Source organism: Antennarius striatus, chromosome 7, assembly GCF_040054535.1.
Source record: "Antennarius striatus isolate MH-2024 chromosome 7, ASM4005453v1, whole genome shotgun sequence".
NCBI lineage: Eukaryota > Metazoa > Chordata > Actinopteri > Lophiiformes > Antennariidae > Antennarius > Antennarius striatus.
In genome coordinates, this window is record NC_090782.1 from 20378782 (window position 1) to 20450273 (window position 71492).

At 40.2% G+C, this 71492-nt stretch overlaps 4 protein-coding genes across 9 annotated transcripts; all 4 read right to left on the reverse strand.

Moving 5' to 3' along the window:
* Window positions 1-1467: 1467 nt before the first annotated feature.
* On the reverse strand, window positions 1468-33271 carry csnk1g2b (casein kinase 1, gamma 2b). Of its 5 annotated transcripts, none has more exons than XM_068318906.1 (12): window positions 33154-33271; window positions 29583-30353; window positions 14873-14942; window positions 8338-8486; window positions 7669-7903; window positions 7089-7174; window positions 5648-5732; window positions 5401-5546; window positions 5077-5160; window positions 3784-3885; window positions 2537-2643; window positions 1468-2114 (listed from the first exon to the last, which is right to left on the reverse strand). In XM_068318906.1, exons 2-12 carry the CDS (start codon window positions 29808-29810, stop codon window positions 2060-2062), a joined length of 1347 nt encoding a protein of 448 aa, XP_068175007.1. In that variant the 5' UTR covers window positions 29811-30353; window positions 33154-33271; the 3' UTR covers window positions 1468-2059. The 5 variants fall into 5 exon arrangements, with proteins under 5 accessions (XP_068175007.1, XP_068175005.1, XP_068175006.1 ...); XM_068318904.1 differs by having other exon boundaries at window positions 5401-5549; XM_068318905.1 differs by lacking the exon at window positions 33154-33271 and adding an exon at window positions 32902-33032 and having other exon boundaries at window positions 5401-5549.
* Window positions 33272-34556: 1285 nt separating this feature from the next.
* dmbx2 (diencephalon/mesencephalon homeobox 2) lies at window positions 34557-37491 on the reverse strand. Its single transcript, XM_068320252.1, has 4 exons — window positions 37300-37491; window positions 36680-36852; window positions 35521-35696; window positions 34557-35367 (listed from the first exon to the last, which is right to left on the reverse strand). The coding sequence occupies exons 2-4, from the start codon at window positions 36843-36845 to the stop codon at window positions 34879-34881; spliced, it is 831 nt and encodes a 276-aa protein (XP_068176353.1). The 5' UTR covers window positions 36846-36852; window positions 37300-37491; the 3' UTR covers window positions 34557-34878.
* Window positions 37492-43493: 6002 nt separating this feature from the next.
* On the reverse strand, window positions 43494-53233 carry rexo1 (REX1, RNA exonuclease 1 homolog). Of its 2 annotated transcripts, XM_068319084.1 has the most exons (16): window positions 52913-53233; window positions 50222-52071; window positions 50015-50116; window positions 49148-49355; window positions 48857-48996; window positions 48602-48739; window positions 48381-48504; window positions 47610-47735; window positions 47225-47365; window positions 47038-47151; window positions 46743-46816; window positions 46365-46475; window positions 46126-46241; window positions 45866-46004; window positions 45500-45620; window positions 43494-44661 (listed from the first exon to the last, which is right to left on the reverse strand). In XM_068319084.1, the coding sequence occupies exons 1-16, from the start codon at window positions 53100-53102 to the stop codon at window positions 44573-44575; spliced, it is 3783 nt and encodes a 1260-aa protein (XP_068175185.1). In that variant the 5' UTR covers window positions 53103-53233; the 3' UTR covers window positions 43494-44572. The 2 variants fall into 2 exon arrangements, with proteins under 2 accessions (XP_068175185.1, XP_068175186.1); XM_068319085.1 differs by lacking the exon at window positions 43494-44661 and having other exon boundaries at window positions 45866-45996.
* Window positions 53234-58557: 5324 nt separating this feature from the next.
* Window positions 58558-70568, reverse strand: mknk2b (MAPK interacting serine/threonine kinase 2b). Its single transcript, XM_068320401.1, has 14 exons — window positions 70410-70568; window positions 69606-69818; window positions 69146-69230; window positions 68912-69013; window positions 68737-68834; window positions 66407-66486; window positions 66194-66267; window positions 65944-66048; window positions 65552-65607; window positions 65271-65366; window positions 62039-62233; window positions 61773-61937; window positions 61645-61685; window positions 58558-61536 (listed from the first exon to the last, which is right to left on the reverse strand). Exons 2-14 carry the CDS (start codon window positions 69654-69656, stop codon window positions 61263-61265), a joined length of 1422 nt encoding a protein of 473 aa, XP_068176502.1. The 5' UTR covers window positions 69657-69818; window positions 70410-70568; the 3' UTR covers window positions 58558-61262.
* Window positions 70569-71492: the final 924 nt, after the last annotated feature.

The window sequence follows — 71492 nt, forward strand, 5'->3', positions numbered from 1 at the left end:
TTACCTGCTGTAACCAACACTGATGGGGAACATAATGACTCCTGGTGAGAGGAGTTTTAGTTGGAGCTCTATGCTTTTGTTAAAGATTATGATAATAAAGTCAATAAAATCCCAATTAGTTATTATCACACGACACAAACTAGCGAAAAAAGTTGTGTACAGTATTTTAAGTTTTTTCCCAGTGCAGTTGTTTGGATTTGAAAGAGATTACAGGTACTTATATTATTTAGTTCTGAAAAGGATATGACAGTTTACCTCAAACAACCCAAACTTCCCTGTGTCAGGATACTGTGTTGTGGTGGTTACAGTCATCACTCATTACAGCCAGCCTCTTTAAAATTTAAAGTTAATTGAACCATGAACGATGAGTGGAGTCCGTGTTACAAATTGAGCTGCAATGACTGGTCAATAAATCCATCAGTCAAATGAAGGGCAATTAATGTTACTCATAAAAGCAGTAATTAAAACTTGTTTCTGGGTGATGATGATCATGATTTATGGTCCTAATGATAATCAGTTGCATCGCAATATGAAACTAAAGATGTTAGCAGCAGCAAGAAACTTTAAAAGCAAAAAGAATATATTCTCTAAGATGGTACACTTTCAAAGACTTCAATAATTCATCATGAAGCGCCACGTAAACAAGTAAACATCCGCGAGGTGCATGGATATCTGTGATGTCCAGACAAAATGAAACAATAGTGCAGATTTGGGTTGTTGTCTTTTTGATCTGGCCCCAGTGTGCACAATAACATACACACTCTTTCACATACAGTCCTGATCTCTCCCTCCAAAAAGAACACCACTATGCAGATATATTGACGTGTCACAGCAGAAGGGAAGCTGTGTATGCTGCTAAGAGGTGAGAGCAAGGGATGGGCACATAGCCATTAAAAACATTCACCTCTTGATACACACGCACACGCACACACACACACACACACAGTAATCCAAAAGCTCATTTGGGACAGATTAGATGAAATGCCATAGCGGGACACTCACTTTTAAGCTTTAAACATTTTACTTAGAAAGGCACAAACTAAGACTTCCTGGTAAATTATTTTGATGTAAGAAATAAAAATTGACAACTTTTTTTTCCATGTAAAGACAACATTTTGGGTCATGACTGAAATATAAGCGTTGTGAAGTACTCTTCCTAAATCAGTCTTTATTAAGTTGTTTTCTTATTTGTTAATTTCAAACCTAAAGTTTTCCACTGTAATTGATTTCCTTTTTCCCCAAAAGTGCAATAATCATAAGTGAGCTTAATATCTGTTTCTCTCAATCTTCCACAGTACCTGAGGCCAGTGACTGTGCTACAAAGTCCACGTTGACAGACAAAAAGAAAGCCAGTGAGGAAAAGAATTGAACTCCAGAGTACTACAACATAAAAATAACTTTTCAATGCAAGGATTCGACTTCAAAAACTGAGGACTCAATTACAAAAAAAGAAAATAAACATTAAAATCCTCCAAATTCATTTTTATAGATGAAATGCATCCTGTGTCTCTCAGATTTAACATCAGCATAATTCACCTCTTTCTCTTTACCTTGATCCCAAAACACACACCAAAGGAACAAAGAAAAAAAAAAAACAATTTCCTAGAGAGCAGTTTTTTTTCCACTCGAATGGTTCCCCCTGATCAACAGCTGATCTTCATAGATTCTAAATACATCAACTGTTTCAAACAGTATTTTTTTTTTCATATTCACGCCACGGTATTCGAGTTTCATCGTTACAGCTTTTTTTAAAACTCTTTCTCAAGCCCCCTGTTGTAATGTAGGTACGTTTATTGTTCATTGATAAAGGAATCAATAGTCTGTTGTGGAGTCAGTAGGACTGCAACATTCCTTAAACTCTCCAGTAGCCAGGGAGCACTGAGAACGAGAGAGCGAGAGCGTGAGGGGGGAGGTACAGGGTGACAGTGGAAATAAGGTGAGAGGAATAAAGAGGTGAGGACTAAGCTGGAAAGAGATAAAGGACAGGGGTCTGTGTAGTTGCTTCCATTTAAAAATCGACAGTGACCACAATGTTTCAAGTTCTCTCCATTTTCTTGTTTCACTTGTGCCTCTGAAGGGCTTTCCTCTTTCTTCTTTTGAAGAAACAACAGCACCTGCAGGAAGACAGAGGAGCACTTTCAGGTACAAACAACAACTCAGATATTAGCATCTAAATACAGGGTTTAACATGTTACAGTCAGAACTCAAGGCACACTTATTTAAAAACACACAACAGAGCAGCTTAGCTCCGCCATTACAATGTTCAATGTGTTACTGTATCAAAGGCATTGTAGAGAAAGAGCATTATTGCAGCGATGTTGCACAATCACTGTTTGAAAAAAGCTTTTAGATGAACGTTTAAAAAACAAGACACATGGTTTTGGTAATTACGGAGGTGGAAAAGAAAAAGACGAAACATAAAGTCAGGGAAATGTATTAGTTAATATTGCAGCAGTTCTACAGGCTTTTGATCTGCTTCTGAACTAACACTGCACGTAAAGTTGTTCCTCTACACATTTTGAAAGTCGTTTCATACTTGGTTTCATCAGCCACTTCAACTTCGGTGGGAGCGGTAATGGGAGCGTTGGAGTGTCCGGCTGTGGGATCATCAGTGTTCAGCTCGCCATTTGTTGAGCTCATCACCTGCAGAAGTACAAAAGGACCCCAGACTGCTCACACAAAAAATTCAAAACAAGCCACTTACTGTATGGCAGACATTAAGTTTCACATCCAAATATATGCAACGTTGGTTTTGTTAAACTGTCTACCACCTCAGGTAAGGATAGCAGCTCAACATGTAACCTGGAAGGAGAGGTTTACATATATTCCTGCCTGTTTGAAAAGAAAAGGGAAATGCCAATATGGACATTGACAACATTTTATGATGTCAGATATTTATCCAATTTTTTCTAATGTGCTTCTATTATTAGAAATAAGGGATGTAATCTCAAGTCCTGGATCAGTGTAAATCTATGTTTTGATGTAAAAACTAACCATTGAACAAGGTTTCAGCAGTATGAGCAACATATATAATACAAAAGAAAGGTGCAATATCTTTCTGTACCTAATTAACTTTCTTGTGCTTCCTCCACTGTCGCTTATCATGAAAACAGTGCTGTCAAATTTCAAACTAATTAACCAGATTAATTTTGCATGACAAGATGCATTATAAAATTAAAAAAAATATTTGAAATCAATTTTTGATCTGACCAAAAAATTTTTTCTGGAAGCACAACGAGATAATACTAATGATGTCAGTAAAAAAAAAACCCCCACAAACTGGTTTAACACTTTTTCATACAGAGCAGGAAAATATCAACCTAGCATTTAAAAGCTGCAATTATACTAGCCAACACTAGGTGGCACATGTGTGTCATATTTTTTATAGAAGCTTCTAATTTCTGTGTGAATTTACTAAAATATTCTATTCTCAGTTTCAAGTTCACAAAAACAAATAATCTACGGTAGATTCCATCTTGTGTGTTTTCTAATAATTTCAGATGTTTTTTTTTCTGTATTAAGGTTTGCGTGAAAGCTGCTGTTGGATGTCATTTTTGCACAGCCCTTCTCGGCACCTTGTAGAAAATGAGGTAAAAGCAAACAGAACGAGCAAAGCAAAAGATGCACAGGGATTCGAACAGTCAGATGCAGACACAGACAGGATGTCAAGATGGGACACTTGACATGCAGTGAGGGGACAGTGCGAGAGAGAGTGAGACTCAGACACATTCAAAATGATGTAGCTTCATGCATTAGCCTTCAGACCAGCAGCAGCAGCAGTACCTGAACAGAGCCCCCCAGCCGCTCAGCTGTGAGGTGCGACCCCAGAGTCTCCTTATTGGTCACTGGAGTGGGCTGAGACTCACTTCCTTTGGGCTCAGGTGACTTGACGCAAAGAGCAAAGAGGTTGAGGCAGGTGGTCATGAAGTAGTGAGGGAAAGGGGAGGAAAGGGGAGTGGGTTGTGGGGTGAGGGATGTGGAGGGTAGAAGGGGGCGTGAATGGGAAAAAAAAACAACAACAAAAAAAACAAAAACAAAAAAATTATAGAAGACATCTCCCAAGCAGAAGCAGGCTTGTTAAGAACAACTATGTTAATAGAGAAGAGGAAAGCAAAAATTTATGCGAAGCACAGATCAAAACGCAAGTAAATGTCATGCAAGAGTAAAAAACAAAAAAAACAAAAAAACCCAGCCTTGATCACCTCAGCTAACACTGCATATTCAATACAACACAGAATTTCAGCTCAAATAGAGCTCTGAGCTCTTTAAATATACATTGTAACTACAGAGAAAGCAGATGTTTCGTTCTATTGTAGCTGACTTTTTTCACCATTAATTCTAACAGGTTTTTACAGTCATAGGCATCATACATGATATTGGAGGTGGTGCTTGGCAAGCTTCAAAGGGTTGCGAGTTGATATTGAGCCAATTGTTTTAAATGTGGAGCAGTAAAAAGGAGGCTAGAGTCCACTGCAATAAGTTAGTCATAAAATCTAATGGCCTCCCTGCATAGCTTTATGAGAAACACTGATGATTAGTATCGTGGATTTTTGTGGGTGTTTTCAACTAAAAACACTTGAATCATTTCCCCTATACTGAATCAAGCCAACAAAAAAGGCCTGGGTAGCATGCCGATAAAAATAAATGGAAAAAAAAATATATATATATATGTATAAAATTCAAGTCCACATTCTGTCACACACTAAGATTAAGGCTTGTCATTACTGGTGTGAACAATGCAATTTGCATTTTCAACTCATGCATGCAATGACCAAAGCTTAGACTGGCAAGGTGTGAAGAATAAATTGAAGTGCTTTGTTTCATGGCCGGAGAAGGAGAGTGTGACTAATCATTGTGCATTAGAGCTAATCCACTGGTAAGGAATCAATTTTGTTAAAACCTTTTTTTGTTCTACAAAGTCCGAGGAAAGGTGATGCCACTACTCAGCAGTCAGACTGTAGGCGTGGACTGCAATGAGCGAGACACAGAATAGAAGTTCTTCCTCCAGGAAGTTGAATACAGACGGGCACGGCCTGGCAGGTGAACATAGATGTGTCTTAGTGCTAGTAACCTCACCTGGTTTTTGGTCTGCTGTTGTGCTTTGTCTCTGCTGCTGGGCTGCAGGGGGGTATCACTGGGGATTGGGCCTATTGGTGTGGGCTGCAAGACACACAAATAATGCAAATACTGCCAAACTGTAGACAATTAAAGCAAGAAAACGATGGTAAAAAGAAAAAGTCAGCCCCCACCATGTAAAAGATATTACATAGCATACACAGTGTTTGCAAAAACAATCAGTCATGATCTAGTGAGAAATTCTTCTGTAGCTGAGAAAACTGATTTTCAAAGCAAAGGATTTCAGTAAGATGAGGAGATTTGGACTCAGTAAAAGGAACTCACAAGTGATTTTCCGACCCAGTCATACTCGTAGTCAAAGACGTAGCCATTTCTGTCAAACAGATCAGTGAAGAGCTTCCTCAAGTAATCATAATCAGGCTTCTCAAAGAAGTCCAGCCTCCTCACATAGCGCAGGTAAGTGGCCATCTCTTCTGTTGCGAGAGAAATATCGTTAAATTACAAATAAAAATAAATAATAGAAACAACTGAACGACAGAAAATATAAAGGAAATTGCTCGGTTCTACTGACCAGGGAAGCTTTCGCAAAGCACTTCTATGGGTGTTGCCCGTTTGGTGTCCCCAATTTTCTGATACCTCTCCTTCAAAGTGTCTGCCTAGATGGGAAAGAAGAAAAAATACACTCAAAATGAGAGAAAACACATTGCTTTGTGCAGTGGACGTGAATAGGGGCAGAACTGGTGATGCACATTTATCCTGCATTGACCTCGCTCATTTGAGTCACCCTTCACTGATAACACAGAGAGAAAGAATTTGCTGAATGTCTTTAAGGAAAAGATTACTTTAAAAATGAAGTATAATCTTAAAGATGACATGTTTTGATAATTAATTACAATATGACAGATAATTTGGACCAGAATTAACAGTGACAGTGCTTGAGGCAGGGCTACCTTCCCTCCTCTCAGCATTAAAATGTGAGTTGTAAAACTGGACACTATACTCCTTTATAGTATTTTTATGCAGGCTGTCATGTTGTGTGTTTCGCTTTGGCCTGAGCAACCCAACATCCTCCACGATCATGCATCCCTCACATTCATCTGCCATGAGCTGCCTCCCACATAGCAAATGTTCAAAAGAGGTGTCTTGTCTTCTCATCTGTTCGAAGTACACCTCTGATACCAATGCCAGCAAAAAAGCTCTGCCACTCCGTTCAGCTCTAGCCTGTCTTCACGACACCTGTCGACACGTAAGTGTTCCTCCGCGCTTTAAGCTACGTCTCTAAAACTGTTCAAATGCAAAACGCGCGTGGGTGTGTATAGTAACACATATGCAAATGTAAGGGAGTGGCGACATACACAGGAACAATTTAGTCACCAACCGAAGAAATTTGACTAAAAGCACCTTTTTTGAATTCTGTCCAGGAAATATAACACTTGTGATGCATGGTGATGCTAACACAAAACAAGGGCAGGTTGTTTTATTAAAACAAGATGTTGGCCATGATCATAATATATGGCTGTTTTGACTCCTGGAGTCAGCCTTGTTTCCAGGTGACGAAGTTAGCTGAGGCACACCTCTGCATTATCCATTACTTTGTGTTCTTGCGTTGTCAGTGAAGTAAAGATGAACAAATGATCAGTCATTTAAATGAGGTCTCTACGTTTGGGGTGATTGGTGGGACCAGCTGTAGCGCTCCATCAGCTATTTTAAAATCGACCACATACCTGAGCACTTAATCGCTGCACTTTATAACCACACATACTATAAAGCTGTATTACACAATTAATTGAAAAGTCAGTGGACTCAAAAGTTTTGATGTGATACACGCCGCTCCTTATTCTTTCATGTTGAAGAAATATTAGAACAATAGAAGTGTGTGACGATGGTGTGGCAGTCCCCAGACTCTCGATCGCTAAGCTCAGGTGGATGGCGGACGTACAGAGTCCTGACAAACATACATTTTCAGTATGTATTTACAGCGTTGGACACCTTTGAACAATATGCAACAATACCTTTAGGCCCTGCCAGGGGAGGCTCCCTCGGAGAAAATACATGAACATATGACCAAGTGCCTCCAAATCGTCCCTTCGGCTTTGCTCTGGAAGCGAAAGAAGAAGATGGAGATTACAACACTACCGGTGGGTATTCATCAAGGTTACAACTGGGGTTTAGGAAATATAAAGTAGAACATCTGTACAATACTCCAGGAGTTATAATTAACCGCGTGCAGCATAAAAACTTTATTAAGTCATAGAGTGATGAGCATAGATTAGAGAGATGGAACCAGGGTAATGACTGAGGTGACTGGTCAGATTTAAAACATGATTGTCGAGTCTCCTTGGGACGTGGTCGGCCATTTATCATAGATGGGTGAAAATGAACCCGCCCAAAGTGACACAGATGATCTCCAGAAACACCTAAGGTACGTTAAAGTCCAATGGTTAAATAAATAATTATGTTTAAAATCTGCTTTAAAAGGTTTTCGTTTACGTAGCTGTGTATATGTAGGATTTGTACTTATATTTATGTACTAAAAGTAAACATGAGCAAATGTGAGATAAATGGATAGCTGTGTTCCTGAGATTTTCTTACCCTTTCCCAAATGTGTGTTGATGCTCATGTAGCGTGCTGTCCCAGTCAGACTCTTGTGCTCCCGGTAAGGGATGTGTTTTTTGGTCTCGGGGTCTATGTACTCTTTGGCCAGACCAAAGTCAATAATGTGGATGGTGTGTTGCCTCTTGCTTCCTGGCCGTCCAACCAGGAAGTTTTCTGGCTTCACGTCTCTGTATATGAGACTCTTGGTGTGGACATATTCCATCCGTGTAATCTAGAAGAGCAATAAATGGGTCAGAACTAGAAAGTGAAATATTCATAGGAATGAAATTAGCTGGGCAACATCAAAATGCAGTTTGATGACAAGATTACACAGTCCATTAAATGCTGATAAAATTTGCAGTTATAGCTATGAATCAGGATATTTTGAAGATCATGGTGGTTCAGACTAAAACACAAGACTATAATCAGCTGTAGGAAGAACATTTAGTATTTAATTCATACAACTACAGCAGTATAAAGACATACGGGTTTAATCTGTTCTGTGACTGAGCTCGTAAGTCAAACAACTAGTAAGTCAAAAAATATTTCCCTATTTAAAATAACTAAAATCATTTCAATACATTCCACCCTTGTAAAGAAGCCCTAAACTTCTTTAAAAATTTTATCCACCAATAAACTTGCGTGCCCTCCTCTTCCAAGCCTTACCAGCTGTATGGCTATCATGAGGACGGTCTTGAGCGAGAAGGTGCGGTCACAGAGGTCAAACAGGTCCTCCAGACTGGGTCCAAGCAGCTCCAGCACCATGGCATTGTATTTCCCACAAGGACCAAAGTAGTACACCTGAGGGATTCCCTCTGCGATCACACAAATACATGGAGCTTTTGTAAATATCATTACAATACATTTCTGGTCAAGTCACACAGAATAATGTTTCTCTTTAAGTGGTACTTTTACTCTAGGTTGGAGGAGTGGGGGGGGGGTAACAATAGAGAAGCAATGACAAAGCACACTTGTCAGAAACAGGTGTGGCTGAGTTTGTTTTTCCACTAGTAGGATTCAAGGGAAAGGTGTCTCCGACACCAGCGACACCAAGCAGCTCAGCAACGACAACTGTACAGTAAATTGATTTTTCTCGACAGCGCCACACCCACTTTCCTGCCTTCTGAATAAGCTCTAAAGAATGAGGATGGATCAAAACTGACAGACTGGAATACCTTCATGTATAGGTTTTCCCACAGTGAGAAAGAAATGCAGCGGCGTGTCGTTACTGTGAGTTACATTCCAAAAAAGTGATTGCTTGTCTGACTATGTAAGAAATTATACCTTCTCACATGAAAGTCTAACTCCCATGTTTGTTACAGTTGGTGGGAACTAATTCAAAAGGGACAAAAAAAATCAGGTAGTATTGAGAATTTCTTTTTCAACTGTTTTGCTCACCAGTTATTCAAAATACACACGACAAATTTACAAGAATCTGCTAAATCCTCTCCACATCATGCACAAATGGAACAGCATCAGTTCAACAAATCAGTTTGTTAAATACACAAAAACATGCCTGAGCTGCATGTCAGTCACAGGGTTGGATAATAGCACACATTTTTAAAAAGTGTGGCTTTCCTTTACCAAGCAAAAAGGCAAAGTGCTCTACATGTGGGCAGCTAATTAGTTGTGAAACAGTTTGCACATCAAACGTGGCAAAACATTTAAAGCGTGGCCTGGATGTAAATTAATGTGGAGCAATCTGTTTTCTCCATTGCTGGCACAGCACTAAAAGAAATGACATTGTTTTGTGGCGTTCTAGCGGTCTCTACACCAAAGTGAGTCACCACGTGTTCACATTTGACATTACTGTACAGAGCTATAATGCACAGACATGTAAATTACATACATTTGATCTTGATTTTTCTTTTTGACTATACTCTGAAATGACATTCAATGATGCAACAAAATTACATGTAAAGATATGCATTTCTATTGTATCTCTTTTTGATCTCATTTCAGCCATAAAGGAATCAAAAATTGGGAATTGACAAGAATGTATTTGCTAAATATTGAAATAACACATACACATATTTATCTGCCATTTAGTGGCTTTTCATAACATAGCTTCTCATTACCAATTCTAATAGCTTTTCATTACCAATTCTGATCCACTGTCAAGGCAAAGTATCTACATATCATTCATCTACACTGATCCTGAGGTTCCACATCAGCAATGATAAAGCAAGGGAAGACAAAACACCAATACATGAATAGACTCGGGGACAATAGGAAACTGATTAAAAACAAGAAAGCCACTTTGCATGGCACTTGAGTGTAATGCACAAAAAAATGTGGGATCGAGATAAATGAGGGTTGTAGATCTGCAAAACAGCTGACACCCAGTTTGGACTCACAAAAGCCTGGCCCAAATCTGATGGGAGGAACAGTTATCACACGAGCATCGTATGGGGGGAAATGTACTGTATGTTCTGGCCAAAATATATCAGATATTTCTCCTTAGCTTTCCTGACCCACGCCTCACCCCTCCACACAGTTTGAGCTAAATCAGGTCAGAATTGCCAATCCTACAAGAATTTTAACTTTTCTCCCTGATCAATTCCTGAACATCAGCTTTGTACAATGGCTCTCCACTAAACATCTCCCCAAAGACCAACACTTGCAGAGAAACTCCAATGGAGAAATACAAACACCTTCTGGATTATTCGTCATTGACATCAGGGACAAGAATTATGTTCTACCACATGTCGGCTACAACGACACTGGCTTAACGTGATCCATGACTAGAGTATAGCTGGTGTAGCTCTCCCTCGCTGAGCAAACATCAGCAGCAGATTTAACAAACAGTGTTGGCGCTCAAACAGACTCGCTGTCTGGCATGTCACTCACTAGAAACAACATCGAAGATCCCTTACATCAGAGCACATTCAATTCTATGGAGTTGTGCCAATGATCATATTGATTCACATTTCCCTACCCTCACAATGTTAAGGGCAAACCAACCATTAGCCAATTAAAGACACAAAAAGCACACAAAATCGCACTGGTGACAATACATCTATGTAATTTCAATGATAATATACACATGATATACTATTTACAAATAGTATTTGAGCCCAGCATTACAGTGTGATGTGTGAGTCTATGCCCTGGATCACCATCAGTGGTGTTTGGTTCACAATTTGAGACAAACAAACTTATTGTATCTGCAGACAAGCCCTCACATGCAAGTGTGGGAAGGGTGCGTTCATGGCAGTTGAGGACAATGTTACCATACAATGAAAAGACAGAGCTGAATTAAAGTCTAATAAAAGAGAGATAGTAAATACAGGAGATGTCCAACAGAGAAGAGGATGGGGATTGCATATTAAGGATTGAAGCACAATGACAGAAGGAGGAGGAAAAGGAGTGGCAAGAGGAGTTACTTATGCTCAAAGCCCTTGGGCTGTTCTCACAATGAAATATGATCAGTGCATAGGTCTGCAGAGACAAAACCTGGAGCTACAAATACAACATAGGTTGTACAACATAGTGCAACATTCCTAGAAGAAGCCATAGGGCTCAACAACAATGATGGAAAATAAGGTTAATTAAATTCTACCAGATACTTTCATTCATTCATTGTTATTGCACAACCAATTAAAAGTATGCTAATATATTTTAATGGACTACATGATTTTACTTTAAGACAAGTTGAGATTGTAGCTCTTGTTCTGTCAGGCAACATTGTGGTTTATGTTTACGGATGAGCTCATTTGCTTTCTTACATTCTATTCATTACTTTACAGTGGCTACACATAGTGCTTACATAATGATGTCAATAGTGATTTATAAGCTATTTGAGGTCTACCTATAGTATAAAAGCTATTTCTAAATTGTGAAAAAAGCTTTCAATTTAAATTGGTTCTCATGATTATCGCTAAAAACGGTGCTATTATATAATTTGTGTGTATCTGTGATGTCATTCCCCTGAACATGGTGGTCAAATGACCAGGGAAGAAGCCAAACTCAGGTTGGAGAGTACAAGACACTTTATAGAATTGCTGCTACTAAAAACAACTGCAAAACCAAGTCTTCTATCAGGGGCTGTGAGGCAGGATTCCCAACAGCTGGGATCTGTTCAGGGCAGGGGAGAATTAACGGTGGACAGATAAGCTCCTCCTGAGCGTTAAGCACTGATCAGTCCACACTGTGACATATTTGAGGCACTTGGGTTGCGTATGAGCATCAGGTTCACATGTGCCCATTTAGCCAAGATGACAACATAAGTAGATCCAATCTACTGCCTTGACTCCTCCCATGCTCGACAGTTAAGTGTGTGTTCCTGCCATATCTTCACAGAGTTGTCAGTCATCAGTTGGAGACATGACCTCTTAGCTAAATTATGTGGTCATATAGTAACTCCATTTTTACTTGATTGTTATTCAAAGTGTGTCCGGCTTGGCCAGTGGTCAATGTCTAACCTTTAAGCATGTTAAATAAATTATGAGCCAGCATTTAGCTGGATCCATTGTCAAATGATTTTTATGTTCTGTCAATTTAAAGTGCTTTATCTTAGAAACTAAATTGTTCATATGTGGGTCTTGGCACCATGTGAGCAGTGGCATGCTGAAACAGAGAATATTACAGCCCTTAATTTTCACCCACTCGTTTGACAGTCACACTAGGGAATTACCATCTTATGACTCATTTTTTGATGACGTCAAAAACAGTAAGATCACACCAGCAATCTCAGTCAAAATGAAAGGCAACATCAGGCATCGAACACAAAAACAAAATAGGATCGTTGGTGTAAAAATTATATTAAGTAATGAACAAATCCGTGTCAGTCACATGATGAAAAAGATTGTTTCATTATTCTACCTGTGGACATCATATGGCTAGTTTTGTGCGAGGGCGGTGGCATCACGTTACACAACTACAGACCCCAGTTACCAAGAATAAGACTGAAGATGTGTTCGATGCACCACAATAAAGAAAAAAAACATAGAGATGAGGAAGAGAGGAAGAGACTAGAGCCACAACTCAGAGGAAGCTTCTGCTATAATTAGCATTTGAGACCTTTTGAAGCCATATTAGTACCGTCCACAGGACTAAACAGTTTCCGGCGCAGGAAAAGAAGAAAAGAAATAATATGTCACCAAATATGTTGTAACACTGGTTGCTTTGAAAGAGGAAGCTGTTTAATACCTGAGAAGCCCTAGAGAAACTGTTTTCATTGTGCGTAATTTACTCAACTGGCCTGAAAAAAATAAACTAGTGTAACATCAGACATCAACTACAGAAAAATAATCAGTTTTTAAAACACAGCAACACTTGCACGGGTGCTGTAGTGTGGCTGTTGTCAGTTACTGTTACCTAAGTATGGTGAGATCTGGCGCCGATCGATCAAACGAGTCGATCATCAGTTCCACCATTAAGTGTAGTTTGTTACACAACCCTAGCTACAACGAAGGGAAAGATAACAAGTACAGTTTCTGGTCAGTTTATTTGTGTCTGGCTTGCACTATGTGAGAATTGCAAACAGATCAGACAGAGAGATTAAAATGAGAACAGTCATAAAACAGTCCTTTAGCAATTCAAGTCAGATTGTGGCTCTGCTATCTGTAGGCAGCACACAGTCAACCAGGGAGGTAGAGGATAATGTGACTAGGGAAGCAATCCAAGTAAACACACCATAATGGCCTGACTGCTTGTAAAGGGCTCTCTATAAATAGTCAAGGACTGCCCGAAGGCCCCACCTCCTTATCAACAGTTGTGGGCTTTTGCTCTGGCACAAGGAGCAAGGAAACTAGCACGTGTCGCAAAATTAGACCACGACTTGTCAGACGGGGGGGCGGATCAGCGCAACATGAGGACGAAGCCACTTGTAAAAGTGCTAGAATGACAGTAGCTTCTCATGGCTGCTTAGCTCCAACCACAGGCTCTAAATATTTGTCGATGATACTCTGAGCAGCCAGTCAGTCAGTCTCCTCCACATCCCATGACCCACTGTGTCATGCACGACGTAGCCAAAAGGCCATGGCACCTACACTCCTTGCCCCCACACTTCTCTATTTTTTTTTTCAAACATAGCTACCCTTTCAACAGATTGAGTATTCCTTTGATGGGCAAAGTGAAGCGATAAAATGTTAATTGTGACTTAGTACCTGTTGACTGACCAGAGGAATAACTGGGACATGCAGGCATGGGTGGGTGGCTGGACCGCTAAATGCAACAGGAATGATAGCCTCAACTGTTCTTTTTGCTCTTCTAAGTTTGCCTTAGGTAATAAAGTGATGGCATGGTTGCATTTGTTTTCTGAATTAAGGACATTACATGAAGATAAAATGAAAAACGAAGGGAAAAAAAAGTCAAAGCTTGCCAGCCGGGTCGTGGTGTGACACAAATTAAGCCCCAGTCCCTCCAAACCATCTGACTCTGCCTCCTCTCTCGCCCTCTGGATTCAGCCAAACCAGATCAAAGAGCTGCTGCCCCAGAGTCACAGCTATGCATCAAAGCACATTAACATGTTCTGGGCAGTGCTGCAGGAGAGGAAAGATTTGCTACTGTAGATGTGGGATTAGAAAAGAGGAGGCAGGCTTACATAGCATCTATTGGTTTTCACAGATGTGGGAAGATAAAGAAACATGAAGTTTAGCCTTAAGTAGAGTGGAAGCCATACTTCTGCTCATGTGGTGTCCACACTAATGCAGATACTTTTAAAAATGCATCATCTCCTATTCTCTCCCATTTTTGCTTTGCACTGCACTGTTTTAACATGATTCAAAAGAAAAAAAACTAAAAATGCATAATCTGAAAAGTGTCACACTGCATGGCAGAGAGGGAAAGTAAACTTGTCTGTGCTAACTGGGCAACTACAGATGAGGTTGACAACAACTACATCTTAGATTTATCTTAAAATTATGCATGATTTACAGTATACAATCCTGAGTAAAGTAAGACAAATTAAGCACAAGGGTATGACATAAAAACATTTTTTTAAAGATGTATCTTTTGTAATCTCTGTATTAGATTTAAAGGAACCTACGGTAATTATTTTCACAAATTTAGAGACAATGGCCTTTTTCAAATGTTAATAAGCATGTCCATCTTATGAGGCAGATGTCTTCCTTTGTGTCAGTTTCTAAATATAAAGGCTGAGTTTTATTCTTGACAGGACTAGTCTAGTGTAAAAAGCCCCCTGGCTTTTAACTCGTTCATTATAACACATAACAAACAAAAGGCGTCTCTCTCGTACCTGAATTTCCCAACTGTTTGTAAAATCTATACTCCAAATGGAGCTGTGGCGCCCGGGACTTTATAGGTTCCTGAAAGAGAAGACAGAAAGAAGCAAAATATCAAGACCATGAATCAAAAAGTCAATATTCTTTATCAATAATTACATGTCAGTCATTCAGCTCACTTTACACTGTGGGTTATTAACAAAAGAGAAAACATAGTATATGTGTAAAAAATGAGAGTGTGAAAAGCTCACAAGTAATTTTTAACCATCTATTATTGCATGACTTACAGACTCAATACACAACATAAAGGTGTTATGACCTGCAACAAAAGCAGTTTGTGAGCGGCAATTTTAAACACACAGAAAAACTCATGTTTAAATGTCTATAGTCAATGTTGTGATTTTAATACCCAGCAGAACTTAAATTACATCTCGGATCAGACTTGTAGGGTGTGAGAAGATAAAAGATTTTGTGAGAATATGGCTAATAATCAATCTGAAAGGACATATTGTTTGTTATACCGCGGCCTTACCACCTAAAATGTAATCTGATTAACCCCACTCCCATGATGACAAGGGCATTATGGACAAACATGAAGAGGAGAGAACAAACACACACCCAATTTAATTCCATTTCTGAGCCTTCAATAAACATAGCACAGCCTATGTGGAAACACATAAACACAATAACAACACACAACCCCATTCTGACACAGAACGCTGGTTTGTCATGGATTCACAGGTGTAAATAATCTGTCAATATGACAAAATAAACTTTTCCTAAGTATATAATTTCCCCATGTTTTTTACTTGTATGCAATATAATATATGGAAAGTATGAAAATGTGAACATTTATTTAACCTTGCAACTTCACAAGAGATGCCTGAAGTGAGATTTAATCAAAAGAGTCCCGTGTGCATGTAATTCTTCTAAAGCACTTCTATTTTAAATTATATGAACTGAGAGCTGAAAGCTGTTAAGCTCCCACATTCACTCTGTTAAGGCCTTTATCAAATCAGAAGCATTTTCTCTCCTGGTGCCCAGTAAGCACGTAGGAGTACACACAATGTAAGAGCTGTGTTCAACATAATAAAGGACTTTCTGTCTTTCTATGATGGCCGCTCTCAGTCCTGTGGGATGTGTTCTGTGGTTTCGCTTTGAGAGTCAATCAAAGGATGGTTTAAAAGAGGTGTTAAAAAGAAGTGACCAGCATCTCAGAAATACAGTATGTTGTGTACTTAATTCATTTTCCAATTTATTTAAAAAAAAAAAAGAATAATTAATGAATTACGTTAATTTTCTAAAAACCCATCAACAAAGATTGAATAGTTCTAAAGCCTGCTGGTATGTATATTCCTGTAGCTCAATAAGTTGTGAATTCTGACAAGGTTTTATTTTGTTTTTCCATTACTTTATAACCCTAATTCAAGTGACACAGATCCACCCACTTAGAACCAGGCTCACAATAATGACTACTTTTGCATGTCTTACGGGGGACATGTATTTATAGAAAAAGAACAGAATGGCCAGCGATCACACCAACAGTAAAAAACATACTTTATCTGCAGCGGGATTTATCTCATGTAGGTTGTTTTTGTTCGAGATGACTTTTAGAGATGTCTGCCTTCTCTTGAATATACTTCAACTTAATGGTATTTGTTTGTAGTTATCTACAGGTCAGAGAAGAAATAAGACCTGTTGATTTTTTTTTTTCAATTAATTTCTTGCTAAATGAATACTGGTCAAAATAACTGCAATGAACCGTATTATTAGTATTTTAAGACCATATTATAATAGACAGCATAATAATGCAAATGCACAATTTCAAAGACTAATAAACATTTATTTCTTGATTGCATTGCATAACTGCACTGTGTTATGGTCTTATTCTTACAATTGTGTATTCTTGTACTGTATGTAAGAGACGGACTGAATTCCATTCCCTGATTCTAAACTTATATATTATGCAGCCATTAAAGTTAATAGAAAAATTCAAATAGAAAAATGTAAATGGAAAAAAAAGTGAGGAGGCCATACAGAGGAGTGGAAATCTGTAGGAGGAAGACAAATGACTAGTCAGGGAGGTGGAGTAGTGAGCTGCTTTAGTGTCATCCACCTCCTGCATGAACACGATGAACAAGTATGTCTTGCATAAGTGGAGCCATGCCAGGGAGGATGGGGAAATAAAATATAAAATATATAAATAATGAGTCAAAACAGATGGCATCCTAAAACAGGAAACGTTAAAACAGCTTACAATAGAAAACAGAGGCTTATGGCAGCTTTATGTACTTCAGTCATCTTTATTTCCAGCAGATAGGATAAGCTATGGATGTGTAAGTGACCATAGCCAAGCTACAAACGTCTGATGTAACATGTTTGTCTACACACTGCTCCTGATCATATGAATAAGTGTTAATCTGTTCCCCCAGCTGATAGTCAACCCTGACATAACCAGAGGATTATTAAACTAGTCAGTCAGTTGTGTGGCAGGACAGTAAAAACATTTTCACTCAAGTAGTTCCTCTGGTAGATTTCACGTTTTCATCTTAGTCATATTTAATGATATGAAGGATTTTAAGTCCAACATCTGCAACAAAGTCACCTATGTCTGACACGATCGGTCTGACAAATATTGTCTTGTACAGTATTCTGGAGAACTCTAAGTGCCTTTTTCTGAGGAAGGCCAAAGAGGGAAGTGGGGGAAGTCATACCCCTGACGTACAAATAGTTGATGACTTGTTGATGTTGTTTCGGTGGTGTACGCTTTGACAGAAGGAAGGAGAGTTTTAGGCATGAAAATTGATAATTGGTTTCGAAGATCTGAGTAAGCACCATATTACCGTATCTCCTATAAATGCACTTTTTGTTTAAAAAAGATAAAATCAAGAACTGGGTTGTTTGTTGCTGGTGGAATAAGACACTGGTGGAGAAAGTCACCAGTGTGTCAGAGATAACTAAAGCTTAAGACTCCATGCCATGACCTCTGCTTTGTCAAAAAGTCTGTCAATTTTTTTTTTACATTATCACTGAAACTACAAATTATTATTTTTTAGATTAATCTAATGCTTATTTTTTCAATAACTAACAGATAATTCTGTGGAAAAATATGTTGTATCCCTGCTGAGTGTGGAATAGAGTGAAGGGATATAGAATCAATCAAGCATGGAATCTCTCTCAAGGATATAATTATTAATTGAAAAAAAATACAACTTTGAAATGGCTGCCAAATATACTTGTATGGCTGTTAATATACCTGGGCTTCCTGCCCAAGTAAAGTCTATGTGGGAAACACGTTATGTGCTCGTGAAAGAGTTCCATATATAGAGAGGACATTAAAAAATAACTAGAAAGTTTGTGCCCAAGGACACAGATGCCCCTGTGGCTGTACTGATCTAGATAGACAGTCTGCCATACTTTTAAAAAAAAGGCAAAATAATTTGCAAATATGGGAAAGAAATTATGAGAGGTACACTGGTCAGGAGAAATGAAGAGAAAATAGCCCTTATGTGAGAAAAAGGGATAACAGACAACCTGCAATATAAAATGACAAAGGACATCAGACCCAACCTTTCCTACAGCTTCATAAGTTTTCTTCTCGGTCGGATCAGGACAATTCCAGTAGCGATGAATTAAATGGGAACTGATTTATGCTAGCTCCTACTCACAGCTAAACAGATTTGTCTATATTAGCGATACCAACAAATACCGCTCTAGCAGGATTAATCCTGTGGCTACAGAAGACTGGCAATGGGTGTGAAATGAAATCTTAAATACTCTTTCAAGGATTCCTCTCATAGTAGCTAGTACAAATACATGTTTACATTATCGGACCTTGATGGTGGTGTCTATATTTCAACCTGCAGATGCTTCAACACTCTCATATGGGTGGAGTAAACCTGCAGCAACACAGAGTCCTCTTCCTGGGATTAACCAACTCAGCATATGATGTCATGTGGGCTAAATCTGATCTCTGCCTCCACATAGTTGAGAAAGATCAGAATTGACCTCAGTTTCGCATGGATTAATGACCAACCAATGAAGAAGAAAAAAGAAAATTATATACAAAACAACAGAATCAGAGTATTAAAGAGGTGTTAAAGAGATGTCTATAGTAGACATTTGACGGTAAATCACATCTAAAGTCTGAACACTCAGTGCTGGAGAATTTATATGTGGTTAAAAGCTAAATATCAACAGATCATACAATACTGCTGTGTTGGCCTAAACAAACATACCTGAACTATTTTCTAATCTGGATTTGAATCTTAAGGTCTTTAGTAATATTTATAGAAAAAAATATAAGCGAATATTTTACAGATTCACAAATACCAACCTCTTAAACAACAACGTAGTTGTAGTGTGGGGTTTTTTGGGATCAGGAAAAATTAAATAACTAAGAGTCTAATTGTGGTATATTAATATCACTTTTTGATCATTTTAAAATATGCCAATATTTTCAAACTACTATCTCAACTCGTAGATATGATACTACATAGTGAATAAACCCAAAAAGGACCAGACTGCCTCCATGAATCTCGTATATCAAAACTGCGTAGGAGAATAATACGCACAGCTGCGGTGATGTAATGCAACAAATCAGAAAATACCTGTGCTGTTTATAGTCCGCAAAGCCATTGTGACATTCAACAGGTGCATATTTATTCCTATGAGTGTCATGTCCAGGCAAACAGACCCAACATTATGAATAAAGCCAAGAATAGATTCTGACCTTTGCCTGACATCCAGTAAAGCATTTAACAATATTCAACATGCGATGTGACTCGCCCGGCTTCAGACGATGCAACACGTCCGTGTGGTTCATCTCTACTCAGTCACACAGGAGACACAATGTTAACCACTGACTGTACGGTTAAAACATATGGCCGGTGTGTGGTCCATGTTTTTACCTATTCCAGAAGTCTTTCTATCATTTGAAGGTGACGTTAAGGAGTGATTGGTGTCAGACAGCAGCAGCTGGCTGGTGTCCAGCACTTATCCTATTTCAGCTCAAATTTAACACACCCAGATGGAGCCATCAGCTGCCTCCTAAACCCCGGCGTGATAGTCGGGCGCTGCTTGACATCAGCCACAATTAGACATCAATCCTGTGTTCTGAAGGGTTTTTTTTGTGCCATTCGTAGTTAACTGTGTGCCTTAACCTAGACTCACGTAACCACTTCAGAATTACTTAGAATTTAGACAAGATGATCGACTTCAAAAGGTTTCTTAAATCTTCCAACTTCAGTGGGGTTAGGGTTAGCTTAGCTGTTATCTTAGTGTTGTTAATGAAGACTTCGATCATGGAGAGTTGAAAGAGGTCACCGTTTTACTCTTTGTCAGTTTGGTTGTCTCTTTATTCCCACAATGTCTCAAAATGCTCTCATAGAATTTTGATGTTTTATACAGGGGTGGATTTTGGACCCCAATTATCTGAAGGGGATCTAGTTTAAGATTAGCATTGGGGATTACTTTTTTTTTTACCTTCATCAACATGGAGTGAATATTTTGCACATTCATGAGTACAGCCATTTCCCTTTTCAGAGTTCCTCTGATCAACAACTGCTGCCGGGTTTTATTTTGACACGGCCTGGAAAATAATGACAATATGGTGGGAAGAAGTGCGGTATGTGAACTATGAATACTCACTAGTTTCAGATTATGTTTTTTTACTTTTACAAAGGAATTAGGTACCGTCTCAGAAAGCTGGAAACGCTTTTGTAAATAAAACAAAAGCTCTTGGCTTTGGTTCCATGACAAAAATTTTGCAGGTTCATTCATTCATTCATTTTCCGCCGCTTTATCCACCATAGCGGGTCACGGGGAGCTGGAGTCTATGTTTTTAAGATTAATTTAAAATTGGACTGCTTATGTTCTACATGCTGAGCTCAGATGCTGCAATAAGATGAAGGTCAAACACTGCACATAATGACAGTGATCAACACAGTCATGAGAAGAGAACCCAACATTTAAAAGAGCACCAAGACTTGACAGCAACAGTTTATTGCATTGTTTATATTGACATACATGCTGATTATCGGAGTAACATCACACTGCACTTACTAAATGGTGGGAGAAAACTATTTTCATCATGGAAATGTACATTCATTCATTCATTCATTTTGTGCTGCTTCATCTGCGAATGTTTTCGCTTTCAAAACTGACCTGGTACCAGGCTTTAAGTGCTAATCAGCAAGGTCACTTTTATTTTGAAGGAGCAATGGACAACTGCTCTAATTATCAATCATGCCTCTGGCCTGAAATGATCACACAAAACCGGGTTCATTTTCATTTCCATTGTACACTAATGTGGGTTCCTGGTCTTCATCCACTGAGGATGTTACATCATGAAGCGAATGCATTCAGCCTTGAGGATGTGCGAAATCAGACGGTTAGTTGATTAAGTGTTGAACAGTTTTTGAGAATAGCTACACCAGGAGGCAAACCAACTGCTCATTCCAATCAGAAGTGTTTTGTGGGGGGGGGGGATCCTATATTTGTTATATTCATAAAGTACAGTACAAGTCATTTCTACAGTACAAGCATGTGTATGGTGCATCTAAGACACCAGATTGGTCAAGAAAGGGTCATCAACTAACACAATACAGGTAGAAACCTTCATCATGGGAACATAAGTACAAAAATTGGTTTTCAATCTCTTTGTGAGGTTGGGGGCTTCTGGATATGTCCTTACCAGATGCCTAAACCACCTCAAACACCTTTATCACTGGGGGGCATCTTCGAGTTTCACCTCAGACTCTGCCTCCTCTTTAGAGGACAAGACAGTGAGGTTCAGTTAGCTCGTCACAGTGCTCTTTCCAACGCCTGACAATATCCTCACTCAGGTAAGCTCCTTCCCTGTTCTACATGGACTTGGCCAAAGCCCTTCTTTCCCTTCCCGATTTGTCCAACAAGTTTCCTTGATGCCAACCAAAAGTCTTTCCATAGCCTCTTAGAAGTCCTGCGATATCTGGGTTTTTGCTTCAGCGCCCGCCAAAGCTACAGCCCTTCTAGCTCCACAGAACCTATCTGCTGTTTCAGAAGACCCTTAGACAACCAAACCTGATAAGCCTCCTTCTACAGCTTGACTTCACCACTGGTGTATACAGTACACTTTCACAACAAGAGGGGAAAAAAATGGTTCATAGACAAGACTGTAAAATGTCATTTAATCACATATGTCTTGCTTTTAAAGCTTAATATGCGAAAGAAGAAGCAGAAATTAAGTGTAGAACAAAATTGTTACTCAGCTTAGATAACCATGCAAAATTATATTTAATCTACATTTTACACTTTGACTTTAGCTTGTTTTAACTTAATAAATCCTGATTATGGATTTGTCAATGACTTTAGTTTACTTATTTAATCATAATGTCATGCAGAAAATTGAGGCATGGCAGCTGCCCTTACTACAAAGAAAAACAGAGAAACTTGATTAATTGCTGTAGCCTTTAATATTACACATATTTTACAAGAAAACCTTCGGGAATGTCTAAATGGAAAAGATGACATTGCTTTTAGATGTGCCAGGGTGGAAATGACACAGTGCTCCCAGTTCTGCAGGCACACACCCTCCATACCATAATAAAACCCTTTTTTTTTTTTTTGTCCAGTCAGAATTTTCTCTTACACGTTTCTACATAAAACACACACATTATTCCTGTTACTACTCTAACGTCACTGGCATTTAAACTTTCCTGTGCAGACTTTATGACTGTACCCAAGTAATCCTCAAAGCGACAATGAGTGTTTGAACTTCATGTGTTGCTACTGCCTTCAGGATTAGCCTGTTGACTGAAAGTAGGCTTTTCCATACATTTGACATCCAAGTATTTATTCATTTAGCCTGTCCAACATGCTCTCTCTGGAGAGCCCAAACAGGGTAGAGAAGAATTTACATCTTCAAAATGTCACTTTAATTCCTGCCAAACATGCTGAGAGAGCTTTTGTGCTTGCACTGTTTTTCGACAGTGAAGAGCTGCTGAGCTAGTCTGCAACAAGAGCCTCTTATCAGGCAGACAGGAGAGTTCAGTAATACCTCCAATTCCCCTCAGAGTATCGCGACTGCCCAGAACTGTGAGCGACTTCACTCATAGAAGTCACCTCATACCTCCGGATCAGTGATTCAGCCAATTAAAATAAGTCTGTAAGAGACATCCGTGCTTCTCCATACATACAGAGTAATTAATTACACCACACACAGTTCACTTCAACTGGGCCAGAAATGTAATTTCTTGAAGCAAATTTCCAGCTAATTTGTGGCTATTAAAGAAAACTACATTGCCATTTTTGTTTGGCTGAAGTTTAGTCAAAATCCTTTGACACCATCCAGTTAAACTCCAAGCATGTTTCCAGCATGTACAACCGTTAACAGGAGGTACCTCCTGTTAGCAATAACACCTTAAGTCATTGTTATCACCTGAAAGACAATTCTAAATACTTTTATTAGGACTTACATCTAGAATAGCCTGAATAACACAGTTATATGCTTCAATATGAACTGTAATGGTCTTTATCAATCTACAGGATTGGTAGACGTAGTAACACCTGCATGCGACTGACTGCCTCTGCACACACATCACTACAGCATCTTGTAACTAACACTGACGCTGTCGGGAAGACGCTGTTCCATTTTTGGCTTGCAGTGCAACCATCTGGTGCTGACTGTTCAGAGGGTGCAACACTGCAGCTGTATTTTAAGCCTGTCACACTATTTACCTTGAGCATTGTTCTATTTTACAGCATTATGCCTTAACACATCTTGCCATCTTGTTTGGTGCAGAGAAAATACTTTGCTGGTTCATATATTTTTAATATGGTAAATTTATTTGGGAAATTCAAGGCTTTAATCAACGATAGATTTTTTATAGCCTAAAAGCAACCAAAGATTTTCTGACAGTTTACCATCAAAACTGAATAAAATTACACATTATTTTAGTGTGAATAAAGATGGCACTAGCTACGTTTCAAGTCAACAGAATGTTCTTGTAAATGCTTCAGGATGAAAGATTTGGTCACAAATGCAAGTGTTTCCTCAACTGAAACACCACAGGGATTTAAATTTGAGACAGACGAGGTTGAATATGTATTATTAATTGTAACAAGAAAAAATTGATAATAGTGAGGTCTCATACCAAAGTAACAGCAAGCAAAGCCCAAGATTCACAATCAGATGAAATCTGCAACTATTTATAATGTTGACAGATATGTGCACAGTTTCCATAAAAACAATGCTTTGTACTTACATAAGCATTTGTCTTTATAACTGAATATAAATTAGAGCGTGTTAGGAACTGATTGAGCATTGTGATAGGGATTTACTAACAACAGCTGCATATCTAGTACAAATGAAAAGGCAAATACAAAAGCTGTGAGCAGAGTGTGAGTGCTGCTGGGTGTGAACGAGAGCAAGCTGCAGACTGACAGCAAAAGCGAGTGGAACAGAGGAAACATTTAGCAGTGTAGCTGTCAGTTTAGCAGTAAATTTAAAGCCTTATATCATAAAGACACAGATTTTCCTCAAACAGACAGATGACAAGGTGGTCCAGTAATTTTAAAAAGGCAAAGCACTGATTGAGTGTCTGAAGAAATGACATGCCATACGTTCTAAAACCAGCCAGTGCTGACTTGGCAAACTGAGTTGCAGGCGTCACCATCAGTTGGCCTGAGAAGAGGTGAGAAGGATTGGTTCACGCCACAACAACCGGTCCCTGACTGAATCATGGAGCGATTCAGTTTGCCTCATCCTGAATCGTCTGTCTGACAGAGTGTAGCATAGACATCATAACTTGCACCAGTGATTGCTGACAGATCTCTCTGGTGGACATCATTTGAGGTACTTAAGTGGTACAAAACTTGATTCGAATACAGTACAGTTGGGAGGCACCACCTTGCAGTGGTGTCCTAGCCTTCCTTTCAATTTGCCAAAAACTGTTAGGTCGGAATCACTGCAAATCTTTTTCAATATTAAAGTAAGCCCTCGCACATTCAAATTTTGAACCTTCTTTGATCGTATTTCTTCACCATGGATTTAAGTCATAAATGGGACACATGCTATGATCTGCAGCATGGGTTAACCAGTTGAACGCATTTCCTACTTCATGTCACTTTGCATCACATATCTTACAAACTAGGTATCTGTCCTCTGGCACTAACCCTTGTTGGGTATTCTGCTATACAAAATTCAAACCATGCTACTGATTTCACCGTCTTTATGGAGGTAGGGCCGTTGCTGCCTGTTGCGCTCTGACAAGAAGGAAGAGGATCAGTAGAGATTCTCTGATAGTCTTTTTGTCATTTGACCAGTGCTGAGAAATGTTACCGATATGATCACCATCAATTGTTATACTGTGGTATGTTGTTAAACTGGTAACTGCGGCAACCATTCTCCTGACAAAGGCCCAATCGCTTTGCAGTAGAAAGTCATAAATACGTACCACTGCAACAAACTAGGAAACCTGACTGACACACGGCTGGTCTGCTTGGTCTAATGTGTTTCCTCTCCCTGGATGATCAATACAACATCAGCCTCGTCTCCCTCTGCTATGCCATACAATAGGTCCCATCACTATAACATACATTTATTGCTCTCTCTCTCATGTTGTGCAGATATTACAACCACTTGTCAATGTCAAAGGTGTCGCCATAAAGAGGCCTCTAGTTAGTTATTGCTGATAATACCAAACTTGCAGACGGCAAATCACACTGGCCCCTCAAATCTGAACAGGAACAAGTTGTAAAATTTGTAAAAATAAAGTAGGACTGACTATTTGGTATGTGTACTTCTGGATTATTGCAACACTTTACTGACCAGTTGTAGTTTGCTTTGTCACTTTTATTCACCACAGAACTGCTAATACCATGCCTACATCTTAATGTCTGCATTAATTAAAAAAACCTGAACTGATGACGAGCCGACGACCTTGACAAGATGGTGAAGTAGAAATAGGCACAAGAGGATACAAGAGGGTAAACACAAGACTAATAAATAAATGTTTAAAAATAAGAAATAGAATGACACGGAAATGCTCAAATCCCTGAGAGGAAAAAGAAGTTGAGGTGCTTATTTTCTCAGTGGAAAGTTATGTCACCATTTAAAATGTGTTTGACTTTCCTCTAAAACACTGCTGTGTCTTTAAGACACAGGGATCCCCCCCATGGGAGCGAAGCCTGCAGTGTACTTACAGCAGTGGCTATATCGTCCTGCCTCCATCACATAGATGCATTTGTCAGTGTGAGAAAGCATCCAGCTGAACCAAAGACTGAACCACTGTGTGTCCACAGTACCGGCTAACAAAGACAACCTTTCAGCGAGCAAAAGTTTCCCCCTTCTCTCTTGCTTTTTGAAACAACATTTACAGCAGTTCCAGATCCACTGACAGAGGACCTTGTGCACTACGCTGCCATGCATTTACATCTCTGCTGTCACGTGGTGCAGCAGGGAGACACTGGCATTCACCTTTGTCCCAGGTGCAGACAGGCACCACCCAAATGCCAAACGCTGCAAGCTGATACACAAGACACTCAGCACATAAAGGCACCAGCTCAACGCTGAGTAATCACTATGCACTGTCCTTCAGAGGCTGGCACCTACTATTAATTATAATTCAACAAAAGACTGAATAATACAAGGGTTGGAACTTGTTTTAATCCACCAGGTTACAAATTGCACATGGTAAACTGGGCTTGCACTAGGAGGTAGTATGACTAAGACACTGTGGCTCAATGTAAAAGAATTGAGTAAGCCACAAAAAGCCCCATTCTGTGTCCAAGACAGCGGCTTGCTATAATAGCAAGTGAAACTTACAGGTAAACATTGAGTAATACCAAGAATCAAATATATTAAAATCAAAGTGTCTAAGTCAAAGTTAAAGTATCTTCTAGTATGCGATGGAAATGCGCCGTCAGCATGCGCCAACGGAAACAGTGGCGCTAGCGAGAAAGTTTGTTATCGCTTGGGGATTTTCGCGAGTCCAAAAAAGTTGTACGTTTCAGCCTTTTTTTCCTAAAAAAAAAAAAAAAGACGCCACTGTGGCTACAGGAGCTCAAAATCTTGTAGCCATATGGAATTTACTTCGCCTATGGCGACGTGGTGAATGGCTGGCACAAGCCCAGGTAAATCATAAAGCTGTCTAGCTTATTGTCCTGGTCTATCAATCACAAGTTCAACTAGTCAGAAAAACAAAGGCAAGAACTGTCATACTTCTTTGAGTTTCACTGAGAGGATATTGAAAAAATAATACTGGCAGCCTTTCATGATAATAAATTAGTTTACCAGTAGTCTGTATCAACAACTTAACTATTAGTCAGCTGAAAGAACATCAACTGCAAAATATATCACATCATCTATTCATCATGCATGTGTCACATAAAACCTTTGGATCAGGATCCAAAAATGTAAGCATTTCCTGTTTCCTAGTATAAATCAGCCAGACGGCAGCAAAAACAACCTCCTTGCGAGAGGCAAAAATTAATCAGTGACCAACATTATGATTGATTGCAATTCTAACATACTAAATTTTGCAGATATTTGCTAAGTTTAAAGTATATCTATTCACAATTTAGTCATTTAAACATCATAACTCAAAAAAAAGCATTATCAATAAATTGTTCTTAATCCCACACTTAAATTATTTAACATTTCATCTACAAGAAAGCAGTCACCGCTGACTTGACTGGTAGAGAATGGAGGCAGAATGACTCTTGTCGAGCAGGTAGTTTAAAATAACAGGACTATTATTTGTGTTAGTCCACCAGGAAGCGCTCAGTAAAAGCCTGTAGCAAAACACAGGCCTAATTGGAGTCACATTCACTCGGGTACCTCAGGGAGCCGTGAGATCAAGAACCGATTAAAAACACGAGGACAGACAACTGTGCCAGCGTCTGGGTTAACCCGAGATTTGACACGGGGGAAGACCTCTCCATGACAGGTGTAATAACATCACAGACCTAAAACCACTTACAGGGTACATGTATGGTACTCACTGTCACTAGCTCCTAGAGCCACTGCATCTCGAACAAAAACAAACCTTCACGCAATAAAGATGGCAAGAAAATTGAGTATCATGTCTTCAGATGGACCAAACAATTTGATATTGAAGTACTGTAGACAAAATGGACATTTTCTGCTAAAAACATATCATACATGCATTAGTCTGCTTATCTAAAATGTGAAAGCTTATAAAATGTTTATAAAAACAATCTAGTGTCCTAAATAATAAATAAAATAATAATAATAAATTCAAAGGTTTACAGGACTTAATTTTAGTGTACCATTTATTAATAACTGAAAGTCACCAGGCTGCTCGACATTTTGTGTTTTGCTTTTCACAGCCTTGGATCAAACTTTTAAAATTATGAAGTACAGTACTAATCAAATAGGAATCTAGATTTTGTTTCTGCACAGGTCATCTCATGCATTTAACCCTAAAGCAATAACACATTGGTAAAGATCATCAAAAAGAAAGCACTTCATAATTAATACCAAACAACAAAAACCACCTCCTGAAGGTAGCAAATTTGATCCTACATAAATCTGAGTCCTCAGACATATTGTTGGCTGGATCTTGTCATGCTATGTTGACACCATTAGCACACATCCTTCCTTTCATTATCATTATACATTCATATACTCAGATAAATAATGGTTCCACTGGGCCACGACATCTCAAAGGAGTGTCACGGCCCTAATGCCGGATCCAGACATAGCTGGACTCCGTGAGGATAAAAATACCAAAACAGATGGGAGGGTTCACAGGCAAGGGAGAGAGGCAGCGAGTACAACCCAAGTTTCAGAGGAGAGGAGAACTGCAATTATAGCCAATTGCTAACCTCTGCCTTCTACGTGGTTAGCAAAGCCTTCAGCGGACGCCCGTTCAGAGATAATGACCTCGCTGGGATACACAAATGTTAAGATAATCATAACATATGTGGTGTAGACGATACCTACCATGCATCAGATACTGACTGACTACATTACTTGACCTACATTCATCATTCCATGATCATTATTGTCAGCAAAAGCAGTATCTGACAATGAAATATTTATAAGAAATTATACTCAGAGGGAAAAGTAACTGGCCGTAATCAAAGTAAACAAACCAGCTTTGATATTTCATGAGGCTTTTCACAGCCTGTTTAAATGATACGGAAGCAGTGGCTCTGAAAAGAAGTGTTCATGCTAACACAAAACACAGAGGCAGTAAATTATTGATTGCTCATAAACCCTGGTGTGAGATTATTAGAGGGAAAGCTACCACAAGAATTGACTGAGGACAGTGTGGGATGGTTAAGTAGGAGGTTTGGAAATTTAGTTCTTACAAAAAGTACATTTATAAATTGTCTAATTTCATTGAAATTTAAAGAAATGCATTTTAAACATAAAAGACAGCGAGTAAAACTTCAACAGTTCAACAGTACGTCAAGTAAACATAAAGTCTATCTTGAGTTTGTCCTGTCTTTGAAATAATGTAAAAGAAGAATAGTGGTTATAATAGAAAAGAGACAATATGGTAAAACATTAAGGCTAAACACAAGCAGAACATGGTTCACTTGACTGTAAGTTAGATGAATTTACTATGAACATAACTTCACTTGCTAAAAAATCATAACAAACATCAGGTAAGATGTTTTTCTCATATAGAATGTAGACTCATACTGGAGATACACCATAAAAGCAGTGTGGTACATGTGTTGATACTGGCGCAGACCCAAAGATGAACTTACCAACTTGATGGCCACATATTCGTTAGTATACAGGTTCTTTCCCAACCGCAGCTCTCCAAAGTTCCCACAGCCAATTTTTTTACCTACACGGAAGTTTGGGCCAACCATAAGAACTCCAGAATTGGTCCCTGAACTTCGGCCCCCATGCCCAGTCCTGCTGCCTGCTGTTTTAGACATCTTTTTACCTTCCTCTGTCTCTCCTTTGCCCCCTCTCTTGTCAAAATCCATAAGCTTGTGATACCCTGGCCTCTCCACGGTTATTCTCCAGCCATGCAAACCATTGAAATTCCAATAAACAACAAAAGACGAGGCTTTAGGGAGGGGGGACAAATCTCACAGTATAGAGGAAAGGTGATGCTGTTAAAATGGACAGTGGATATGAAGATATTTAACTCTGAAACTGAAATCCCTCCTGGGTCTGCGAGATGGCTCTTCTGCTGGATGCTTCCCTTTTTGTTTTTATTTTTATTCTTTTAGCAGAAGGTTTCCTTTCTTGTGCCTTTCTCCAGCTCCACCTTCAGAGTAGCATGTGCCTGCCTGCGGATTCGGCAGGTTGTGTTAAGATGTGTCCTCAGACACACACACAAGACTAGTCATAAAAAAGCACTCCAAAGCCCAGCTACTGCATCCACAAGGCCACTTGGGAACATCTCCTGAAGTGCGTCATTTCTTCTGGTCAGCCTTCAGTGACACAGTAGACGCTCTCCATGTTGCAGCGCAACAACAGATGAGGAAGCCATGTAACGGAAGGGTTTGATGTCGGCTGTGGAGCTGCAAAAGCAATGACAAAAGAAATTAGACAATTTTCTCTTTAGCATTTTATAAAAACACAGATTTTAAGTCACAAATAAACTGAGTCGTTTCAAGTTCTTAAAAATCTTTTACGCTTGACTTAAGGTGTTAAGATATAAAAAAAATAAATGCTGACTAATTTGACTAACTTCAAGATATCCCATTCATCATTTAAAATTTAATTACCTACATAAAATCAGTGAGATGATCAGTAATCAATTGGAGATGCAGAATCAATCATGCTCTAAGTCCATAATTTTCCATTACATTAAGATATTAAGATTTGAGGGGAAAAAATAAACCTTTCACTCAAATATCAAATTATGTCTGCTATGACTATTTTTTATGACGGCAGAAATGAGATCTTGCTCCAGACTGTCACAAAGTAAACTCAATAAAGCAATCGATAGGAGCGGAAGTTTTCCACAGTGGATCTCAGCTAGATAGAAATTCTCTCTTTTAAAATAAAACTTGTTTTTAAAAGCTTAAGACACCTTTCTATTCATATTTGTTTCTTATTAAATATACAGATTCAGACAATAAGCCATATACTAGTACAGAAACAATAAAAGGTTAAAAAAAAAACCAAAACCACACAATTTCACTTTTCTTTGATGGTTTAACTTTGCAATCTCTGCAGCATCTCTGTCCAGAACTGCACGTATAACTCCCTTTTGACCATGATAGAAGACATCGTTGGAGCCGAAGAGAGCAGGTAATGAAGGCACTAACAATGGGTAGCTACTCTTTCCTATGGAAAGGCACTTACACAGATCAATGAGTGCTGTAATGCCTCATCTCATAACAGTCCCATCACTGGGAAGCTGAACATTATTGAAGATAGTTGGACACTGTCTAGTCTACAACTATTTCAGCTGTATGACGAACTCACAGCTAATACAAACATTAAAGCTTTACAAAAAATTACTAATACATGAATGTGTAAAAGAATATTTTTGTGGAAAAACAGCCATACTTAAGTATTTTGATTGTGCTTTCCTATGTTATAAAAAAAACTGTTAGATCCAAAAACGGGCCATGATATTAACTGTACTAAAATTCTATTCATGACTACACTCCAACATATACTTAAGTGTGCATTCCGAAGAACAAGAATGTATATTTAAAGGTCAGGTATGCAGGCAAACAGTGCAATGTCATGTTTCCCTAGTGATCGTGATGACATAGACGGATAGCGAGCCTACCTGGTCACAAGATTAGAAGTATGAGCAAGGTGGGTAAAATGACAAAGTGCATTTTGCCAAGCCCTTCACTTGTCAAGGTGACACAAATGAACCAGTGTCAAAAACACATGTTGATGTTAGGACATGAGGACGGATGGAAATGCCCCTTGATCACAAGGACCTAGAGAAAGAACGCTCTTTTTATGCCATCTTAGCCAATCTAACGTTACATTGTCATTTCTGTACTGTATATCAATGTTAGCTGTTTCTTATGGCTGCAAAAATTGTTAAAACATAGCGAGTAGTTTTATTTTTCGGGTTATATGAAACGTATTTACAATACGAAGAGAGAAATAAAAAGAATTGTTTTTCCAAAGTGAAGTCCTGGGCTTCCTATACAGTAACGCTATCCATAGAGTTAGCATTAGCTTGTTGTAACACGACGTCATTTCATACATTGTTAAAAGTACTTATTTACAAAAACTACCAAAATAAAAACAAAAATAAATCAGACGATTAATAATAGCACCATGGGACCAAGCTGACAAGTTTCCTTTGTCGTATTACAAAATTGCTACCAGCTAAGGTTTGCCTAAATGCTAGCTAATGGCTAACTGGCCACCGAAGAGAGCTGTCACTTAGCCTCCTTTGGGCGGCAGAGTAGATACCTTATCTGACAATTTCTGATTCGAAATGACAACAAATAAAATTAAATCTCACAAGAAACCTCAGTCAATACGTACTTCAATGATATCTAGGGTTGAAAGAAGACCAAGTTGTGTTCGATGGTTCGGCGGACCAGGCCAGATACTTTAAGGCTATCTTGGCGTTAGTTCAATTTAGCTTGACATCGATCAATCTCAGACAATTTCATTTCGGTAGACAGTTTGTGTATTCCATATATCTAGACATTTAAAGCTAAATTATTATGTAATATAAACGTGTCTTCAACCTTGTGGGCAAGTCATTTTCAAACTACAACGCCACATAGCGGTATTGGGCTAACCAAGCTAGCACCTACCAAAACACCATTCCCCTTGGCCCAATGCCTCATGAAAAGCACAGCTAGCGAGCGAATGTAACGTTATCTCAATGAATCCTTCAACAGCATGAGGCAAAAAACGTGCAACACTCGATCAATTAACGCAAAACAAGACGAAACAGGACATAACAGAACATACTCATTGATTTGCATTCCCGGTGCTAACGTTTAGTTGACGATACATTGACCTGGTTAGTTTAGTAGTTGCTTAATAACTAGGAAATAACAACGTCCCAAGCGATGTTATGACTAAATAATGTCGGCGACAGGTGCTGTGTTGAGAAAAAGGTCGTTGTTTTACCTGGAACTATCGTTTTAAAGTTCAGATATCAGTTCTAGCCATTATCCTGACCACTGCCGGGCAACTCCTTAATCCTAAACAAGCGAGTGCACGCCAGCGGCAGCCTGGGCTCTCCTAATGCTTAGCTCGCTAGCCAGCCATTTAGCAAACTAGCAAACGACACATAAGCAAGAACGTAAACACACGACGAAACCGTGTCTTTAAAAAACACCAGCGACAAATAAATATAAGCCCCTGAGGGAACCATGTTACCTTTGAATTATAGCTATCGCAACGTAGTTGAAGTCATGGTTCTTCGGTTCGGTTCTCTACTTCAAGTTGCTGTTGTCTCTTTAAGCCTCCCTCGGCTACCGATTCCCAGGCACAGCGTCACGTTGGATCGAAGCATTACGCTACGCTGGAAATCTAACGCAACTGCTTTGAGGAATAAGGAAAAAGATCAAACGTACGTACCTGAGCGTGGTTGCTCCAAAGTTGTCTTGAAGATGTAAAATACAAACATCTACGACCTGGTAAACATGTGCAATGTTCTTGTTTTGTTTTGTGAGGTTGTTATGCTTCCCACATTAACGCAAAATTTAACTCTGTAGTTTTCGAGTTGTTTTTATGCCACAGGTTAAGTATGAACAGTGGCACTACATATACATAACTACATATAATCACTACATCCAAAACCGAAAACTGCTGGTTTCCACTGTTTTTAAAATCATACTTTCACCATCATAATATATTCCGTGGATGCAAAATACAAATATTGTGTGCTGCAGGCTGTAATGTTTATGTGCAAATTAACTGCTGTTGCAATATTTTAACCTTTCCATAAAATTGAGAGATTTCATAACATCAGAATTTTGATTAAACTACATTCAGAGCAAAAATAATGCAATTGAACGCTGTAATTAGTGATGGCCAAACAATTGGCAACATTTTTAATAGGATCAGTCTTGTTTTTAACCAAAAATGTCAATAGTTCTGTTCTTTGTGGCTTGTTTACTATGAATATATGTTGATTTTTTTGTCTTATAACAAACCGAATTACTTTGGCTTTTTAGACTGCCGGAAAGGTAAAACAATTCAAAACTACTGATCTGGGTTTGGGAAACTGTGATGTGTGTTTCACAATTTTCTGATAGTTTACTGACTAAATCTATAAAGTAAATGAAATACTGATAGGCAATCAAAATAATCCCAGCTGCATCAAAAGTTCCCTGTTTCCCTGAAGATGATCATGTGGTTGGTCTGGAAAATACAATTCATTTCTATTTTAAAAGGACTCCTTGTAGCTTCATAGACCTACTTGTCTTCATTTAAAGCTTCTCTTGTTTGGTCTCCTTCAAAACAGGTGAGATGATCGCGATCGTCTCACCTGTCTACAAAAAGATGAATAGATAGCACCAATATGCCATCAGCAAAATTAAAGCATTATATAATCATACCATTGTCATTTTTAATATATTATTACCATTTTATACCAAACAGTTTTTATCATTTTCTTGAACCAGATTTCTGTGTGAGTACAAAAAAAAATCAAATTTAGGCATCATATAAATGAAAGTTAAAGATTGAATTCATGTATAAATAGAATTTCTTTTAAATATGTTTATTTCCATAATCACTACTTAGAAGTGTAATAATTACGCTGAAGGAGACAACAATATTCTTTCTAATGTTCCCAATCATTGTTATCTGGAGCCAAAGAAATGCAAGACCTTCAGTTTAACTCTTCGATGACACTGAACCCAACTGGACCTAATTAAAACTTGCTCTTCTAAAAAATAAGAAGCTGACGGTAAATGAAGATACATGACTGTGCAGTTTTACATCAATTCAATACAGCTCACTAAATAAAAGTCTCTTCACTGCAAGTTTACAGGAACCAGGCAGTAAATTCTCCTCTACCACGTCACCAATTCTTAACTAGTGGTGCTTCTGATGCACCTGAGTGGAGGAGAGATCTCAGGCTGTTGGTGTTCAGGCCTAAAGGCCCAGGTGAGAGAGAGACACTGCTTCACTGGAACCAGCAGTATGAAAGTTGAGGCTGCAGTTTTTACTAACTGATAACGGATGAACCCCCACACTGGAGCTGTGCTGCTGTATAATGGGCCATAACACTGGGGGTAGGGTGAGCTCAGACAGCACTCCTACAACTGGCTGGTGGGATGGTTGGCTGTAGCGCTCCCCTATCATGAAAGGGAAAACTGGAGCAGGATGAAGTCGGACAGAGCATCGTGAAGCATCAGAGTCCGAGGGAGCGACCGGTGGGCAAACATCTCTAGCTTTATCCACCTGAGGAGCAGGAATTGTACGGTCACTGTGTGATGTGGCGATGTCCTGTTTGTCTTTGGTCATGACTTCCTCATGTTCCATCTCGTTGCGATGCAGGACCTCCTCTGGAATGCAGTCTCTGGCGAGTGGTGAGCACCTCTGGCATTTGCGAAACTTTGCCCTCCTGTTCTTGAACCACACCTGGTCCAGATAACAGGTACAATGCATAAACATGTGCTTTAATAATGTTTAAACTGCAAACCAACTTTAAAGTTTTATCATGCTTTTCAGCCACGTCTACCATTAATGAACAGCTAAAAACATTTAAGTAGGTTTATAATTATGCGATCTCACCTGTATACGAGCCTCAGGCAGGTTGATGGAGAATGCCAGCCTCTCCCTCATGCCGACATCTGGGTACTGCGTTTGTTGGAAAACTTTCTCCAGAGCCTCCAGCTGCGACACCGTGAACGCCGTGCGACTGCGCCGTTGTTTCTGGTGGTTTCCATACCGAGCCTCCAGAATGAGCTCTGACAGGACAGACACACAAAATGTCATCAGTTGAAGAAATTGAGTTAGCAGCAAATCCTCACTATTTTTACAAGATGACGATTATGGCAAGGGTTTCTGCAACATTTAAGAATACAGTTAAGGTTTGACACAAAGAGATCATTTGAATGGATTTTAGACTTGATAAAGTTATCTCCTTTCTGATATGTCTCCATAAAAAATGTATTTGCAATAAGTTTTGCACTAGAGGAGGTTGTCAAGGTCCAACATTTGTAATTACTCTCCAGCATTTTATGTCTTATTAATAAATTCATGCAATAAATCAATTAATCTGTTAGCAGCATTAAAAAGTAATCCGGTAGAGACAAATGCCTTTATGGTTAATTTATGCACTGTGTGACAATTTAATTTCTTTTAAAAAGTGCCTTTTATTTACATCGCATTCTTGATGAAGTAACAAGCAGGCCAAGAAGTACTCAAATCATTTAAAGTAAGAGTATACCAAAGTGTAGAAATACCATGTCACAAATGAAAAACCTTATCATGCATTTCATTGTTTACTCAACAAAATATGTTTTACCATCAAAATATAAAACACCAAATGTGAATTAGAGAATGCCATTACTGTATTATAATAGCTTTAAAAAGCACATATACTGTGAGGACCACTAAAATATCATTTTAATCTATAATACAGAATATATCTATGACATTTTCCAATCATATTTAATAATGATTACCTAAATGTGCAAATTAGTCAGCACTGGACCCTGAAAGGTAATGGAGTAAAACTCTAAAGATATCTTGGATATACATACTGTATACACAGTACTTGACAAGTACTTGAGTAATTACATTAAATGCTTTCAACTACTGTCCACAGATGGGGTCAAAAAAAACCCAAATAAAAGATTGTACTCTATTATTTCTGCCTATATTTTAAAAATGTCAAATGTTTTAAAGTGTCTTATTTCCTCCTGAGGTGAGCAGGACCGGGGCCCACCTGCCAGTCTCTCAGCCACGGACAGCGCGTGGACAGCCGGGCTGGAAGCGGAGTAAACGCGGTACTGCTCCGCCATCTGGTGGTGCAGGTCGAACAGCGTGGAGTGGACCCCGTGGAGAGGATACGCACGGAGAGAGGACGTCCCGCAGAAATTTAAGGAGCTCATGTTGTACCTGGAAAATAAGTGAGACGCATTTTACTTCCTGATGATTTAAACTAAAGTCCAAGTCTCTTAAATGTTCATGTCGAGTTGTAAATATATGAGGTCGATGAATCGATTAACATCAAATTAGAAAAAGATATGTTTTAGAATTACATAAACATTACATTTACGATTGAACATATCTCAATGATCCCCTAAGGCTATATTATTGCTGTTCCTTCCCTTCTTTGTGGTAAATTCTTCTTTCACTGTTCGTAGTGTACGAAAAGTTTAGGAATATATGGTCCAAACTTGGTAGAGAAATGAAACCAATCCATTCTCCCCTCTCACTCTCGGTTATAAAGGCAGCATTTAATACAAAGGAAGTTTCAGCTATTTTTTCATGTGGAAAAAACCCCCCAAAACAAAACACAAACGTTGTCCCAAGTGCAGTTTTTAAATGTCCTTATCTGTTTACCTCAGTCCCGAGATCCAGGTGCGCTTTTACGCACAGAGTAAACTGTAGTCCGGTACTTCCTCCTCCAGTCTGGGCCTCCAACGCTCCTTATCGTGGCACAAATCTTATTCTCCGAAACCATTCTCACCCACGACTATTTAAAGAAGCATTTACCCAGGCTCCCCTCAGCCATTAGCCAATAGAAAGAAAGGCATTAGCCGGGATTAGGTGGGATGAGGAAAGAGAGGGGGGTTTGCAAGGGGCTCAAGTTTTTTGAAACTATTGAACTTGGGAGATTTATGCCAAGGATTCTCCAATAAACGAGCGTTTCATTCCCTCCCGCTAAAACAATTAAAACAATGTGGTTGGCTAATCTCCGAGGCAGGACAGATTAAAATAACAGCCTTTGATTGTGCTCCCCTTCCCAGTCCCCTTTCTCCCATCCCGTTGGCTCTGACAGTCCCCTCTCGGAGGGGGTTTTCTCTAAGGGTTTGTTTTGCTAACAGGCTCCATATTTTGCCTATAAACTGTCACCATGTGAAGTTAATCTGAATCTTGCTCAATGAGAACAATTCCTTAAAATCCATTGCTGAGCTAAATTAGCAGTCTTCCCAGGAACGGAAAAGAAAAAAATTATTGCTCTCATGAGAAAATATCAAATTGTCACCAAAATGAAGTTCATTATTATATTTTATAATCCATATATCAATGAAGGCAAGTGAGTGATTATATTTGCTTCAAAGCATGAATAAATTATGAAGCACATTTGCACTGATGTCAAGATATCCACATGTGTTTACAACAGGTGTGCACATCATTTTAAAAGGTAACTTCTCCTTTGAAGATTTATTTTACTAAACTGTCACTCATTACATCTTTATAAAACACCCATATCTGCTTATACCGAAGTGTTATAAACCATATTTATGGTTGTAAAAACATTATATTCTCTAGAGTATTCAATATGATTAGGTTACGTGATGGCAGATTCTGATTATCAAATAGTTTCACATAGGTCCTTGTAAAGCTGTGGTTGTTGGAGCATTTTAGGATCTTGTGTGAACTTCCTCAGCAGGCGGAGTTCAATGGAGTGCAGCTGTGGCGAAATTGCAAATATAGAGTTTTATTTATTCTTTTAACGCTCAGAAAAAGAGAAGTATGAACATTTACGATTCCACAGCAGCTGGTCCAACTCCATCTGCTGAGAAAGATGAAATGTGAAGTGACTGAAAGCTCCTGATCAGCCACTGGATGGGCCCTGACTTAGATCAGCCTGGCCATTACAATTCTGCTGTCACTTAGTATTAGTTTTAGTTGGTAACAGTAATGTAAATAATATAATCACATGAAATATACAGTTGTGCATATGTTTTGGGAAAAAAATATAGATTTTACCCAACTTTATTTGTCGGACAACTTTACGTAGTAAATACTTTACAGGGTCACAATAGCAATAATCAATGAATGGATTTCCATGTATGATTATAGATCATAATACTCCCTTACAATTAACCTGTGGGGAAAATGACAGCTTTAATAAATTATTATTTAATAAATTATTATTACCTCCACCCCAGCTGCAATATTTAAGTGACGTTTACAACTTATCAATAAATAATCGTACAAAAAATAAATATTATCCTGGGACTGAACTTTCTGCATGGTGATCACTTGTTCCATGGTCATACTTTTGTACTTTTATTTACTTACTTTTACCTCTTTTGAGTCTGACAAATATAAATCACACACTAAACATGGAATTGATCACAATTCACATGACATGTTGTTTGGTGTCTTTAAGTGTGATTATGTTTACTTATTTTATTTTACATTTACAAAGTGATATTCTATATATCCTCTGTTAACATTAAGTACAGCCTTTCCAGGGATGGATAACACGTCACGTTCTGATCTAACAATAGTGTTTTGATGTTAAGTAAGCTGCTACAGGTACATTCCTCCACCCCACTCAATGACACATGAAGAAATAGTTTAATATTTTATTAATATTCACAGAGAACATGTGGGACGTCTTGACTCCTGTGTAACTTGTGTGTACACAGACAGAACCACAATCCACTTGGTCGCCTCAGTCTCACCCACGATCGACTCCTCAGACTTTCAAAATATGTGAAAATGTTTGTGCTCTTTTTTCCCCCCTGGCTTTTTTCCTCCTCCTTTCGCTGTTCTTGGCTGTCAAGCTATATTAGTGTCCGATAGAAATAAGTCATTTAGAAGAGGCTCTGTCGGCCAGCCCCTCAGCTCCACTAAAAGCTCCAGGATTAGGTCCCAGAGGCCTTTGTCTCCACAGCCCGTAGGATTAGGGGAGATTTTCTGCGAAGAGAGAAAAAAAGTAGTTATTTCATGGCACTTTCATGATGAAACCTGGCCAAAGCTGTGTTGGCTGGGGGGATTAGAGGCACACAAAGAGTGTGGTTGTGTGTGACCCTCCCCATCACGGAGCCACCATCACTGACTCACTCACAACCCCCCCCTGGATCATTTCTCTTCTGAAGGCCAGGCAGGGCTTGGCAAAGTTCACCTCCTCCCCATCAAGATGACCAGGATTCAGGGTAAATTGAGTAATGGTCTCATCAGTTAGCTCCTCAATCCAAAACTGCCTCATCTCAAATTCCCACAAGGACGAGTGAGCTCTAAACAACAGCACACAGGCTATCAAATTCCACTTGTCCTTAAGTTCATCATCATAACAAGTGAGTGGTAACAAGCAGGCGGTCATGCAGCACATCTAATCACTAGGATGGGGGTGTTCTACATTAAAGACTTGTCTGTGGACGTAAGTGAGAAGTTACTGGATTGGAGTCCCTCCTGCAGTGTTTAAAAGTGCTTAAAAGGAATTATCCTTCTCTTAGAGGATCCAGTTACACATGCATGGATTACAGTGAACAAAACCCAAAAGGAGAAGTCGCGTCACTTCAACAGCCTCAGTGAGCAGGTGAAAACCCACACAGGTTTAAGAACTGTTGAGGGAATTATATTATTATACGACCTCTGGGCTCTGCCGACATTAAAAAAACTGTGATGTGAATAGAGAGCCTCAAAAACTCGCAGCTTTTATCCTGCTTTATTTCAAATAACATTCAGTTATTAAAGTTTAGCTAACACATGAACTGTGAAACTTTGTTGATGTACAAAGGCTGAATTTGGTGCAGTTTTTGATACAGAGGGGTTCACAACAGAGGAAATGACTAAAATGAGTACGGAAATTTGTGAAAGAATGATATAAACAGCAATGACTGGATGAGAAGTGACATTCTAAAGTCTTATTGACCTAGATTCACTCCTTTTGAAAAACTGGAAGTGGAAATAAGTGAGGGTGGAGGGGCAGTTAATCTTCTTTTTTTGTCCGTCTTCTTCTTTTGTCAGCAAGATTTTTTTTTTTTGTAATTGTCTCCTGTTTAACAGATGCTTCAGAAAGAAAATTTCCCTTATGTTCAGGCTTTATTTAATTACTTATCAATAGTGGAAATGTGTATTGACAAGGACCTGTCAGGAGGGGACCTTTGTAGTTGTCAGTTATCTCTAAGGAGGTGCCCCTCGGACACCGACTGGATCGATCGGCATGCAAAACACAACGGAGGGGCCTTTTGGAGCCGCAGCGATGGTCCGGGAGCATGTGGGCTGGAGAAGGGCGAACAGGCGGAGCAGCTAAAGAGTTCTTCATTGGGGGAATCGATCAGGCCGGCTGGCCTTTGACCTGGGGGAGACGGGGAAGAGCGGGCAGCGGGTCATTGGGTGTTCTTAAGCCCCTGTGAGTGTCAGGATCACGCTGTGAGACCTGACACTGGCTATGACACACTCAGGGCTTAGAGTGACATTGACCTGGTTGCAAACAAACTGAGTACATATTAAAAAAAAAAAAACCTCAAACATTCACACGCATAAAGGTGGCTTTAGTTCACAGATTGCAATCATTGATTGAGATCATTTTATGCCAGCGAGAGGCTTATAGTTAACAGAATAAAAAAACACCCCCAAAAAAACACTCTTTCATATTAGCGAGTGACTTATTATTTTCTGATTATCTTTCTATGATCTCCTGTGCAGCCCTCGGGACCATGGCAATAAGCAGCTAATGGAGCAGATCAATATGAGGGGACTGAGTAAAGATCAGTCTCTTAATTAGGCTGGACTGCTATAGATTAAAGATCTAGAAAGAGGGACAGGCGGATAACGGTGTCCCGAGGGTCAAGGGCACCCACAGTGGATGAAATTCGGGTGCAAGAGGTGAGCTGAAGACTAACAGACAGAAAACTGACCTCAGCCCTTTAAAGCCATCTTCTCTTAAGAGCCGACTTTCTAGGCCCAGAGACGATATAAAACCATGTCAACAAAGATTTTGGTTCACATCTAAAAAGAGTCTTTAAATGCACTTCCATGTTTACTTTGACAAAAAAAAAAAAAAAAGATAGGGAGCTTTTCAAAATGCGCCAGAGCTGAAACCAAGAGTCAAACTGTCAGAAACTTAACTTTTAAATAGTTTGATAAGTGAACAATTGTTTTTTGTGGCTTTTCTTCATCTCTTATAATACACTGAAGATCTTCGTAATGAGCAGATGTGACTTTGTGACAGGAATTTCTTTTTAAAGGTAAGACAGTTTGTACCATGAGTATAATAATGAAGGCTGGAAGCAACACTTTTCTTTTATTATTATCGATTAACAGACCTTTTCTAAAAATTCTTTGATTTAAAAATACCTGCAAAAGAGAGGTGATGCCAGCAAATGTTCACATTTGGAGACAGCGCAGAAGCTGAAACTTGGGATTTTTCAACCTTTTCATTGATTAATCATTTACCAAATAGTTGCCGATTGTCTTCATCAATTGCTTGACTCAGTCTACTCAGTACGCAGGCAGTAAAGTGTTCATCTGCTCCGCTCTTGTAGAGATAATGCTGCTCTTCATCTCTCAGCATGGGGTCAGTATCAGAGCCTCGGCTCGCAGCTTCCCCCTGGTGACCCCCACTAGTCAAAGGTGATCACGGGGAGAGAGAAAGAGGCACTGATCGAATTTGATAATGAAGACGACCCCTCTAAGCTGCTTTTCTCCACATGTTCGAAATCTCTGCAACACACCGTAAACACTGGGAAGCCCCCCCTCCCTGTCACTGGAACATTGTGTAGGTATTGATCCCAGCTAACTGGCTCTTTCAATACCTGGGGTCTGTGGCCCGGCCTGGGGAAATGCATACTGACATGTGACGGGAGGAGCTTAGCAGGCAAACACCAAAGAAAGGATGGGCCTCTCAGTTTAGCATTTGTCTTCAATTTTTTTTTTTTTCAATTACACATCTGCTGAAGAGAGAATTACAGCAGCTGCACCTGCTGTCGAAGAGACATGTAGATGGTAAGAAGAGAAGCGCAGTGCGAAGAAAAAGCTGTCACACTGTCAAAAACTGTTTGTGCAGCAGAGGTGGAAGAAGTACGCCGATCGTTTCCAGGAAAAAGTGGAAAACAATACAGATATCCTAAATGACAAGCGAAACGACTTAAATTCAACTTTTTTTCACTTATTTTTTACTGTATTACTTTCAAGCTTATTCAGCTTACTATTGTTTTTATTTCCGTTTCTTAGTCCACAAATACTTTAGTCAGTACTTAAATATAATGACAAGATTACATACTGCTGAGACTTTACTAAATGACCCATTGGGTTTCTAAAGAAACGTGATCTTATTAACAGACATCCCAGCATGCATTGTTTTAAAGATAAACCCCTCCTGAATAAAAGTAAAGCTAATAGTAAAGACAAAACTATGTGCAATGAAGGTTATGATGGAATTCACTGTTCACTTGATTCTTTTTTCTTTAAATCGCAGAGGGCAGCTTAATGTAGTCGTGACCTGCAGGAGCAGCTGGAACTCACCGCCATGATGATTCAAAATGAACTTGCTGTTTTGGACTTTGTGTTCAAGACTCACTCAAAGACTTTGCTGTGCTTATTATATTGGACTCACCTTATGGCAGCAGGGGAACTTCTGTTCAAGTTGAACCAGCTTAGTTATTTTTTAGTTGTGTTTTATAAGCTCACATTTACTGTGTAAAGTTTACTGGCAGATAAATTTAGAGCAGTAGAAAGTAAGAAAAAGTGTTTGTGATGGAGAAAGTGGAGTAAATATAACAGTAACACCTTCTATCAAGAGTTAAGCTACTGTATAATATGCAGTGAGTGAAGACCATGCAGCATCGTTTAAACTTGGATCTTTTAATAGAAAAAACATTAACAACCAAAAATGAACAAAACAAAAAAAAACTACTTGCAGCGTATTTACAGCACTCAAGTATTTTTGAATCACTGTCAACATAAAACAGCACAGGTTAGCAGGTTCTTATTAAATGATAAGCGTCTGTAATTAACAGCCCAGGCTTAATTCAACAGCAGTGGAAAAAAAAAAATCTGTGGTTTTTTTGTTGTTGTTTTTTTGGAACAAAAACATGTTACACCGGCTAATTTCCTGCAGCGCGCACGACAACAGGACAAGGGTTGAAAAAAGTTAATAGTTTGTCGGAACCTACATTGACCTACATTGATATATTCCGTCAACTAGACCAAATTAATAGCGGTTTACGTTTCTGATGAGGGTATTTGATACGGTACAATAGGATAAGTCAGATTTCTGAACCATCCTTCAAGTCGATAAGAACGGCAACATGAACAAAGTGTCAAAGATGGGAAACGAGGTGCGGCGTGAAACAACACCAGTGCATTTACATAGCAATTTTTCTACAGACTAAGACCCAAATGCACTTAAGAGTCACTTAGCAGTCTTGTTAATTCCAAGTGAATACTTTATAACACAGATGAGGTACTCAGTCTCAGAATCTATACAAAAGCATCTCTATAGTGCAATGTAGGCTACAGACAACAGCCTGGCGTAAGTATAATAATAATCATTGTCATTTAGTGGACAATGTGCAGGGGGGTTCACCTCCTTCGGAAGGGTTTTATTCATAGATTGTTTATATATTTTTATAGTTTATAGTGGATACTGCTCAAATAAAGAGAAATAAATAACAGTGTGAACAGAAACACTGATAAGAAAATAAAAAACTGTTAATTTGGGCTCGTATTGCTTTGAAGGCAGCTCTCTTGTTCAGTCAAGTCGGCAGCAATAATAGGAAGCTCCTCTCTTTAGGTGGAAAACTTCCATCTGACCTTAACTCTCCCTTGACACCCTGACCTGTCAAAAATCAGGTTTGAGCCTCCTGAACGTCTTCGTCTCCCCAAAACCAACGTGAAGGAATTGAGTGAAGTGAAGCTGACAGGCCACAGGTCATCTTTTGACCTTTGCATCCTCCTTGATCTTCCAAAACATTAACTCCATGCAGGCAGAAGCATCTTCGCTTGAGTCATGGCCTTCCACTGAAAGCACAGGACAAATGACAGACGTTACTACAAATATATTTATTATTACATCAAAATAAGGGCTTCAGTAAATGGTACTGAATGGAGGTCTAGTGCTGAGGCTGCAAGCATTGGTGTGTGTGTGACTGACACCTGCTGGTGACATTGATATGGTGCAGCTGAGTCGATCAGACTCGTTTTGTTCTGTTAAAATTACCAACAAACATAAACCGGGTTCAGATTATATGGTCTTCTGGATATAATGTGACAAATTATATAAACACTGTATTTACAAAACTACTGGATCTATGTTATTACTCAATTGCAAAACCAAATCATTTCAGTTTTTATTTATAGCAGATTTCATAACTGGGCTCTATTGAGATTGTTAGAAGCATTATTGTTTTTTCTACTTCTGCAAATAGTTTCTCTTGTATCCTCACCCATCTAAATGGCTTTTTGCTTTTACTTTTGTCCTACATTTATAAAATGTGGTCCTGACAAGGAACCACAGCTACTGAGGGACTATTATAAAAAAAATACAACCTTATATGATGCTAGGCTACATTGATAAACTTTAATTTGACAGTAAATTTGTCTTGACTGAATGACTGTCCATTTGAGAGGTTAATTTCTGTGAAACCTGCTCGTCACACGGTAAAGATGAACTGACTGATCATTCTGCAAGTCTTTCTATTTTTTGCATTGAAGTTTTGTTCTAGGGGACAAGTGATGTTTGGATGCAGGGGGGGAAGGGCTGGTGGACTACTATGTCATGTCACAGGAATAACATGTTGCAAAACACGGTTATAAGTCGTTTATCATGAGTTGGTGAAGAGCACTATAATTTCCTCACCGTTATCCTGGATGATGCGTTTGAGGTAGTCGGCCATCAGGTTCCTCAAGGCACGTTTGTAGGGCAAGCCGAGACGGTGAGGGAACACAATGGCGGTGTCTACAACTGAAGAGTGGATTAGCTGGAGGTGTTTGTGTGAGAGAGAAAGAGAATAACATAAGGATGTTTCTGTAATTTTAACTGAAAAACAGAAACTAGTGTTGCCGTTAGTAAACGGGGTTTGCAGAGCAGCAGATTCTCCCGTGAATCATGAATTACACACACCTTACTTGTAGCTTTGTGTAAAAAGAGCCGGCAATCTAGACTCCTCATGTCTGATAACACACTTTCTAAACATTCTTGAAGACCAGTGAGGAGCCTCTGTACCTTCAGAGCTAGCAGGTCGCTCTCCAGACTGTGTCCTATGAGGATGGATTCAGAGCTGAACATACTGAGCAGCACAGCTTGAACGTCTCGCAGGCTGATGGAGGTGTTTTCCAAATCCTCTTCTGTCACACCTGAAAATCTGGGAGGTATATAAAAAAACGTAACAAAACTATGACAGGTGGGGCTACAGCTGACGATTACTTTGTTCGTCATTTGATTCTTTAGTAGACGTGATGTCCGGATGCAAGAGTCAAACTGACCGTGTGTTGTAATCGACCACTTTGCTTTCCGGTTTGACAAAAGTATCGTAGATGACTTTAATCTCGGAGTCTATGACCGTCACCCTCGTCAGTTCCAGGCCCTGCTTCGTGTAGCACTGAATCAAATGTGAAGAAACAAGCTTGTGTGACTAAAAGGACATAACGCAGTCATGCAGGGAAATGTGAACATTGTCAATCGTGCAGTTTGATTCATTACGCAAATAAAGTGTTTGACTCACCATCTCACAGTCCAGAGCAAACACGCCTCCATCGCCATGAGGAGGGAGACCTTTACTAAACGTTGTGACAAAGCCGTCCACAGACTCCTTACGGCCATCCTGAACATGTTGCTATGGGGAAAATCAAACGTGTTTTAAAAACTTCAAAACAAATGAGAGGTGTGTTTTACTCTAGGTATCATGAACATGCTGAAATGGCATCCAGTTAATAATAGCACACTTAAATATCTAAGAAAATAACATTTATCCTTGATGGGGAAAGGCAGTGGTCTGAGAAATATTATTCAAACTTTTAATAATAGCATCAATAATTAGGATTGGATAGGAAATATAAAATACATAAGAGGTTATTTTATCTATACAACTATAAGCTGGTACCTTGGCAACTTGGCATCCTGTTGCACCTACAGCTACAGCACAGCAGCTATAACTGGTCTCCCAGCCTCCAGCGACTGACGACAAGAAAATTTGCTTTCAGTTCATTAGTGTCAGAAAATTAAAAAAGTGCTCCATGAAATAAATTTATTTTTGCCAAAAAACAAAAACGAATCATTGTCATTTTTATTTCATACAAACTGAATGACAAAAACGTCTTCTAATATAACAGTTTAATTAAAAAATGAACAGTTTTCTAATATATTGAGAAAGAAAAAAGATCACATAGCATACTCACCTCTATGTCTGCGCAATCGTCCCCAGTGATAGTTGCATTCCTCTTTCCGCACACAGCTGCCTTTCACGTTCACTTTATATTCAGCTCCACATCGGCAGCAGATCTTGTTGAATGCTGCAAACACATTATAGTCGTGTGAAATTCACGACAACAGCATCGATCACGACAGATGGTTGACATCACTCACCATCTGAAGGAGCCTTTTTTTCTGGGAGGTTGCAAATGATGGCTTTGCCAGGAGACTCCGGGTTGGGTCTTGGGTATCCGTGCTCCTGGAGTTGCTCGTCCGTCATCAGGTAAGCTTTCAGCTTCCTGTACAGCGTGGCTCCTTCAGTGAGACGGATCAACAAGTGTCACGATTATAACAGACCTGCCTACACAAGGGACCTTTATCGCGAAACTAAAATGTGTGAAATCTGTACATTCATGTGTCAAGTTTATTTAAGAAAAAAACAATGACAGAGAAAAGGGAATGAGATGAAAAGCTGACACTTCTGCCTTGATTGCAACCCTTTGCGACACTTGAGCACAAAATAAGTGATGAAATAAGAGGGGAAAAAGATCTTATTTACCAGTGAGCTTCTCCTCTTGCTGTTTTCCCATCCTGTTGATGGTAAAGCTGGTCGTTGCAGCAAGACGACCCCCCAGAACCTCCTCATGGGACTGGGCTCTCCTGTTGGCACCGAAACCAGGGTCCTCTGCACAAACAGGTTAACACCTTCAAATGCTTAAAATGTACAGCGGTGCACAAACATTGTGGCATAATATGGCATAATATGTTGTACAGCAGTGGTCCCCAACCCCTGGGCCGTGGACCGGTGCCAGTCCGTGGGTCAAGCTGTACCGGGCCACACAAGAAAAATACAGAACTCACATTATTTCTCTTTTATTTATTGTCTGATTCTGACCGATTTTTTTTTTTTTTGGAAATTACCGGATTCTTTCTTCCATGTGTCTATGAGTCACTCTTGACGCTTGTCTCTGTCACATGACTACCTTCTTAAAAGGGCGGCTCTGTCTGGTAACACTGAATACATTACCACTAAACTGAAACTCCCAAAACTAGCAAAACAAATAAAAAAACAAATGTCTTTGGTAAGTTTTTTTTATGGTGTTGCACAGGTTAAAAGAGCTAATGAGGAGACAGAAGAACATACTACTAAAAAGAAAAAGAAAGTTGAAAAATACCAGTCTTTGTGCTGGCAGTATCATTTAATTTTGTTATATTTATCTACCACACCTTAAAGACCAGTCTGGAAAAATATTATCAGACATTAAACTGGTCCGTAGGGTAAAAATGGTCGGGGGACCACTGGTGTACAAGATGGACTGAAGGGACGTACTGGTGACAGGAGATGGACATTGACTGGTCCTGTTGCGGAGCTTCTTCAGGGTGTTGACGGCGACGTTCAGGTAGATGTTCTTACTGCTGCTGCGGTCATACACCAGCTTCTCCTCATCAAGAGCCTGAAACAGTCAAACCAGAACTTGTTCAGATGAAGCGCTCCTCAGGTCTCCTTGAGTTTGATAAGAGCCTGGAGTGTTTGTGAAAACCAGATCATACCATCTGGAAGGCTGTGTCCTCCGACGGGCAGAATTTGACACATTCTTCAATGAAAGTGTTGAGGTAGCGCTGGCGGATGTTGGTGGGAACTCTGGCCCCAAACTCAGTGGGGACGATGGGGCGCTTCATTGAACTACTCTGAAAAAGCAAAAGTAGAAAGAGCACACAGTAGGTTATCAAGGTGAAGGATAATCAGACACACAAAAACCTTGAGAAAGACAAGCAGCAGGTTGATATTCTGAATTCTGTGGGCACCTTCAGGGTGGGGGTGTGTGCCACTCTCCTTTGTGTGACAGTGGACATGGTCTTGGACAAGGTGCCGGCGGTGGTTTGGGTCCTTACAGCTGGATTCCCCTGGCTGGGGGATAACACCCGACTGGCAGCTGGTTTGACATCTACAGCACCAACACAGACGCAAACGCACAACAAATTTCACGTCAACAGGGAGTTCATGGCGATCGCGTCTTTATTAGTTGTCACTCAGTGCTAAAACTGAGGAAGAAAAGTAAATTCTACCACAACACAGAGCAGCTTTATCACAGTTACCTGCTTTAGTGCATGTTGTCTGTGGTTTGGGACGGTGGGCTATTCTCTTCCTCTCTCCGGAGAAGCTGGCAGTGGAGCTCTGGGCAGCTCTGACTGAAGCTGAGAACTGAGCAGCTTGCTGCTGCGCCATCTGCATTCGCTGGTAACACACTTCCTGGGCAGAGAGCCACTTGTATGGCCGCACCACAGCTTTAGAAGGTGTGTCACTCTGATAAGGACAGACAAACAGGGATTCCAGTATTTGACAATGACCTGTTGTTTATTTGTTTAGTGTGTTATGTATTCTAAAATACTTAAATTTATTAGACATTTTCCAATGTTTGCGCTGTTTTCAGCTGAACACATTCTACATTATAATTATAATATAATCTATACTCATGGAAATCCCCAACAACACCACTCCTCCACAAATAGTTTCATATTCATTTCTTTTACTTCCGTCCTGGGTCTTAAGATCTATTTCAGCATTCTGAAGTAAAACCAGCCCCACCCTCAATGAAAGGCAGAGTTGATGTGCTGGCAAGGACAGAAAGCCAGTTTTCATACACCAAACAATGAGACGCTAGCAGCTTCAGAATACGTCTTTGAGAATTTCAATGTAAGATCAGTGAATACTGTTAATTTTTTTTCATTCTGTATGCGATGATGTAGTGTTGTCATGGTTACAGAAGATGTGCTTCTTCTAAATCGTGACTGTTTTTCTACACGAGTGTGACTTGGAGAAATGGATGCTGTGAATCGCTGGATCTTTTCATAAAGTTTGAAACACCCGTTAGAGATATTGTGTATTCATTCCTCACTAACTTTCGGTTTCCCTGGAGACAGCATGGCGGGAGAAAAGACAAGAGTTCAAGGTGACAAACTTACATTTCCTTTGGCAGCAAAATGGGAGACTCTCTTCTTTTGACCAGGGAAGAGAGTGGTTAAAGTGGTCTCTGTGCTTTTTTCCTCATCTACGTCCTTGAATACCTGTGAGAAGTCACAACACGACATTTTCATTAAATCCCAACAACCTGACACTAGTGAATTTTGAGCATCTGGTAAATAAACAAGAAAGGAAAGAAATACCAGTACCAATTTAGCTTGCCTTCCCTTGTCTTCCCTCTTCACATCTTTTGACTCGTTGAAAATCCGCAAACACTCCTCCATGGGATCCGAATCAAAGTCTAAATCGTCCTGGAAACTGGAGAAGTCAAATCCGACGCTGCTTTCCACAACGCGCTCGCCTTCATCATCGGAGGAAGACGGGGTCATCTCTGATGATTTCCTTTTGTTCAGGCGTCCTCTCTTTAAAGCATCCGCTGATTTCCTCACCAGGACGTCTTCTTGCTCCTCGTCGTCATCCAACCTCAGGGGTTCGGCCTCCTCCGGGCTCTCATCTCCAAACAGATCCACGTGGCTAAAACTCTGGCTTGACCTTTTGTCCTTGAGTTTTTTCCCATTGGATGAGCTCATATTTTGCTTCGCTTTATCTTTACTGTCTGTAGAATTGCTTTTATCGGTGCTGCTACCGCTTCCATCACTACAGCTGCTTTTATGGGCTTTCTTCATATCTTTTCCTTTTCTACTGCTATCAAGTTTGCCGTTTTTGAGATGGCGGTCCTTGTACTTACTGTGTTCTTTTTCCTTCTCTGATATCTTTGGCTTCTTTTTATCCTTTCCGCCATTTTCTACAACTTTACCATGTTTGCTAGAGCATATTTTTATTTTATCGGCGGCTTTGATCTTATCGTCTCTTTTCTTTTCATCTCTGCCTTCTGTCCGAACTTTATCACATGTCTTAACCTTAACTGAGTTTTTCCTATCATCTCTTTTTCCATGACTCCTGTTCTCCTTCTTAGCAGAGTCCAGGTCTGAGTTCTTTAATGAGCCTCTCTCTTTAATCCTGCTGCCACTGCTCTTAATCTTAATGTTATTTACTTTATTGACATCCTTTTCAAGTGAATGCACTTTCTTGGATTTGGCACTTTTGTCCTGACAATTATCTCTCGACTCTTTCTTTTTCTGCATGCAGTCCTTTCCTATCAGATCTTCCTGGACATCCGAGTCCCCTGCAAAGCCGTCTTTATTCCTCTGCGTCAGGGCATTAAGCGGACCAGCAGTTCCCTCTTTTTTCTCCTTCACCACAGCATCCCAAAGTGAACAGCTTTGGTTTTTCCTCTGCTGGAGATTACTAAGTGACGTTGGTCGATACTCTGTCCCTGAACTTTCCCCATCAGATTCAGAGAAGGTGTACTTTTTCAAGTCAACGCTCTGCTGTCGTGGCTTTTTCACGGCAACGACACACTCCTCATCTGACGGTTCTAATCCTGGCACTTTACGTGAATTCAGTCCTTCTGCTTTAAGAATTTGAGCGGCCTTGTTCGTCTTCCTTTTCACAGCGATTCCTGCTGAGTAGTTGGATAGTGGATCGTATTCCATATCCGTGGATGGTTTTGAATTGTCCACAGTGTATTTACACTTCAAGGAGGAAGAGCTGTTGGAACATTTTGGACTGGGAGGTGGTGATGGGGGTTGTGTGCGAGTCTGAGCCGGCGGCTTTCGCACAGATGTTGGAACATACTCCATGGAGTTGCCATTGCTCCCCTGGCTGTCTGAATCCAGGGTATACTTACTGCAACCAGGAGTGGGGTTATAATCTTCTGTCGTCATGTGATAACTTCCAGGGTCGTAGGCCATGTGTGAAGATGGAGATTTTCTTTTAACAGCATTAGATGAAGACAATTTTTTGCTCTCGCTTGGATCATACATTTCATCTCCAATGCGTGACAGCTTCCTTTTCTCTCTCTCCACCTCGCTGCGGACCTCCTCGATGGCCTTGTTGACCATTTCCAGGGCACCACTGAGGTCTCCTGTACCAGATTTTCCATTCTGCTGATCTTGGGGCCTCACAACTTCTGGATTGAAGGGATCATAACCTTGTCCTGTGGGGATGCAGGCAAACAGTCATTAGACTGTAGTAAAAAGGTTGACTAATTTTCAGCATCGAGTTTCCAAACGCCACCCTAAAAACCTCCAGGATTTGGAGATAATCTGCACAGAGGAGTGGACTGAAGATATTCCAGGTATGTAAACCAACTTAGTAAGCAACTACAAGAAACAACTGACTGCAGTCCTCGCCAACAAGGGTTTTGCCACCAGGTATTAAATCATGTTTGATATTCTATCACTGTTAATATAAAGCTACCATAACAGAGACTGATTATTTATTTTTTTAGTATGAAAACTGTATGAAACAAAATGCCTACAGTCATGCTACAATGGAGAAGGGATGGGCATCCACACAGCAATGCCCTGGGATCAGTTCACCTCCACACTGTGGACTTGAACTGGTCACCTTCCGGTTCCCAAAACAAGTCAGTACCTGTCAGTATGTCAACTTGTGTTTTTGTATAATTTAAAAGGATTTCCCCAACACCAATCCATTGTCTCTTTGGATTTCGTAAATCATGTCCTCAACAATAACACAAGTCAAAAACCCACCTGTCACTTCACCTACACCTGCAGCATACAACCACGTGACAGCTCCATTTCCTGCTGTTTATTTATACTTCCTTTTATAGGCAACAAACGTCTGTGACGTCTACAACAGGGTTCTGTTTCTATGGACGTGGACTCTCCCCGTTATTAGCTGGAACAGCCGCGGAGGAAAGAACATTTATGTCAGTCGTTATTCGTATCCCACAGGAAATGCGATAGTTTCCTCGGTACGTTTTGCGTCAAAGTACTTCTTGCGACATAAGAAATCAATAGCGTGAAGAGCACCTTTCTGTGTCGCCTGGAGGTCTCTTGGCCTCTTCACATCTGCTGGAGCTCCGTAGGACGCCCGTCGCTGCTGGCTGTGCCTGAAGTGACAGTACGGTCTGTTGCACCCATTTTTGCCACCTTTCCCGTCGCTGTATTCGCCGTCGAACGGACAGTCAATCCCTCGGAAGAAGCCGGTGGACCTTAGCATTATCCTCAGATGCTCCTTTCATGCCCGCATGAACATATCCGGCCGTGTTTCAGTGGAGTTTAAGCTGTACAGAGGAAGCAACAGAACAATAACACAAACCCTAAGGCGCCATGTTGGATTGAGGAGGAGCACAAAATCTCGCGGGAACTCAGAAATCACGTTCTTAAACGTCACGGAGGGACAACGCGCAGGTACGTGGACCCGCAGTCTTCTTCTTTTCCTTTCGGCTTCTCCCTTCAGGGGTCGACACAGCGAACCAGTTGCCTCCATCTAGCCCTGTCCTTTGCATCCTCTTCTCTCACACCAACTACCTTCATGTCCTCTTTCACTACATCCATAAACCTCCTCTTTGGTCTTCCCCCAGGCCTCCTGCCTGGAAGTTCAAAACTCAGCATCCTTCTACCAATATATTCTCTATCTCTCCTCTGGACATGTCCAAACCATCTCAGTCTGGCCTCTCTGGCTTTATCTCCAAAACCTCTAACACGTGCTGTCCCTCTGATGTACTCATTCCTGATCCTATCCTTCCTGGTCACTCCCAAAGAGAACCTCAGCATCTTCATCTCTGCTACCTCCAGCTCTGTCTCCTGTATTTTCCTCAGTGACACTGTCTCTAGACCAAACAACATCGCTGGTCTCACCACAGTTTTGTACAACTTTCCTTTCATTTTAGCTGAAACTCTTCTATCACACATCACACCTGACACTTTCCTCCACCCGTTCCATCCTACCTGTACACGCTTCTTCACCTCTTTTCCACACTCTCCATTGCTCTAAACTGTTGACCCTAAGTACTTAAAATCCTCCACCTTCTTGATCTCTTCTCCCTGTAACCTCACTCTTCCACTTGGGTCCCTCTCATTCACACACATGTACTCCGTCTTACTGCGGCTAACCTTCATTCCTCTCCTTTCCAGGACAAACCTCCACCTCTCTAGCTTCTCCTCCACCTGTTCCCTGCTCTCACTACAGATCACAATGTCATCTGCAAACATCATAGTCCATGGAGATTCCTGTCTAACCTCGTCTGTCAGCCTGTCCATCACCATAGCGAACAAGAAGGGGCTCAGAGCTGATCCCTGATGCAGTCCCACCTCCTCCTTGAACACCTCTGTCACACCTACAGCACACCTCGCCACTGTCTTACAGTCTTCATACATGTCCTGCACTGCTCTAACATACTTCTCTGCCACTCCAGACTTCCTCATACAATACCACAGTTCCTCTCTAGGCACCCTGTCATCAGCTTTCTCCAGATCTACAAAAACACAATGCAGCTCCCTCTGGCCTTCTCTGTACTTCTCTACCAACATCCTCAAAGCAAATACTACATCTGTAGTACTCTTTTTTTGGCATGAAACCATACGGCTGCTCACAAATGCTCACTTCTGCTCTTAGTCTAGCTTCCACTACTCTTTCCCATAACTTCATTGTATGGCTCATCAGCTTTATTCCTCTGTAGTTGCCACAACTCTGTACATCTCCCTTGTTCTTAAAAATGGGCACCAGCACACTTTTCTTCCATTGCTCAGGCATCTTCTCACTATCTAAGATCCTGTTGAACAACCCAATCAGAAACTCTACTGCCACCTCTTCTAGACACTTACAAACCTCTACAGGTATATCATCAGGACCAACTGCCTTTCCACTCTTCATCCTCCTCAGTGCCCTCCTCACTTCATCCTGACTAATCTTTGCTACTTCCTAGTCCACAGCAGTCACCTCTTCTAGTCGTTGTTCTCTCTCATTTTCCACGTTCATCAACTCTTCAAAGTACTCTTTCCATCATCCCATCACACTACTGTCTTAACCCCTTCCTAAAAGTCAGGCAACACTCTTCCTTTTTTAGCTTCCACAATTTCGTCTTCTGCTCTGCCTTTGCCCTCTTCATCTTCCTTACCACCAGAGTCATCCTGCACACCACCATCCTATGCTGTTTGGCTACACTCTCGCCTACCACTACTTTACAGTCACTGATCTCCTTCAGATTACACCGTCTACACAAGATGTAGTCTACCTGTGTGCTCCTACCGCCACTCTTATAGGTCACCCTATGTTCCTGCCTCTTCTGGAAGAAAGTATTCACTATAGCCATTTCCATCCTTTTTGCAAAGTCAACCACCATCTGTCCTTCTGCATTTCTCTCCTGGATACCAAACCTGCCCATCACCTCATCATCACCTGTTTCCTGCACCAACATGTCCATTGAAGTCTACATCAATGACAACTCTCTCATTTCTAGCTATGCTCTGCATCACTTCATCAAAGTTCAGCCAGAATTTCTCCTTCTCCTCCAGCTCACATCCTACCTGTGGAGCATACCCACTAAAACGTTGAACATCGCACCTTCTATTTCTAGCTTCAGACTCATCACTCTATCCGACACTCTTTTTACCTCCAGGACATTCCTAACAAACTCCTCCTTCAAGATAACTCCTACTCCATTTCTTTTCCCATCTGCACCATGATAGAACAATTTGAACCCTGCTCCTAAACTTCTAGCCTTGCTACCTTTCCACCTGGTCTCCTCCACACACAGTATGTCTACCTTCCTTCTCTGCATCATGTCAACCAACTGTCTACCTTTTCCTGTCATATTTCCAACATACAACGTCCCTACTCTCAGTCCTATACTCTTGGTGTTCCTCTTCTCTCTCTTCGTGCGAACACACTTTCCTCCTCTCCTTCTTCGACCAACAGTAGTCCAATTTCCACCAGCACCCTGTAGGTCAACAGCGCAGATGGCGGTCGTTGTTAACCCGGGCCTCGACCGATCCGATATGGAAGTCATAGGTTTGATTCGCATCTTTGATTTGGCTAAAGTTTTACGCCGGATGCCCTTCCTGACACAACCCTCTGTATTTACCCGGGCTTGGGACCGGCACAATAAGACACTGGTCCACTACGTGGACCCGCAGAGCTCCCAGGATAACAACATTTGTATATTAAACATCCGAGGCAAGACTTTCAAATATTTTTATTTTACAGGTTGTTTAGAAGTAAGCATTTTCTCACAAGTGTTATGAGGAAATCAGGTCCAGAATGTACTTGTTAAGACTGATATCAAGTTACACAAACTTTACTAAAAGCAATAATAATGAAAATGTCAGTATATCACATTCAGGGTTTTGCTTAATCGATTTAGACAAAAACATCACAAACAAACAGAATTACTCAAGAGTTGAGTTGATAATAATCGCACAAGCCAACGTGTGAATTTATCATTTCGACTATGGAGAAGACATACCCGCCATGATTGGTTTAACTTGTAATCTTAACCAATCATGAACCTTAATAGCTATATCTGCCTCAAACAACCAATCAGATGGAGGGTCCAGATGGCAAGCCCCTCATTTTAGTAGGGTCCGCAGTGTAGCAGCCAGGAAGGATCAATTATGTGTTTGCATTTGTGACACTTTAAGGTAAAAAGAATTCTCCACTGACAGCTTGTTAAGGAAAAGTTCAAATGTTTTTCATAAGCACTTTTAATGCAGATATTTATGTTGAACAAATTAACTTTTTTTCTTCACTGCTACTAATAATTTATTTTATTCTGTAGCATAACCTGACAAGAGCTTAAAATACAGTACTTGAACTCTATAATGCCCCCTGAAACATTCCACGACAACCAACCTCCAGCGCCACTCCTAAACTTGACACTAACACGTGTTCAGGGTTTTTGTTTGTGATAAGCAAACACGTGACTAGTTTTCATCATCTCAGGTGGTTAACAGGTGATGTAATATTTGGGAATCTTCCATCAGATAAATTCCTGCTTGTCAAAAGTCACTGAAAACCTTTTAGGTAGTAACCTTTTTACTTCCATTCAGAAAAAAAATGACATAATATATATGATGCATAATACACTGTTTACAGTATAGCGCAGATGAGCGTCTACCTCAGTAGGATATACAGTAATACTCTTTGTTAACTAGGGTGTAAATTTCTTTACAGAGAAAACCTTAAAAGAAAATAATCAATAGAAGTAAATGGAATTAATTTAAACGATCAGGTCAGATTTTTATGTTCACAATTCAGAAAAAAATTCCTTGTTCAGATATGTTTAGAATGGAATGTCATGACTTCAAAATCTCTTGATGTTCGCCTCACACAAGGTTAGGTTGTTCCCTCCGTCATGCAGTGACTTATACTGTATAACCAAGCAAAACACTGATGATTCTTATTTAATGGTTGAGGATACAGTTAGTAAAGCACATAAGCTAGATGATCATAACCCATTTTGGGGGACGTATTCATATGCTTTACGTTGGAGAAAATGCTTTACTATACTAATTATAAAAACTTGTCACTGTGTCACAGGTATGTTAAAATGACTAAAGCTGTTGAAGTAAAATCCTGCGTATGTGTACTTAAATCCTTGACAGCTGATTTACATTTAATCAAGTAATACTTAAGTACTCATTAAAAGTAATTAGTCTGTTATCGAGTAATTAGTAGAATATTGTACTTACAGTATAATTTAATATCCGAAGTGACTGCACTGATTTGTGAGTTGTCCACTAGAGGGAGATAAATACACGTGGAGTTTTTCATTGACCGGCCATGTTCTCTGGTGTCTGATCTGAAAATACAGTTTGCATCATTTTCCTCCATGCCTTATGACGTGTGTAGTTTTGAAACAGGAATTACACAACTGCCATTTTTCTATTTGCTTTTCTTTTTTTCCTCTGTAAAGTGCAGATAATTAAAAATTTAAGAGGACAACTTAAAGCAATCATATGCCATAAAATATTAGTGTTCATTGTGATAAATGATTAGCACTAGAACTGCAGTTACATCATGATAAAGCCTAAAACTTTTCTGTTCCATAGACAGAATATTACAACTCTAGGCTATAATGTTCATTTAAACTATTTTGTATTGCAAATCAGAAGACAACAAATGCATTAGAGATATCAGGTTGGCCTCTCTGGAGACCACAAATACCCGCTTTCATCTCCTCACCATGGCAGATTTGCCAGTAGGACCACAAATATTGACTTTTGGACTGTTCTACCTAAATACTTGAATACTGGTATTTAGCAAATTCAGCAGGTGATTTTGTTTCCAGGGAGGTCATGCGGCAGAACGCTAGAACTGCAGCTCTTACAGCAGGTTGCATCAGATGAGTTAGATGAGGCCCGTTTGGATTGAGAGGGGCGCCCCCACTGCAAGTCAGAGCTGGCAGCACAAGGTATAACCTGCGTCACATTTCAGTGTGAGTGAGGTTATGACTGAAGTCATATTTACCAAAAGCCAAGGACAGACATGTGACAACACAGATATCATGGTGTGTTACTGATAAAAGGATTTACAGCTTTGAATTAGATGAAACAGCCTCAGCCTTGGCCAAAAGATAAACGAGTTAATAAGAAACTAGAGATACAGGATAGAACACAAACCAGAGTGGATATAGTTGGTTTTCATTTTAGCCTGTCTACAAAATAATCACAAATGTCGTTCGAAGCATTTTATTGCATTTTTTTAGAAAAACAATACAAAAATCTGTAGCAACTGTCATAAATGTTGCCTTGAGTGAACTGCAATCATTCACATGGTACAGTAAAGTGCTTATTTCAAATCAAATATTTTTGTACTGAATGATGTATCCGTTTCAAATTTACTCCCATGAACACGCTGGACTTGGGGTGATTCCGATCTTAAAATAATCAACTCTCAAAAGATTGAGGACTGGGTCAGCATAGAATAATCCCACATGAAACATGTCCATAAAATGAACTGTTTAACATTTTTTACAATGTTGATGGATTGTAAATGCTTGCATATGGGCTACATTCAAAGTGTGATGGGCTGTCCATTTAAATGAAAATTTTAAACACTTTTTTTTAACTTCAAAATTACTTGTAATGTAAAAATTGTGAGGCATGTGGATATCATTTAGTCCCCTTTTCCCCCAATAAAAGGCAGTCCAAAAAAGCTACTGCCATTTGAGAAAAGTAGAAATGGTCATGACCATGAAAACTCTTAACATACCATTCGGGATATTAGAGTATGGCCAATGTGTGTGCGTCAAGAGTATCCAGCCCTATCAAAAAACTAGGGACTAACATGCCTGATACTCCAAAGAGAGGAAAAGGCAGAATACTGAACTGTATTTGTAATTTCTCAAACCCGATTGCCTCAATCATTCACTTAATGCTTCGAGATTACGGATATCAAAGTAGTTTCCCCAAATAAAGAAACACATGCATCCACAAAATCGAGTAAGTCTTACTATAAGACATAAACCCTCATAACTATGCATCTGTAGAACGATATTTTAGAACTATTACAGTGTCCTATTGTCAGCATAATGGGTCCTTTGACACCAAGGGAGCCATTTCCAGAGTACCTTTGATGCAGCAACAGGATGTCGACAATCACAAGTCCCTGCCTGCCACTGCTTGGTTACAGATGACACGTTCAATATCATGACTTAAACCCTCTTTGGTGAAATGGCTACAGTGTTGTGAGACCTCGTCGCCAGTCCATTAGCTGTCAGGTTCAGAATGACCTTAACAATGATGATCTGAACAAAGATTAACACCTCTTTAAAAAAAAAAATCTTTAAAAAGCTCACTTTCACTGGGCATTAATGCTCCAGGTCAACTTTTTCCATCTCACCTCATACACCACATTCTTTGAACTTAAAAAAAAACAAAAAACAACCACAAACATTTAAAGAAAAAAAAACTGGTGTTTCACCTGAACTGAACAGCACCTGCATGAAAATCATATATAAAATAAAAGCTTATTATTAACAGCAATAATAAGGGAAAAAAAATCAGTGTGGCACATTGACATGGAGTTTTCAAACATGAAACAAAGTAAACGTAATACAGCTACAAATCCGTGGAAGACTTATTTTTGTTGTTTTTCGTGGAATGTTTTCCCATTTTTTATGTTTTTTTTTATATATTTTATCTACCTCTTATGTTGTAATGAGAATTTTAATGTCACTATTTTGAAAGGGGCATCTCGAAATAAAAAAAACCCACAAATGTGAACCTTGAAGAAAAAAAAAAAGTACATATAAATGTAATTTTTAAAAAAACTTGGGGCCAAAATGTGCTTTTCATACCCTGATGAGAGCTTTACTACAAAAAAATTCAAGGTTAAACCCGATGCATATATTTGCTGGAAAAAAAATTCTGGCTGTGGTTTAGGGAAGTCAGGAATTCTTGAATGAATGTAACTGACCCACTTTCAATTGCCTTGCCGAGAAATATTTTTAGCTTGTACTGACATAGCAATTCTAGTTAAGTGCTAACTGAGAAGTATTAAGGTGGGTCTGCACATTGTAGTGCGATAATTCAATACTACGGACCTGCCGGATGGTCACGTTTGAACACTGATAGAATTGGCCTCCTATAGGCTCATACTTGTGATTGAACTGTACGAGTACCGATAGGTTGGGTACAGACATTCTTTGCTATAGTAGCGTTAAGTGCATGGCCACCAAGCTATATTTACCTCAGACACTAACGGATAAGTCTGAGGAATCTCTTGAGACCAAAAAAAAAATCTTTCAAGTCCCCAGCCATATAATGGACCACACCAGGCATGGACAGCATTGGCTTACAGCCCTTCCACACTTATACTGAATCCCATCAAGACAGACGGCCTTCATCGTGACATATTGCATAAGCTTGTACGTATATGCAGATGGGCCATTTATGCACATACATACAGGCAAAGAGAACATTCTAACTTAATTCACAGTGGATCCAGTTGTAATGTGGGAGCAGCACAACAGGTTGTCCTTTGGTGTCGGAGCTTACTTTCATAGATAAGGGTTTTGATTTCTTCTGAACTGAGCTTTATGACAAAAATAAAGAGCATAACTTAGAAAATGCAGGTCTCCCTCTCCAAAATAGTTTACTGGCTCATCTCCCTGACATGCACAAATGTGTATTTTTGCTATAAGCAGGCCCTAGGCTGATGTGCTTCAGAAGTGCTACAGAAGGGTAGAAGGCATTTAGAGAAATGGCTGCAAGAATTAACTCCCTTTACAGCGAGGCAAGAAAGCCTGAATGGCAGAGGAACCAAGGCCAGCTCGAGTCAGGGAAAAGGGCCAGAGTTGGAGAGGAAGAGTATCAGGGCAGTCATAGATCTGGACCTGAATCCTAAGAGAAGGTCGGAGGTCACTGGTGACAAAGTTCAGGCACAGTCTCCCATAATAACAAGCGGAGCCAAGAGCTGATGGAGCTCTGCAGCCGACACAGGCCCTCCCTTGGGCTGGCTGCTTCGCTGCCTGCGCCTGGCCAGCTTGGAGTTGGAAGGAGGAGAGAGTTGCATAGAAGAGCCAGCGGCAGTAACAACAAATGGGACTTCCTGCTGCTTCTGGTCTTCTATGCCATCCCGTTCGGCCAGCTGCCGGTTCACAGCCATGGCCTTATCGGCATAGAAAGTCAGATCCCTGGCCATGCTGATTCTAAAAGAGACAAACAAACAATACTTATTAAAACAGGAAATCCCATATTTGACATGCAAGTATGCAAAGAAATAGTCATCAGATGCCATGACTGAAACATTTACTCACCTTTGATGCAAGACGGATGTTGGCAATGTATCAAACACACCCTAAAGAAAAAGAAAGAAGTTAATTAGGAATCTTAATGCAGACCTAAACACATCTGACACGCAAAAAGTGATTACTTTCAGACTTACCCCCTGCACCCAAGGGTGCTGCAGCACCTGGCTGGCACTCAGGCGGTTTTTGGCATCACGAACAAGAAGTTTGGATATTAGGTCTTTGGCACTTGAGGAAATGTGAGCCCAGTCTTTTTCAGGAAACTCGTATTTTCCTTCCTGGATACTCTCAAACAAAGTGTTCTAGAATTGGACAGAGAAACATTTACCAACAGTTACCCTGAACTGAATCAAGAACCATAAATTGCTTCACCCTGCAAGACGCAAACAGCTGAAGTTCTTACCTGGCAGGTGTGACAAGGTTCCCCGAGCTCCCAGCCACAGTCTCCACCACAGCGGCCCACGAAGGGCGGGTAGCCGCTCAGCATGATGTAGAGGATGACTCCAAGGCTCCACAGGTCACAGCGCTTGTCATAAATTGTGGCCTCTTCACTGAAGGCCTCAACCACCTCAGGCGCCATGTACTCTGCCGAGCCACACTGTGAGACAAAGAGGGGAGAGAGGACACAAGATTGTCAATTCTATGGCTGAACAAGCAGTAACCACTGCGGGAATAAGAATGGAGGGAGAAAGCAGCGTGATTCACAGCTGCAGCAGCTCACATTCCTAGCTCAGCTGATACCTCGTGGTTTCAAGTATTAAATCTAGAGGCCTCCTCTGGACGGGTGTGTGTTTGTGCATGAGGCCCGGTCAACCAATGTGACAGTCACATGCTAATTTTCAGTGATGGCTTAATTTAAATGCCCTATCCTTGGATCCAGTCTTTCCTCATTGCGTTAAATCCACTTAAGCAAGAAAAGCAGGTACGATTACATGTGAAGAACCGAGGAGTGTGATGCTATAATGATGCCAGTGGTGTGGTTTGACAACAACGAGGAGTCCATTTGACCATCCAGCCATACGCAAACCAGAAGGGATTTAGTCCAATGATGCCCTCAGCTTTGATTGTGCTTTGTTCTCTATGTTATGTATGTAGAAATTAGGCCACACAGCAAGCAAGGCAAAGAGGATTTGCTGTCGAGCACAGACAGACTGGACTAAGCTCCCTCCAATTACGTAACTTGGCAACGAAAACATCACATGCATAGGAATAGGTCGTGAGTTCAACAGGACATAAAAGTATTTGTGGAAAAATAGATTTGATTAATGCAACCTTCTGAGAACTTAGAGTTGCGAGGCTATTAAGTTCAGGGTTCAGATTCTTTGACATTCACAGAAGCTGTCCATAACAAATATTGCTTTCAGAACTCTTTGAAATCTGTACTTTGCGCAATCACTTATCAGCAAATCGTGTGATCACTAATTCAAGTATTTGTCCCCAATGAGGCTCACTTCCTGGCCAAATGCTGTGGCCTACATCCTTCCTCTTCTGCTAGAGAGCCTGTTTGCATAGAGCAGGCACCCATTGTTCCCAGGTACATACACCAGCTGTCCCCGGACTCCGCCTCCACTCCTGCTATACCCCTTATGTAATGAAATCTGCTGTATAGGAATCTCGTCTCAGACAAAGCTGCTTCTGTCGGAGAGAAACCTTCAAACCTCCCCCTCTCTCTGCTAACATGTCTGGGGAGACTGCCACCAAAGAAAAGCCCCCAGGATTTAGACCAAATGCAGCTGCCACAGAAGCAAGACACAAAGGACATTTCACCTACTGAGGTGGACTGACCACCAAAAGGAGGTGTTATCAAGGAAGAGCTGTTGAGGCAAACACATTCCTAACACCTTGTGTCTAGTCATAACATACTAAACACTGACACACATGTCTGCCGTTTCAATAATGGGATTATCTGAAAAAGCTTCAGGCAAAGAAGACATGTTCTGTCACAGCGCACATGCACCGACTTTTGCAGTGGTGACAAGCACAAACGGCTTTTCATTAACTGTTAAACCTGCTTGGGTGCAGTCTTCATGTTGCAGTTCGAATATTTACAACAGATTCATTTCTACCAGACCAGGCAGGGAGCCACATGTGCAAATTTCTTACCAATCTAAAATTAGCCTTTTCCTAGAAAGGCCCATCTGTTCTTTCCAATGTTCCAGCCGCTCCTACTTTGTCCTAGGACATATTCCAATGCATCCAGAGTGAATGGAAACATTATCACATACGACTGAGTAACTTCAATGCATTTAGCTGGATGAGGAGCATAATAATCAGTAAATGCAAAAACACATCTTTTGCAATGGCTGCTGTTGCACCCGTTGTAATGCTAGTAAATGGGAGCAGGAGGGAGTACCAACAGACATGAAAATCAGATAGCGTTGCTCCTGTGATCAAGGCAAAGAAAACAAGCCAGAGCGCATGAGCAGACTCGGTGTTTGTCACACCCCGTCACCCGCCCCTCCCCCCACCTCCCACCAGTCTAGCCAATCACATCTCAGTTGCTAGGTACATGGGCAAAGATTACAATTTCTAGAACAAGCCTTATGCATGGCCTTTGTATAACGAACATAGAAAGCACAGAAGAGCACAGGCATGGTTGGGGCCACTGGGTGGAGTCTAAGGAGAAAGAGGGTGGATGTTCGCATCATACCACAGAGAGAAAAGGGAAATGAGACAGTTTTGTTTTTATGGCAACTTCTTCATGCTGCAGGACATGGCCTTGTAAAAGTCACAATGCGTTCCCTGCAGCGTGACGTTGTGTCTTTTCTACAGGCATCAACATATCTCAAGTCAAGTCTGTCCTTTGTACAAAAACGACCATAACAAAGCTTGGTAGAAAAGTCAAGGAGGCAAGGTTCATCCAACAATGACAAGAAGGACCAGACAAACTTGTAAGTTCACTTCACTGCACCAACATCGAGGTCCATGTCTACTAAACACAACAATCCTCCACAACCTCTCCTTACGATAGTGAAGGGCTGAGCTCAATCTATTGGTTCTGCAAAAGGAAGATGAAGTTACCACTGTAGAAATCCCCCACTCACCCCTACATTCCCGCAGACTGAACTGTCCTTCACCTGTTAGGGTCCATCTATCCAGCACCCCAAAACATCCATCACACAACACATGTTGACCCAAGTACAAAGCTCGCCATATCCATTTTGCCATCCCTTTTTGAGTTTGCAGAAATTCTACACTTCCAGGCACTCAGGAGGGCATGTATTGTGACAACAGAGTGGGGGTTAAGCAATCATGACCTCCAACCTTATGGGTCACAGTATTTGGGATAGACAAGTTGCATGACTTTACTTTTAAACAACAATATAGATTTTAGTTACTCTGATATTGAGCATGAAATCCGGCAAACAATTCGAGTCATTTCATTGACCCTGTCCAAGACTGAACTACTGTAACCTCATTCCCCCTTTGTCCTGCAGCTGGTACCAGTAAAAGATTGCTCAATAGGAAACCAGCAATTGCTTTACAGCCAATAACGAAGGCCATATGACAGATAAACCTCTTTTGCACTCAATAGCAACTATCCATACACAGATAGCATAGTGTTAGTGTTCCCTTCCATTAGAACAGGGTCTAAACATTTTGGTGACAAAACAACTGCAAAATGGTGAACTTACAGGAGTGAGGAGCTCTGGGGTAGAGATGGGAGAGCTGTCGCTGTTGAGCTTGATCCCACTGCCCAAGTCAAAGTCACAGATCTTGACTGGTGAAATCTTCAGGGGAAAATTGTGTATTAAAATTCAAATTTGTCTCGTATTCATACAATGTCTGTGCAACAGCTACAAGATTTCACCACCTTTATTAATAATTATAGTGGTTCATATCAACTTTAGCATTTTATTACAGTATCAGTTGCCCTTTATACCATCTGGGCTTGATATGCTTACAGCAGACTCACCTTATCAGCACTTTCACAGAGAATGTTTTCTGGTTTCAGGTCTCTATGTGCCATTCCTAGAAAAAGAAAACCCCCAAACATTTAAGTTTTTAGCAAGATCTAATTATCGTGCCAGAAAAAAGCAAACTAGATTAATTTTTTTTACATATCAGTTTAAAACAACAAACAAGCAATTTTTTACAAGGTTGGAGAAATCAGAAAGTAATGTTTGATATTTTGCTAGTCTTGATTCATCAGATTTTGTCAGTCTTGGCTTCAGTGAAGAAAGCTGGAAACTCACGACTCGGGCACTAGAAACCATATCATGATATATACATCCTCTGGGTGGTCTTGAACTTTTTACGAGCTGAGCAGTAATAAATCTGCTTGTTAATTTGAACAAATGGGCTTACCCTTGTTATGCAGGAAATCTAGAGCGCTGGCAATGTCCTGCACGACAACACTGGCTTCCTGCTCACTGAAGTGACGTCTCTTGTGAATCTGAGCCAAGATTGACCCTGAAGAGAAGAGCAAATATATCAGTTCTATTTACAAGGATGAATCATAGAAAAAAATGTTGCTACACACGAGACTTCAGAAGCATTTCATTAATGTTTAACAGGATTTAATGCAGACTCCAACCAGCAAATACAACTCACTGACCTCCTCTCAGCTTTTCAAACACCAAATAGAATTTGTCCTCCTCTTCGAAGAACTCTACCAGCTCCAGGATGTTACTTGGAGGGGAAAAAAGAGAACCAAAAGCCAGTGTTATCTAGTACCCACCTCAATAGAAAATGCAGCACAGATCAGTTTGTGGTTTTGACTCCATGCTTTCTTCTGATGTTGCCATTTCAGTCATGATAGTACATTTACCTGTGTCCCTGGCACTGATAGAGCATTTCAACCTCACGGAATACCCGACTGCGGCTGTGACCCGGTCTTTTCTCTATGATCTGGAACAGAAAATTTTGGAAGAGACAACAGTCTTAAAATAGCCCAGGCAAATGAGTCATTTGGTTTTTATTGCAGCTGTAGGATGGATCCCGAAAGTGATCTAACAACTGAGGAAAGAGTTTTTCATTCCCTCACACCAAACAAAACCCCACCAGTGTTAGATTATACACTCCATATCCAGCATCTTAAAAACTGGCTTTCCGGCAGACCTTTATTTCCTGGCTTTCACACTTTTGCCCCACCCTGTGACCATTGCAAAGATAGTTTAACCTACTTTTAGTGCAGGACGTCAACACCATGATGGATCAGTATGTGCATGAAACATTAGCTCTATATTTAGCATGCACATGAGACAAAAATTTAAGTCTTAAGGGCCCCCAGAGAGGACTTAACATTTGTTTAAAACATAACAAGAACACTTTGCAAGACCAACAAACAACTACTCTCTAAATAGAACTTAGTACTGGGACAAAACCACTGAGGGGCCACCAGCTACCCTGCCAAAAGACAGAATGCTGACACTGAAGCAAAAGGCTTGAATTTTCCAGCCCCAGTTGATTGTCTGGTTGGGAGGCTGTGCGTGTTTCTTTTCCTGGTAGCTGGATTACAGCTGCTATTGAAGGCCAGTGGGGCCAGAGCTGCAGTATGTGTCTAGGATTAAAGCTCAGACAAGAGACCTGTGAGCAGTCCAAAGCCGCTGCACTGTTGGTCTGAGTCAGCAGCACATATCGCCTCAAATCAATTCGCTTTCTCCTGACCAAAACAAAATGTACATCCTGAAAATCACTTGTTTTGTGTAGCAGTTTTTTTAAAAAAATTAATCAACTCTACATGTTAGTGGTCATTTGATTTTTAAATGCCTATCCAATCCACAGATCAGAATCACAACTGGGTTCTGAAAAACAAGACCAAGGTATATTAGGTCTGTCAATCTAATATACTTAGATTGAAGGACTTGGAGAAGATAGTTTTGCACAGCCCTAAGCTCGTCCTTTGTGCCTCGAGGCTTTGACTGCAACTGCGGAACAAGGAGTCCATGCAGCTAAACCAAGTCTGGAGGGGGAGGGGAGACACCAGACATCTGGCAGTAGCAGTCAGAACCCCCTCTAACTCCAAAATGACCCCCAATACCAGACGACCCTCAAGTCTCCTCCCACAATAGTGCAAGGTCCCAAGAGATCTATGAAAACACCCCAACGTAAACAATAGCAACAGATCCTTGTCACATGACAGAATGTCCTCTGCTCCTGCTGAATTATTAATAGTATGACATGGACACTCATTCCAAGACAAAAAGCATTTACCCATTCACTAGAATTAAACTGCAGAATTTAATTGTAGGTTTTAAAATATGTTGGTGCTCACGCCCACTGTCCCAGCAGGAAGAGTCAGTTCAGGCTAAGAATTCATGGAACAAAAACCAAGGACCAGTTCTACTTCACTTTAGTTAAACAAAGAAAAATATTTCACAATCTCTCATTCCTAGAAAAATAGGAAATGAATATCATATATACAAAGCCAAAAAAGGAAATCCCCAGGAGCCAGGTTATGCATTTCCAAGTCCACACCCCATTTGGAGAGGAAAAGGAGAAAAAAAAAAGAAAAAAGTACAACTATGCTGAACGAGGAGAACAAAGCAGTGTAAACACCCTGGGTCATAATCTCACCCATCGCCCCTCCTTCCTCTCTGTGGGTTTTTGTTTTGGCACAGTTACCAGTACTCGATGTTCTCACTAGCGAGCGCCCTCTGTAAGCAATACGAGCATAGAAAAGGGGTGGGTATATCCTTCCCGGCTCTCTGATAGGCTGACAAAGTACAAAAACAGTGAGGGGATGGGCCCACTGACAGCAGCTAATGTTGCACGCCCCCCTCCCAAAAAGAAAAAAAAAGAAAAGAATGAAAAGTGCAGGCATAGCGCAACACAGAAGAGACTGCAGACATCTGCTACAGAGGAAAAACAAGACCTTTTCCTCTCAGTATCAACACTTCTTACAACAGAGTTTTTCAAGACTGACCGATTCAGACAAAACATGAACACAATGCAGCACATTTTACTGCATCTGTTCCTTCCATTTAGCTCATCAGTGTTCACAAACGGTGAATGTTATGAAACCATGTCATCACATATAGACAGCATTTAAAATTCTAAGATGCAATGAAGACAATTGGGGATCAATCTCCATTATAAGAATGTTTTTCACTTTATAACAGTCACTCAAAGGTTGTGAGAGAATGTCATCAATCTTACCTTGACGGCATATTCTTTGTTGGTTATGAGGTTGATGCATGTTTGCACTCTGGCATATGCGCCCTCTCCTAATACCTCTTCCTGTAGTCTGTAGACATCTGTAACGAAGAGTTGGGATAAGTTAAATAATTTACTTAATCTTTAAAAGTGACAGAAATATAAAAAATGTATTTACCTTCGAACCGTCCAGAGAAACTGTCAGTTGCACGGCAACGCTTTTTCTTCTTGTTCCTCTTCTTTGCATCGGGGATGTCAATAGGCTGACTGGAAGGTATGTCTGAAAATACCATGTCAATATTTTTTACTTGTTAAGTATTAACCAACTCAAAGACTGGAACTATTACAACGGTGGCTTAAAAGTATGTGCATTTTTTAAACCAAAAAAAGATACTTCAGTCAAAATACTCACCATGTCTTGGGGAAGTATCAAAATTAAATGAAGAATCAATTAAGGATCCATTTTTAGTGAAGTCAGATTCAAATGGATTCTGGCCCTAAGGAGAAACAATAAACATGTTTGATTAGATGGTTTAAACTAATTAAAAGCCCGTTTCATTTTCCATCTTGCAGCCTTAAATTATTATGCAGACAGATCTAATTCTACATTAAAATGTAACCACTAAATGCACAGCCACATTGTCACTTCAGATGCTACCCACTGCTATCAGACTTTCAGTACCATGTGCCATCAGGTCAAACATCATGTGTACAGCATGTCAGCCACAAAATGTTTCTGAGCAACAGATGTGTTTATATATAGCAAGGTGGGGTCTTTCCATACATGCTGACAAATGTGCTCCGATTACATTAACAGCCCCAAATGGCTCGATGATAGCAGGTATGCGTCCATCAAATACGTACAAACCCACCTTGAAGGAGCGATGGAATCCATGGACCTCGGTGATTTTATTTTGCACCATTTTGCTTCGATTGGGGGATTTTTTTGGTTGATGACAGGCGGCGGCGACAGTGGTTGCGTGTATATCAAATTGCACTTCTCCGAAACAGACAAACGTTTCAGAGTCGCAAGTGAACACACTGCGCTGGCTGGTGAGCTTATTGCGGCGTTTTAAACGGGAGCCCTGCAGACAATAAAAACACGTCACAACCCACACTGTCAAAACAAATCACTCGTATACAATACGCGATCACACGAATTTGAAAAGAGTGTCACAGAAAATTAAGAGTACAGCAGACTGGCTTTAGCTAATATTTGTCATATGCGCATATAGTTACATTATAGTGCTAAGGCTAAAGCTAAAGCTAACCTACGTCGCAACACGTTTGTCGCGACTATTCGTTCTGCTACAACAATGAAGAGGCACCGTTCCGCAAAATAAAGACAACACCATGATGCGAACATATATCAACTATCTTACGAGAGTATTACGTTTAAGACATGTAAACGGACGAGTCACGACATTATCAATTGAGTTCAGCTGTGACGTCACCAATAGCGGTCGTTGCTAACGCTAGCTGGCGTCAACGCAATCGGACGAGCTGCCTTCTGACAGATTTAACTCTAATTTACACAATACATGCTACTATGCCATTACAAATTTACAACCATCGTAAGTTATTCTTCACAAAACATTTGTAATAATTCGTCCGAAAGAGCAAACAAAGACATGAATTCCAATTTAAAAGCTATCCGTAAAGTCATTTTTACTCACCCCGTTGTTAATTTTACAGCTCCAGTGTTGGTGTCGTTGGTGACCCACTGCTTCACAGGCCGCTGAGGACGGTTGTGGGGGATGCGCCTGATAGGGAAATGCGTGGAAGGTGACGGCTAGCAGGCAGCGTAGGTGTTTTTATAACCTCCACCGCTGACTCCGCCCAGTCTCCGCCCCTCTCGGGAGTGGATGAATCATGTGTTTTCTGGAACGAACCACGGCGGTGATGTCCCATTGCATGTTATTACATCAACTTTATTGCCTCTCATTGTTGCCAGATTACCAATACGGTCGACGCGATACAAAACGAAGGTTTATATTTGAAGTTAGAACACGTTTAAGAAGAAATGTCGCTAAAACACAACCTATAATGTAAACGAAATGGTGTGAGACACGTGGTCCGTGTTTTGTTTCAGGGAGGACGTGCATGGGGGGGGCAGACGTGTACGTGCTCATCTGCACAACCATCAGGTCGACAATGGAAATACGAGCCGGTTCTGTGCTGGAGCAACATGTAGTCAAACCAGATACACCAGTTAAGACTATGACGAAGATGAAATCATGTGAGCAGTTTCTGTTGCTTTCACTGGAAGATAAGGTCACATTATAAATAGGCGCTGTTAAGTTAAAAAAAAACATTTTTTCTTATGTTTCATATTCAAACAGACATACACCCCCCTTCTACTCGTTTTTGTGTATGTCCCATACAGGGCTTCACCAGAAATAAAGCTGTACTGGGGAACCCACCACCACCACCACCACCACATAGGGGCAATGTGCTGTATTCCTGGACCTCAAAAAGGCTTTTGAGCTAGTCAACCATAACCTGCTGCTGTCTAAATTGCAAAATTTAAATATGTCTTATGAGGCAATATGTTGGCTTGCATCATTTCTTAAGGGACACGTTCAGTTTGTTCAAGTTGGTCATGATAAATCTCCACAGATGGGCATCCCATAAAGGTTCAGTACTGTTTAGTCTCTTTGTGAATGACATGCACTCAGTCTATGCCCTCAGGTACCAACTGTGCTCAGATGATGCAATTCTTTTTACACCCGTCAAGACACCAGAACAGGCTGCTCATA

Excerpts from the sequence above, each read along its gene's own strand:
- dmbx2 (XM_068320252.1), bottom strand. The coding sequence starts at position 36,845 with ATGAGCTCCTTAAATTTCTGCGGGACGTCCTCTCTCCGTGCGTATCCT. Across the intron at positions 35,697-36,679 it reads CGTGGCTGAGAGACTGGCAG|AGCTCATTCTGGAGGCTCGG; the intron begins GTGGGCCCCGGT and ends CTGTCCTGTCAG. Across the intron at positions 35,368-35,520 it reads TGCCTGAGGCTCGTATACAG|GTGTGGTTCAAGAACAGGAG; the intron begins GTGAGATCGCAT and ends TATCTGGACCAG.
- csnk1g2b (XM_068318904.1), bottom strand. The coding sequence starts at position 29,810 with ATGGATTTTGACAAGAGAGGGGGCAAAGGAGAGACAGAGGAAGGTAAA. Across the intron at positions 5,733-7,088 it reads TCCCCTGGCAGGGCCTAAAG|GCAGACACTTTGAAGGAGAG; the intron begins GTATTGTTGCAT and ends TTTCCCATCTAG. Across the intron at positions 2,644-3,783 it reads GGCTGGGGGGCTCTGTTCAG|GTGATGAGCTCAACAAATGG; the intron begins GTACTGCTGCTG and ends GTACTTCTGCAG.
- rexo1 (XM_068319084.1), bottom strand. The coding sequence starts at position 53,102 with ATGCTAAGGTCCACCGGCTTCTTCCGAGGGATTGACTGTCCGTTCGAC. Across the intron at positions 50,117-50,221 it reads AGGGAAGGCAAGCTAAATTG|GTATTCAAGGACGTAGATGA; the intron begins GTACTGGTATTT and ends GACTTCTCACAG. Across the intron at positions 44,662-45,499 it reads ACGCATCATCCAGGATAACG|TGGAAGGCCATGACTCAAGC; the intron begins GTGAGGAAATTA and ends CTGTGCTTTCAG.
- mknk2b (XM_068320401.1), bottom strand. The coding sequence starts at position 69,656 with ATGGTGCAAAATAAAATCACCGAGGTCCATGGATTCCATCGCTCCTTC. Across the intron at positions 69,231-69,605 it reads GATTCCATCGCTCCTTCAAG|GGCCAGAATCCATTTGAATC; the intron begins GTGGGTTTGTAC and ends GTTTCTCCTTAG. Across the intron at positions 65,608-65,943 it reads AGATTTCCTGCATAACAAGG|GAATGGCACATAGAGACCTG; the intron begins GTAAGCCCATTT and ends TTCTTTTTCTAG.